This window comes from Anguilla anguilla, chromosome 10 (assembly GCF_013347855.1).
Source record: "Anguilla anguilla isolate fAngAng1 chromosome 10, fAngAng1.pri, whole genome shotgun sequence".
Lineage (NCBI taxonomy): Eukaryota > Metazoa > Chordata > Actinopteri > Anguilliformes > Anguillidae > Anguilla > Anguilla anguilla.
Window position 1 is genome coordinate 4964778 of NC_049210.1, and position 72089 is coordinate 5036866.

A 72089-nucleotide genomic window follows, 5' to 3' on the forward strand; every position below is an offset into this window, starting at 1 on the left:
AATTAATGAAGTCCAGGCACTTATTTCAAAGCTCATTTGGCAATGCAGAAGTGAGACCTGTCCATTTCCCTTGAGAAGGGAAAAGGATGTGCTTTTAATGGCACAAAAAAGGTTCGCTTGGGTGATCGTGATGGACCAGGCCAGCTAATCGATCCCAAGCGATCAACAAAGGTGTGATGCTTACCAAAGTGGAATTTAGTCGTCGATGCATTTTTAATTGGTGATATACACCAGCTGTATGAGAGAGCAGTCATTCACATACAGTCCGAGGAGTGTGGATGTAATATTCATTATGATGGTGCATTAAGTGAAAGTAGGCACATTAAAATAGAGATACACATAGAGCGGGCCCACACTATTATATGCAGGTAAAAAACAAAATAAAAGTCAGATTAATTGAACGGACATTTTGCCCATCAGAGCTTCATCAGTGTAGGCGGAGGAAGTAACAGGCCTTTTAAGCGATTTAGCCACTGCTTGCGTGGGGTGGGGAGGGGCAAGTGAGAAAGGGCTTGTGAATGGAGAAGCCCATAAATCAGCTGCATTAGCTCCCATTAGTGTGTTTATTAAAGACAGCATCGGTCCCATGCCACTCAGGCATCAGAAATTACCTTTCCTCTCTCACTGATCCCCGTTACTGCCAAACATAAACTTGAGTGGGGCGGGGTTAGGGGAGAGATGGATTGGGTGGAATTTTAAAACACAATATGATTCTAATTTCAATTAAAGAAAAAGGCTGCCATACTTCTTTTATGGACAAGGGCTGTGTTGTACTGGTGTAAATAGGTCCCTAATTAGGTTATTGGTGTATAGATGAACATGCCAATCACTTTGTTTATTGATTGTTAATATAGATAAGACCTATCAATACATATTGATTTATTGATAGCTGGCTAGCTACATTGGAGCTGCATTGGTTTCATTAATGAGGCATCACAAAGCTTTTAAAACATGGGATTTATTTGTAGGTATTTGAACAGTATTTTTAAAAGACTGTGGCTTTATTTCAAAAATCAATAGTTCTTATTTTAGCGTCTGTTTTCAGCTGAAGTGTATCAGATGAATGGGGATATTGCTATGTGAACTCGACCTGTTCTGGTCTTTTGTCTGTAGAGCTAGGCTATTTTTTTTATATCAACTCATAACTCGGTGCATAACATTTCAGCTTTATTGACACTAGAGAGGGAGAGATTATAAACTTTATATTATCCACGAGCCTGGCTACAAAACAGTGATAATGGTCATATAACTGAAGTACAGCTAATCCGGTCATTTGCTACGAGATAACCTGTCCTCCTTTACAACCTTCAGTTCTGTATTTACATAAAGGGGTGATAGTTATTCTGCTAAGTCCGTCTGATCTCAGAAAATGTAATTGCAAACCTCTCGGCTCTGAGGTGTAATGATGTATTTTTCCATTTCCCTCCAACCCCAATCTCCGAAGGAAAATCCTTGAATAGCCACCCCAGAGGAAAGATCAGCTTTGTCTCCGGGTTTGCACAGTCAGTACGACCATAATGCTCACATTTCCCATTAGTCGTCTCACTCCGATGTTTTCCCAGAATCCAACGAAAGGTCCTTAAAAGGTTTTTTGCGGCCTCCCGGAATTCCCCGGCGAAGTCCGTTAAGACACCGAGTTCAGCCAGCCCTGTCGCGCGATGTCCTCGTTGATTTGAGAATCGCGGGGGGGTACCAGAGTAAAGCTCTTTGCCTCACACCCATTGGAACCCCAGTAAAAACAGCGGTAAACAGGCCGTTCGTGAAGAAGTGGCACTTGGTCTGGAGGCGGGTTACTGCCACTTAGAGTCGATTGCTTGCCAGAGCGCCGGACACTGAAACTAACAGCCGACACGGGACCACTGCAAGGACACATGCCACGACCATGCATTTTTTATGCGGCAATTATGCAACGTTCATTTTGTGTTTAGAGTCATTAAAGATTAATTGACCGAGAGCTGTTCTCCTGTTCGTGTCGCTTCCTGTGTGCACACGGCAGAGCAAACAGTCACTGCTATCAGTTCCTGCTTTTGTTAGTTAGATCAGGGACGTCCGATCTTATCTATCCAAAAAAAAAAAAAAAAACGGTTGGTGTTTGGGGGCTTTTGTTTTAGATTCAATTAATTACCCAATCATAGGCTTTAATCGAGACCTGCAGAAGTAGAAGCCGGTGTAGTAGTGCTGGACTAATATAAAAACCTGTGTCTATACGTGCCTTTTTTGGAGAAGACTGGACACTCGTGAGTTAGAGAGGTAGATGCCAATACCAGAGGGTTCCTGTCAGTCCACCCTGCCTCTGCAGCCATCTCAGTTTAAAGTGTCAGCTTTATCAAATTCAGGTGCCAACACTAAAGGGGAACGTCATCCTAATTCACCACCTTCTTCCTTCTTCCTTTGTTGTGGTTGCCTTTATATCTTACTTGCCCGCACTTACATCAAAAGTGTGTCGAGTTCATCAACCAAAATGAACTTCAAAAAAAAAATGCACATGTGAAGAATACACAAGTGCAATTAAGTCAAACCTAAGGACAAGCCTTTGCATAGTTAAAAGCTTTTGTACCTTATTTCAGAATACACAAAAAGTGATTTGAGTTAAAAAAAAAAAAAAAAAAAAAAGAAGCCTTTTCTGGAAATAGATCTTTGGGACTCTAATCCATCAGAATGGCCTCAAATGTAAATCGGTGCCTGGAGAGGAGGCGAGGCGAGGTGTGTCTGGGGCATTAGAGAGCGCCTCTTTGCCAATTTGAGTGGGCTACCCGCCTCTCTCCTCGGAAAACGAAATCAATTTGCCCCGGAGTTACCCCTCCCTCTCGTCATCGGCATTGTCTGCGCGTGCGCGCTCGCAAACCAACCAGAACGAAATTCGCGTGGAACCGGCGCGGACTCCTCCGCAGTCTCCACGGCGACTTGCGTTATGTACATCATTCATTGAGGAGTGTGGGGGGGGGGGGGGATGGGGATTAAAGCGGATAATGTAGTCCTGGCGGCGCGGGGGGGGGGGAGAACGTAGGAGCCGGGAGGCCCGCGGTGTTAATCACGTCGGCCCGAGGCCGCTCCTCAGAACAGAGGCTCTTCTTCTTTGTCGTGTGACCTTGAGCGCCATCGCGCCCGCGCTTCGTATCCCACTAAAGCACGCCCGGGTCGCGCGGTCCCTGATCCGCCATGGATCCGCGGAGCGCGCGCGGAAACGTGCTCCTCGGGAGAGAAGAAAAAAATACGCCGCCGCGCACGGCCCCCCCGGGGTGGGAGGAACAAACGGGTTCTGATGTTTCGACCGCTGTCTCTCGGCACGAGGACGAGAACATGAAGAAGAACGACGGACTCTGCGTCTCTGTGCGCTGACTTTAGTCTTTTTTTTTTTTTTTTTTTTTGATCGCTTCATTGGAAGTATTCGGGCACCGACTGATAAATGTGTCGCGGCGCAGACGAAATGAGATTGCGCTCCGCTATTTCGCCTTTGGGTTTGGGAGGGGAGGGGAGGACAGGGCTTGTAGGGTTGGAGAAGATGGAAATTCCAGCTGATTCATGGTCGTGCTGCAAAGTTACTTTTGCCATTACCGCTGAAAGTAAAATTGAGAAAAAAAAAAAAAAACATCTCCATCACAGGTCCAGTTTAATTACTGCCCCATCCACCGATGGGGTCAGGGGGAGCTCATCTTCAGCAGAACGTTTCAGCATAGATCACAAACTCACGTCCTCCTCAGGCCAAGTCCTATTTCCTTGACCTTCACAGCAGCGTTTGTTGTCTGTGTGTATTTGAGTGAGGACATGGTCTGATGACGTGCCTCAAAATTTGTCTTTGTGTTTGTTCTGCATGACTCTCCAATTTGGCTTGGGTATGCTCCAGATTCTGGAAGAACCTATGGAAAGAGAAAAGAAAGCGACACTATTCCTTCCTTTAAAATTTTATTTTTTTACATAAAGTGTGTGTCGAGTTTCGATCGAGGCACAGGCTTTTATAAGCAAGGGTGACTGAAGACATTGGGAATTGGGTCAGATCAGGTGATGTATTGAATTGTAAACAAGTGTGTGCCCAGCCAAGCACATTAGAGGCAGAAACTCCTAAAGCCCTTTGTGACAAATTGAGTGGATCGAATAGGTTACCTCTGAAAAGCCTGACTGTGGCTGCAGATTGAATGATGCTGCATATGTTTACTGAACCTGAGAGAATCCATCATTCAGGCAATGTCATTGCCTGCATGCACCACCAAAGAGCGTGGGACGGTGTGCCCATTCAGGCTAACTGTAAAATAAGACCTTCACCACTATCAGACATATGGGTTATGGATACGTACACACACACACACACACACACACACATACACCCACACAGACACAGGCACACACACACACACACACGCACACACGCACGCACACACACACACACACACACATACACACTCACAGACACACACACTCATACACACACACACACACACAGACACACACACATACACAGACACACACACATACACCCACACAGACACACTCACAAACACACACACTCACACAAACACAGGCAAACACACAGATGCGGACACACACACACACGCACGCACACTTTCACACAGGTGAATTTTTCTTAGTTTCTTTTAAAAAGTGTGTATTTGGAGACACAGACTGAGCTCTGAATATGACCGGTTGTAATAATTCTGCACTGGCATACATATTGCCCTTTTTAAATTGGCGAGAAGTCTCGAGTGTGACTCTGCCTTGTTCCAGTACCCTTCCATGGAACAATACGAAACCGCTTTAGCATTTTTAAAGGGAACATCTATTATGTTGGACTTTCTGGCATGGACCCTACTGGCGCTACCCTGATGTCTTTACAGTTTGGTTTTAAAATCTGTCAATAAAACCAGTTTAAGCCAGGCACAGATTTAGTTGTTTTTGTGTCCCTAAAAACCGTGGAATTGGAGGCTCCTGTGCACAGCTGAATCTTTTTAATCTCGTTAGACTGGCTGTTAAGGGAGATGCTGGAGTTACAACGTAAGGTTTTGACTCCGTTGTTCTAGTGCTTAATGCTGAACGGCAGCACTGAATTAGTCACACTTGTTGTTGTGATGTAGGTTGGGTGACACTCTTCGAAGCTTGTTTGCGTCCTTTAATTAGACGTGTTTACAGACGGGGAGAAATGTTTGCCTTGGGAGTCTTTTTGGGAGAGCCCCGCTCGGCTTCTTCTTGCTTCTCCACTTTGCAGGAAGTAATTTATTCGTCCTCACGCTTTTCCACCAAATCCCTTCATCTTTTCCGCCAAATACGTCCATGAATTCGCTGTTGAAACAAGCTAAATATTTTAAACAAAAACTAAAACTTTATGACACACCATATTTACAAAATAACAACATACCTTGAATTACATAACTAAATATGTTTATTCGTTTTACTTTTATTAATAATTCACATTTCTGGCAACATGTGTGGTTCATCCATTGAAAACCATAGAATTGTACATCCTACAAATAAAGGAGGTCTATTTCCATTCTAAGTTGCCATTTTACTAAAAGAATATGCTGTTGTATGTCCATACATAACTGCAAAATAGATAAAATATATTATTTTAAAAACAGACCAGTGCCAACTATGTTTTCTATATAGCCTTATAAACAACAGAACATTCGTGAAGCATAATTTGATCAATTCAATTTTGTAAGTACCCTATTTGCTCAACTATTACAATAACTACTGACAATTATGAATGCATTTTCTATTGTCATTAGTCATTAAGTATTAATTACAACATACAACATGTAACAAAACATATGACAAATGGCTGACACTAACCCAGTATAAGAACTGTAGCAGTAAATCAAATTTGTGTGTGTGTGTGTGTGTGTGTGTGTGTGTGTGCATGTGCACAGTTACACAACTTTGCCCTGTTCTTTTGTCCAGACCTGATAGACCTGATTTTGCAAGTGTTTTTTGTTTAATGTGGAGAGATTAGGTACAGATCTACTGTACATTTCCAGGACACTGGTAACCATAATTTTGGAACAAATTGTCTATACTGTATTTCAGTTTGCCATGAAATATTTAAAATATTTAAAATTTAAAATTTAAATCCTTGAAAATGCTAGTTCAGTTCCAAGATAGTTCTGTATTAAACAGCATTTTATACATCTATGAATAATAAATGGTGAACCCTGCCGTGCGCTAGACGCAGAGAGGCAATTTTTGCGGTCAAAATCGAAATCAGCAAAAAATCACTTCGCTTAGTTTATTATCAGATTGCCCCATCTTTGGCTCCCTCAGACATCGTCAGATGTCAGACTTCATCAGACATCGGAAGCGCTGCGATGAGACCGCAGAGGGAATTTCTAAGTGCTATCGGAGCCTCGGATCGGTCTCTGTGCTCTATCAAAGGGAGCATCCCGTCTCTGTGCCGCACAGGCGGAGCGAGATATGCAGCGTTTCCACAGGCTGTGCTGTCACCGTTAATGGGACGTCATCCCAAACGGCTTTTCACCCGGGGGAAGGCGGGTCCTCGACTGCAGTCGCCGTGAGTTACCGCTCAATGAGAACTTGTGTTGTGCGTGTCTCCCCCCCCCCCCTCCTCGGGGAAATCCAGCACTCTGCGCCCCCCCCCCCCCCCCACACTAAACTCTTTAGGATTTTCACATTTGTGTCGAGTGGCTGGTAGAATCTTCATAGTTACACTCAGAACTATCGACGCTGTTTTCACTTCGCCATCAATTTTCAAGCGTCTTTATTTCTCCTGACTGCCCCCCCCCCCAAGCCTTGTTCCCCACACAGTTGTCACTCCCTCCCTGCTCTCCTACATCTTCTCCACTTTTATCACCAACCCTCACGGCAGGCCCAAGAGCCACCCTTCCCTTCGGCTGTGTCTTCATTTTTGAAGATAACCGGTACCTTCCTCTTTTTTTTTTTTTTTTACCCCACTGAATCCCGGCCCTGTGGCTAAATGGGCTCCTCAGAGTATGAAGATTTAATTTCAGCCGCTCTCTTCAAGTGCTCAGCTTTATAATGCTCCCTGTTAAAATGTCCTCTCCTAAATATCTGGCTAAATATGTCCACAGAATTAATCAGGGTCCCATCTGGGCTTGGGGCAAGATTCCAGCCGTTCAACCAGACAAATGGGATTTGTTGGATTTATTTTTTTTTTCTTTTATTGCTTCATGGCCCGTCCTTCAATTTTTCATTTGTATTAATTTTCCCTCCCCACACGCCAATTGATATTTATACTTTTGAATGGCAGGGTCAATGTCAATCATGTAATGTGTTTCTCTGGCTAGCTTCATTTTTTTCCCCACATGACTGAACAAGACTCATCCACGTACAAGAGCTGCTGCATTCTCATGTTTTATAAAAATGCTTTACAAAATTACACCCTATATTTTCACAGAGTTTCACTGTAGTTATGTTTATATTATACGATTCTGTTTCTCCAGACACTGACACTGTGCATTAACCCTTTGAAGAGTAGTTTTTTTGGAATGTTTTGGAAAGTCAGTGCTCTAGAACTCTCATTGCTTTCAATTATCAGTATTGACTGTTACATCAGCATTAGAATGTTCAGTTAAGAACATTCTAATCACATATTTGCAAGCTTACACACTGTAAAAAATAAGGATGAAAAATAGAAGTATGAATAACTGAAGAACCAACAAGATTTTAAGGCAGCCAGGTTTCTCAATATTTTAAGTACAGCCAGCTTGAAATTTTTACAGTGCACCATTATTCTTTAGGGTTAAAGGGTTTTTTTTTTTAAATACTGTAATGCAGCAATCGAGGCTGGTGAAGCATGGAGGAGGCTGTGAAACAGGCAGTGCTGTTCTAATGGGATGATAAAGCGATACTAATCGAGGGGAGGGTTTATCCAACGCCGCCTCCTGGCTCTCCGTTTTGCCTTGCCATCCCAGTGGTGAAGAGTCTCAACCTGATGAATGGCCATCGTCAGAGAACCTGTGTTCCAGAACATTCTCCCCCTACCGAGCCCGTTCTCCCAGTCTTCAGTACTTATTAGCATCCCTCGTTCACATTTTAAATCCATTGGGGGGAAAGGGAGGGGGAGGAAAGGGAGGGGGGGGGGGGGGGGGATCTCTTTTGGACAGGCCCAAAGGTAGGAGAACATCCGGAACTGAGCTGTGAGGGGGGTGAGCATTTTGATTTTGTGGATCACAGACGTCCGGCACTGCTTTTTTTTTTGATAGACGGCACAGAGGTGCGCTGTACTTAGACACAGCAAGACAGACCGTCGCGAGAGACGGCCTCTCCCGTGTCCCAGAGCAAGGCTGATGCTGAGAGGCAGCGACAGTTACCCATCAATCACGCATAATTAAATACAGAACGGGACTTAACGAACCCCTTGTGCCGTTTAACCTGTGTGCCCGTCGAGACCCAGGATGGACTGCAAAGGGAGAAATAAACTTGTCATGAATTATAATGGAAGGGCTAGCCAGGACAAAGCCTGTCCTAAGTGAGTCCATTACTGAGCAGCGATACAGCTTCATTGCAAATCAGTTCTTCAGACGTCCAGGGGTGATTTAAAGAGGTAAAGTGTCCAGTAACAGAGCGATTGCCGATCTTGACAGTGGGGGGTATTGTAAATAAATGTGACATATATTGTTGAAAGTGAGATATAAATCACATAATTTCTCTGGACAGAACAGAAATAAAGTTTAAAAAAAGTAGTGCTGGTTGCATGTTACTTTTATTTATGTGAAGTATCATCCCACAGACATTTTTGAACTTACAGAGAGGTACATTTCCAATGTTCAATCAACATTTTTTCACAGGGTGGTTCAAACATGTTTGATATATTATATAACATCATTTTCAAGGTTCAGAAACATAGCAGGAAACAGATGTTGAACCTGGCACATTTGGAAGTAGGTTTGATTAACATTTCAAAATATTATTTTTTATATTCTTTTCTCAACATTATCAATAAAATAATACATTTGTTTGGTCAATGTCGTCACACGGTTACACGGGGTAATATTAGTATTTTTGCTTTTTTTTTTTTTGCACAAATGACATTCCATGGGAAATTACTACGTGTAAACACTTAGGGTGTCGTAAAGTGAACTACATACAGTAAGGCGACATAACCTGTCATGAAGCAACATTCAAATGCCTTCTGTCTCCAACAATCATATTATCTCAGGTACAATCCTTTTGAGGATAACAATACTTTTTTATAACTTTAAAGTAACATTGACTATTTTATATCATTTTTGTTAAATAACATTTGTGAGTTAAAAAAGCAAGTTTGCAAAATATATCATTTCTATCTAAATCATACTCAAATACTATTTTGATATAATTAATAAATAAAAAATGCAAAAGGAGAAATTTTAACGATGATGTGAAAAAGACCCGTGTGAAGAAGACAATCTATGCTGTGCACCACAGAACTCTTTTGTGCGATGATAAAAAAAAACAAAGCTATTGATTATGATTATGATAACATATGATATCCAGTGCTCTCCACCCTTCACATGTTTTTTTTCTTCCAAAAAATGCCAAGGAGGCACCAGATACGTTCTCGTCATACATTCTGAATATTGCAGTCACAGAGCTACCCCGTCTCCATTTTAGGAAATATCATATTTATGCCAAACATTAGCACATATGCTAAAATGCATAATGCTGCGTGTTTGTAACGCTTTGAGGGGTGGGTTTACAGTCGATGGGTGCTTGGGCAAAAGGACTTGTGGGGATGAGGGACTGCCTGCGGGCCTGTCTGATGATGTTATGCGTTCAATCAGAAACCCTTTTAAGTAAACCCATTTCTGTGCTGGTCAGTTTAGATTGCAACCCTTTCCCCCACATTGGACCCGGATGACAGGTTGTGTTTACCCGTGTCCTTCAGCCCAATATTCAATAATGGTGACAATTTTACGGGATCGACGCCCTGCTTGCGTGGGGTGCTCTGACCTTCCATTCTGATATGAAGACTCCCTTACGAAAAAACCATGTGTTAAAAAACCACATGTGAACGCCCAACATGTGATGAGTACACATGTGAACAGTAAGAACAATCCCAGTTATAACATGACAGTGGAAAAAGGTAACGTATACTTATTTCCTATAGGATAATCTATACTAAGTTGCATGTTTTGTTTTCACGTGAAAATTGTAGTTTACATTTTTAAAGTCATGTGAAAATGAGAAGACGGCAATGAGACCTATTTTCTTTTCACATGTGGAAATTTCCATTCACGTGAAAAAAACCAATTGCAAATGTTGAAATGTTCAGTTCACATGTGACATTTTCTTTTTCATATTGAAAAAATATTCACATGTGAAAATATTAGTCACACATGAAATATGTGATTTCACACACGAAAAGGCAAATTTCACATGTGAGTTTATTTGATTTATTTTTTCGTAAGGGCTGGCACAGTGGTTTTAAAACAAAAAGGGGTCTACTGCAGACAAGCAAAGTGGTGCACAAAGTCTATTGCAATAGCTCATTGGCGCATCATTACTGCGTATCTGTGCATAGGCTCCCAGCGATATGGATGTGTGTAGGTTCAATAAATATAACCCTCTTTGGATGGCAGAGTTTTGCTCCTTTTTGCGACGCTAAGCTACCTCATGTTCTCTCCGTTGCAAATCGAGAAATTAATCCAGTGAAACCCCTGTTCCGCGATCCCCCCCCCCCCCCCCCCCCCCCCCCAGCCCATTGTGAAACTTACCAATGTTATAGAAAACGGGAACAAAATGCATGTATCAACAAACATCCATCGACTGAATTCACCTGTAATCAGTATGCTTAATGGGACAGTTCACTTCCTGGGATTTTTGATATTTCATTTAAAGTGCCTGTTCTGTTTTTGATTGGCCCAGGTCATTCTTTGTGTGTGATCAAGGATATTTTACATTTATGATGGCAGGTACAGGGCATGTGGGCCTTTGTGATTTAAAGCTTGATTTATTATTCAAATCTGATGTCTTATATTTCTGTATTTTGGCTGGAACTACTTCCTGTGGCGTATGCATCCTGAGACCACTGTGTTTCAGGAAAGAGGTACCGGCGCAATGTAAAATATGACAGACTGTTAATTGTGAATACAAGTTTTGAAATTAATATGTTCTTATCTACGGCCTCTGGAAGCATAACATCACTGTACAAGCTGGTTTGGAGTTACTTAAAGTGTGTTTTCTTGTTTTAGGGTAAAATTCCCTATACCAGCCATTTATAAATCCAGCAAATCATCATAAACTGCTCTATTTATTCGTCTTCACCAATTAAAAAAAAAATAATGTTTTTATTTTTAAACCCAGTGAGTGAACTGTCCCTTCAACAATTTCATTTCAGTTTTACCCTCTAAATCTTATCCTCTGTATTTTTAATATTGGCTATGCCTTGTTGAATCACGCTTCACTATGTAGGCAAAGCATCAATGTAATTACACTGTGGTTACATAAGTTATAACTGTGTAGCTGGAGTGTATCTGCACATTGTTAGATATATTTCCCTCCAAAATGTTTCACACCCTTGATAAACATGAGCAAAGAAGGCTGTATAAAAGAAACAATAGAATTAATGAGCTGTATTTTATATAATACAGCTCTTTAAATAAGTTTACATTTTTTCCAAAAAGAAATGTGAAAATTATTTAAACCCATAATAATTGATTTTTTAATAAATCTAACAAAACAAATACCCACATTTAACATGCTACTTTGGGTTAATTTTAAGCTTAATGAACTTTATTGTGGCCTCCTTTCCTGTTTCACTAGGCTATAAAAATGAAATATCCAATGTGCCATCCATTCCTCTGGTGAAAGGCATTTGAACAAAATAATTCTCGGGAGAAACAAGCTAAATGGTTATCGGGAAACAATTACAAATGAATAAAAAAGTTTTAAAATAAAGTTTTGAAACACTGGAACCGACCTGGCAGAGGGTTCAGGTATAGCTTGCCTCCATGTACAGTGAGGCAGGTGGTTTGGGGGAAGCAAAGAAAAACCAGAGTTTGAGATCCACAAAAGAAAAAAGTGCTTACATCTTAGGGACATAAAGTCTGTAAATCTATAATGAGATGCCCCCTCACTGCCAAAGGCCTTTTTTTGGAAGGGTTTCCAGAGAAAGAGGCATTGGCTGGTCCTGCGGTTCTTGGGGGCTGTTGTACTCCAGCAGGTGCCAGAGACATTTTGGCCAAAAACTTGGCTTCCTCTGCATGGGAAACTGAAACCTGGCAGCAAACTGATCTTTTCTTCTAATCATTATTTAAGCAGAATTCCTCTCCCCCATGTTTGAGAATTAAAATACAGCTGACTACTTGTATTATATGTTTTATACAGTCTTTTTTTTTCATTTTTATCAAGGGTATGAACCACTTTGGAGCTTACTGTACCTTGTATATATATGATGTAATGGTCAATATTGGTTATGTTTACAGTGTGGGTAATAGAGGTTGGGTAGAGGACAGAAGCTGGATTAGAGCACAGGTTAAGGACCGGGCTACGCTCGGTCAGGTAATCCGTGAAGCACAGACGTGCGCTCCACAATCAATGCCGTCCAAGGATACGTAAACCGGAGTTACTGAACAGTTTCAAAGTAATTACAATGTAATTACAGGGCTAGATTGCCTACTCTGCAGAGTGCCATGGATTTAACCCACAGGCGAACCCCCCACTGACTCACCGGCACGGCTTCATGTCGACAGAGGGGGCACGAGAGGCCCTCCCCCAAATCGCTTGTTAATTTCACTCCGCGCTTCTTCGTAAAGCTCTTTCCGTTGGCAGCAGTTTGGATTAAAGCTGCCAGGTTAATGCTGTACGCGATATATAGAAATGTGATTTATTCACCACCGTCCGCGATGCGTTCGGATTAACTACCAGTGATCTTTCGGGTGCCCTCCGCAGGCACGGCGCGTTCCAGAGACACCGATTTGTTTCTTTGTAAATCATTATTTATATATATATATTTTTTTTTTTTATTGCTGGTGGGGTTTTTTTTTGTGTGTGTATTTTTTTTTTTTTTTTTTTAATAGCAAATGCCTCCAAAGCAGTGGTCTGTGAAATATGGAAATGATTGCAGTGTGCTCAATTACTGTTTTGCAGCTATTTCTAATGCATCATTAATGAGTTATAAATGCCCTCGTTGTCGGGACGACGGATTATTGTTACAGAGTGCGATGAGCGACCCATGTTACCGCGGGTGACAGTTGCTCCTAGGACCACGATTATGTCTTTAACAGCCCTTACAGGATGTCCTTGCAGTTTATATTTTCTGCTCTTTTTCTTTTGTTCATTCTTTGTTGACGCTCCCTTCTCCCCCTCACCACCCTGATCCCCAGCCCTACCTCACATCCCCAGAGAAGCTCCAAATTCTTCCTCCTCTTCCGTTTCCTTTTTCCAAGTCCCACTGCGTACATCACTGATCACAGTTGTTTCATAAGTAAGTTATAATCCTCAGTTATATAGCTGTATATATTTATGTTTATATTCATATATATATATATATATATATATATATACATATATATATATGGATAGTAATTTCTACAAATGGAGGGCGACTGTTGTGTGGAGATGACTGTAAATCCATGCATTTCATGCATCGAGTTGAAAGGCCTCTGCCAGGATTTCATGCATCCCTCCCCCCTCGCCTGATTGGGCGATAGTGTAAGGGGGAGGATGACAGTGCTACTGGGCTGCCCACGAGTCCCTCCTCTCGTCGCCATTGGTTTGGCCAATCCTCTTGGTCACTGATTGGGTAAAGGCAGAGGGGGGGAGGGGGGAGGTGTGGTGGGGTGGGGAAGAGGGGAGTGGCCCCCGCAAGTTTGTCCGGTTGGGTTGAAGGCGGGGCCACCGGATGGGGCCCTCCTACTTCATGCCGCTGCGCAGGACCTGATTGGCCGCGATGAGCATTACGCTGATGATGAACGCGATGGCGAAGGCGCAGATCAGGCTCTTCCTCACGCACGTCTGCTTTACCTGCTGCGTGGGGCTGGCTAAAGACAACGAGAGAGAGAGAGAGAGAGAGGGAGGAAGGAAGAGGGAAGGAGAGAGAGGGGGGAGGTAGGGAGAGAAATAGAGAGACAGAGGTGAGAGTCAAATTCTATAGATCTGTTCCTTTGCCCTATCCAATGGAATCTCACCAAGAAGAGACGGGTCTTTGGTCCTGGAGTGTCAGAAATGTTATCGGATTTTTTTCTCCAGCCAAACTGCATGATTGGATTAATTATTAATCACATTTATTATTAATATACGCAGGTAATAATGCAATACAGGTACCCCAATAATGCAATACAGGTACATTCACTGATCACACTGAATATTCAGGCCCAGACTCTTAATAATATACGGAAACGCTATGTGAGATTGAGCTTAAATGGTGCAAAAACCGAAAACATCTTGGGCAATTCCGTGCTTTCCTCAAGACAGGCGTGTTTTCATTGGCTAATTTTAAAATTACAACAATTATAACAATACATTTCCATGCTCCAGTCTAGTGGCTCCAGTCTTTATATGGAAACGTGGCTTTAGTTGCTATAAAGTGGCTGAAAAGTGTTTTTTTTAAATATATAAAAACATATTTAGAGTGCTATTTTTGAATATTTTACATAAGTATTTATGCAGCCGTTTGTACTTCGGTAAGGCATAATGCCTTGGGGATTGTCATGCTGCCTGCTACTAGCCTTTTAGCTGGGGCTTCCCGGAATACTAAACTGCAGAGAGACACTGACAGTGAATGCTGTAAATTGAAATACCATGATGTATAGATTTTCTGCAGTAATTCTCTCCCATCCTGGAACACTTTATAGCACAGGAATGTCTTTCTCTGTACTATCTCTATTTTCTTCCAAACTGCATTCGGCTGATATATTGCAGATCAAAAACCGTGATGTAGGTGCGGGAAAAAAAAAACTATCAATAAAGTTTTATTGTATTTTCAGTCTGGCAAAGGTATTCATTGTTTGTGACCAATGGTTGTACACAAAAAGTTTTGCTCTGAAAGATAGCGGTAGCTTAAAGCTGCTTCTTGGAGATAAAACTTTATGTGGTGAAGCATTTATTTGGTTTAGGATTTTTCCTCTCAAAAAAAAACATAAACGCTCATAAACACCGGTTCCAATTTTCAGTTCAATTTTGAATAGTGCACAAATCCTTTCCCGGATCTGTGTTTTAGCAATTGTGTAAAAGAAAATAGCACAATAAATAGACGAATAACGAAGAAATCACGAAAACCCGGGTCGAACTGTGGCCCCTTACTGTCGATGTCCACCTGACACTCCTCCGGGTTCTCGATGTGGTTCTCCTCTGTCATGATTATGTTCTCGATGTCCTTCATGGACAGGTGATCGCAGAACGTGTCGTACAGAAGCCTCTTCAGCTCCTCCACGGTCAGTTTCTGCATGTCACACTGTAGGAACACAAGGAAGGGAGGCGGGACACGAAAATGGTCACTCTCGCAAGCTGCGAGTTACGCCATGGAGAGCGTGCAGAGAGGCTTACATGCAACAATTCACATATATGGAGACTCAATTCATACATTGGTTTTGTTGATTTGCCATTTTTTGGTGACAATGGAAAGCTGTTCCAGTAACGTCTTCCATGTTTAACTTAACGTGCCTGTGATATTGAAACATAACACTGACCTATATCTGACAAAACAACAGCTTCTTGAAACGGACAACATTGTAATTTGTATTGATAAATACATTGAATAATAGAAATATAGTGGAAAATATACCAACTATTGCACTCAGTTGAATACGTCTGAAGATAACCAAGAGAATATATTGGCAAAAATGTAAAAATGCATTGCCATACATTTGTATGTGGAGTGCCTCTGCACTTGGTGTATTGTTCAGTGTATTGGCAGACGTCGTTTAGAATTAATTGGTTTGCGTGAGGGACTCTGAGGTATTTCTCGCAGTGTGTTAATTGCTTCACACTTAAAGGAGTTGTAAAGCCTGATTGTGAAAGATGTGCCTCTGACACACACTGCACTGTGGTCCTCCCTTGGGTTGTTTTTTTTTTTTTTTTTCTTGTTTTGTTTTTCTTTACGGGAGTCTCTCTGGAAGCTCGCGATTTTAGCACAGGACTCAGCCTACCCTTGAGGGGAGCTCGCCTGGCTGTTAATGGTGCATTTTGGGCTGAGGCAGGTGGCGATCTGAATACCGATGTGCTAAATTAGCAACCCGGTGCTTTGTTTAGTCTATCATGAATACGATCATGTATTTTTTTATTATATTTATTTATGACTATATCTGTTGCCTCTTTTTTTGCAGACCCTCCTGGATATTGAAAAATAACATATAGTCGCATAAACAAAACTGATAATAAAACTAGATGATATAAACCTAATAACACTGCAGCTTCCTTGTTCATTGAAGCATAAAATGAAATGCTGAAATGTTCCTCTGAATAATGTTTTTTTAAAAGGAAAGGAAGTTCAGTTTGTTATAGAAAAAAAAGATAATAATAATAATCACACTCTCACAGTAGATTAGAAAAGGTCTAAAGCCATGTTTGCACATCTGTGAATTGCACCTTGTTCAAATTAGAAGTTCTGGGTTCCATATAAACAATGATTTGGAGTTTGAAGCCAGAGTTTAAGGACTGGGCCACACAGGACTGGTTCTAGGCATAGGCATTATGCAGTAGGCGGTTGTCAAGGGATGCTGTCCATATCACGGGGTGGGGGGGGGGGGGGGATTACCCATATGACACTTTATCACTGACAACTCTTTTAAATGAAATTATAATTATGCAGATTCTCATTAATATTTTATTTTATTACAAACGTCTTTATAATGTTACTGATATTGCTCAATATTGAAGCGATTTACTATTCACTGACATGATAACATTTGTGATTCGAAGTTGACTGCTATATGATTTTTCATAGCTCAAATGTGTGTGCTGTTTGATATGCAACATAAAATGTTAAGTTTCCTGAACTGAAATGAACTCTGACCTTGTATGCTCGTTAAAATCCTGTGCATTGACCTCTGCTTTTTCCCGGAAAAAAGCTCATTGATGCAACTAAACATTTGATACATGTGTCCTCAGGGACTTCCTCAGGAGCTAATTAAGAAATATTTATGTTTTTTTATTACAAGGATTTCCTCAGACTTTGATGGTTATTTATGTTTGAATTTATTTTATGGTAATTTTTTAATCAGGATGTCGGGTTTATAATCACAAAATACCACAATAATGCCCCAGGAAGTGGAATTCTCTCTTAACAGAAACAATATCTTCAGAGAGCTCTAATTAACACAGATAAAAACGAAAGAGAGATGTTAATAAGTAATTATTGCCAAATAAAGGCACATAAACCAATTAAAGGGCCGATAATAACATCATTAACTCAATAACTATCATTTCACTGATATAAATGAATCCAATGTTTTTGTTTATTGTTTTTTGACTGTGACAAGCAAAGAGTTGGTTGGTTGGTTCTAGACAGTCAGTGATTGACTGCAGTGAATTAGGACGTCCACCTTAATTATCGCCAAAATAGTGACCAAGAGTGTTAGCAGGACAGCGATGAAAATTACCTTCCAGAACACGGAGTCAAAGTCCGTTCCGTTGAATTTGTCAGGCATTCCAGCCGCTGTCAGTTTCGGTCCGAGGAGAGTGACAAATTCCTCAAAATCAACTTGACCGTCACCTACACAAAAAAACGGGTATGTGGAGTTATCCGGTTTATATCACTGGGAGAAATACATTTTCGAAAAACATACCACAGGCAGCAAGGATAAAGGTCAGCTATTAAAGTTTTACTGACCTATTGAATGAGTCCAATGTACTTCCCGATTTTAAAGTATGCATGGCTTGAGAGTGTGAAATGTATAACATTTTTCAGCAAAGTGCAAACTGAATAATAATGTTTTATTGCTCACGCTGAGCTCCATGGTTTCTTCTATTTATATGGTCATAATAAAGTTTGATGATGAGGAGAGGCCATTCAGCCCATCCAGGCTTGTCAGCTGGAGGGTCAGAGAGGGTATCTAGCACTGTATAAACTCTGTTCTTCAACATCCAAAGGATCTCTGCTTCCACTGCCTTAGTAAACTATTCCACACGTATGAAGGAATACTTCCTGTATCAGCGTGAATTCCCCTTAAACTAATTTATCTATTCTTTCTTCTGCTGACAGAATAAAATGCATATTTAATATTTGCCACTATAACAGTATAATAATAATGTAACCGTCCTATATATAGAGCAGCACAGTAATACAATTGATCAAAGAAACCCAATCAGCAGACAAACCGATTATTGTATATTTGTTGTATCTTGTTTGTACGTGTAAATGATATTAAGTTTATTGTCAGCTGTATATATAGGCATGTACAGCATGTGTATATGTTACAGAGGTATTTCCAAAAATGCATGTAGTTTGCAGTCTGTACTGCCTTCTTGGTCATAAGCTGTTCGGACGACTACAATTTAGGGCTGGTCCCTGAAAGTGTATCAGTAGTTTCTCTCATAATTATCAATTCATTAGAACACATGAAAAACTGGATTTTAATTTAAAAAGTCAATGTGTAATTTGCAGTGAACCACAGGGAAAAGTGCAGCGTGTTTAAACTAATTCTGCACCTCTCTCAGGGCTGATCTGGAAATCCATGGAGTGTCCAACCAAGAAATAACTAAACTTTTCATCGCTTCTGATCTCTACTGTTGTTCACAGCTCATGGTGGGTGCAAGTTAAATAATAATAATAAAAAACACTCCCTTGGTGGGCAAATAAGGAAGGATCTTTGGGAGCTACCAGACTCCTCTTCCAATGAGCAGCCATGGGCATGATTGCATAGTGACCAACACAGCCAATCAGCCGGTTAGATCAGACCAGTCTATATCAGCCTGTAAGAGAAGGTGATGGGCACGGAACCTGTGCATGGTGATGTGCATGGAGGGTTTCTCACCATCCATGTCCAGTCTCTGAATGATGACCTCCAGCTCCACCTCGTTGGGCATGTAACCCAGGGAGCGCATGGCCATGCCAAGCTCCTGCTTGGAGATGAAGCCGTTGCCATCGCGGTCAAACACCTTGAAGGCTTCGCGTATCTCTGCAGAAGAGAGCTATATTTAAAGACACGGGGTGGTGAAACATGCGCAAAAAACAGAACAGAAGAAGAAGAAAAAAATGCAACTGTGGTTTCTCCGTCTTTAAAAAAGCCGCCTTGGCATTCGAAAGGAAACTAAACCCTTGCAGAAGTTGCACTGTCGCACTGAGCATTTACACAGTAAAACGCTGCGTTAATTCAACTCTAACAGAGTTTACTTGTGTCAAATATCAAATATACTCTCTGTTGGAGGATTAATATTGTCAGGGCAAATAGAGGCTACAGTAGAGTCAGAATTGATTTACACTGAACATTTTACTATGCAGGAATCAGTTTATGAGGGCAACTGGGTTTACTTTTCTACACCTTATTGACTCCTTCCAGCTTAACATTAACGTTAATTGCAATTTCAATGGGACATATATATTCATAAACTCATAAGGTGAACTACGGACAACAGTTTTTTTTTTTTTAGCAACAGCCTTGGGATCTCGTAGAATAATTGTGGCGTAATTAGATAATGCATTTTGTTTCCTCACACCAACTCCAGTGGCTAGCGTTGTGTATCAAGCCAGACTGGGGGTATTTCACTTTAAAAGCCTTTGCGATTCCCCTTCTCCTGGCTGACTGAGCCGTTTCATTAGTATGCATTGTAGATAATGATCCAGTCTCCCGCAATTTTCCACTTGTCAAGTGATAATGTCAAATGCCTAATCATAAAGTATGTAGGGTGCCCGCCATCGGCTTCCAGTGACAAAGTGCTGACCATATGCCTCTCTCTTTAAGGGACACATAGATTTAAGTAGACCCGCAAAAAAAGTCTCCATTCAGTCTGTTTACGCACAAATTGAACCCATTATAAATGGAGCTTGGGTGAAGCCACAGTTTGTTCTCATTCAAGGTTACCTGTCAGCTTCTCATTCATTTATCGAAGTGTGGATCTTAACTGCAGTATCCTCTAAGACTCAGGAGTCTGCCATAAATTTTAAACCAACAGCCCCCCCTTCCTACACACACACACACACACACACATACACATTGACAAAATTCCCTATAAGGACTTTTTTTTATAAACAAACAACCAAATGCTTGTTTTATAATATGCCAGTACTGGTTCATTTGTAGCCAATATCATTGCGTGATAGTGGGATATTATCACAGGTAAATGTTTTGAACCCAGGCTTGTAATGAAAGGGTTTCAGTTTCATTTTGAAGGTAGGGACGCTTCTATTGTACCCTTGAACAAGACACTTCACATAAAACTTCATCATTATCCTACAGTGTTAGTGGCTGATGTTTAATGACATCAACCTCCAAATAAGTAAAATGCAAAGCTAAGTGTCACTACAAATGTAACTCACGTGTTACCGCTCTTGAAAAGACCCTTTAGAAAATCACGTGTTTTTGGAATAGCAAATGGTCCCGAGTTGGTGCCGCCCACGGGATTGTGTTCAGTCCTCCTATTAAACGGTGCACTAAAAAGGCGAAAGGTCACTGCGGAGCCAAGTTAAGCGCAATGCCGTCATTCTCCACAAGTGCAATTACACAGAATGGGGGGTACCATGATATCAAACATGAACTGATTGTTTTTCAAGTGCTGGAAGAGCAGTAATGCGCTGTAAAGCCACTTGGAACTTTGTAGCACATTAACACGCCAGCGTTTGCTTTTATGTAAGCACTCTGATTCACGTTTACTCCACGCTTTTCATCATAATAGCATTTTTGACAGCGGAACCACTTTAAATTCCTGCTTAGCTAATTGAAACGTTAGCAGCGCAATTGAAGGGAGACCAGTTTTCTATCTGTACTTTGCCCATGTGTGGTAGGCTACTAATGGATTTCGTCTTTTTTTTTTTTTTTGTTCCTCGATAATTTCGAAGTTTGATGCAAAATGTGCGTTTGAATATAAATGCGAAAAGAAACAGGTTTGTTTATAAACATTTTTTATCATAACGCTATTAATAGCATTGCATTGTTACGCTAATCACCAGTGGATTGCACATAAATCCCAGTATATTCAGTCTGATGGGCTCTAAACTGCACCGTATGAATTAGGATAGAACATTTGTCCTTATAAACCACACACGCGCACACCCACACACACACACACACGTACATATACACACACACACACACCGAGTAAAATGTTTTCTTTTCAATATTAATGCTCTCAGCATGTGTATTGTCCCTCGGTTTCTTTTTTTCTCAGAGAGTCATCCTGGGTGCGTTTAAACCATCCTCATTTTCAATGTAAATATTAAACGGTTTTTTATTATTTGGACACGGCGCGTGTGGGAAACCCAACAGCTAGGAGCGCATTATGAGGGGAAATCCGTCTCAGCGCCCCCTCAATGATTGCCTCCAGGCCAGAGGCTGGATTTGGAGACCCAGCCGAGTGCTTTAAATGTTTTCAACCTCTCGGAACGTGTTTATATCTTCTCCTGGCTACAGCCCTTGAAATGCCATGCAGCAGATTAACACTGCTGAAGCATTCTTCCCCCAGAACCGAGTACTAGAGGTAAATTGCGTTTTATTGTTACAGTTTTTTTTTTTTTTTTTTTAATGTTAATTTAAAAAATAAATAAATAAATCGCTTTGCTCCAAAAAAAAAAAAAAAAAAACCTACAGCGAAAAGAAATGGAGGAGAGAAAAAGACGGGGAATGAGATACAATCACTCAGCTGCTAAATATTCTGCATAATACTGGGAGATTAGCATACCAATCCCAGTGGATTTTACATAATTGCCTTCATTATTTTATCCATTGCTCAGTTCATTATTACAATTGCTCAGTCATTTTTAATACTTCATTTATTTTCAAATTCTATTGACGATGATACGCACGGAAAAATAGCGCATGCAAAAATTCCATTGTGATGGGATGGTTGGGCAATGCAGGCTTGAAGTATTTAACTGATGCTATGCTATTATATATAGGCCTGTATCATAACATGAGGATGGTTTTATGTATTCAGTCAACTCTCGCCTTTAACTAAGGCCTCAATTAAATCAAAGAATTTGTCCTAAACTTTGACCTTAAGTACAAATAATTTTCTTCATTTCACGAGGACAGCTTAGCAAGTTAGGTTTTATGATTGCTGATCTCACCAAAGGTTATTTGCTGGCCATGGAGGCACTCGAGTCAAAGCTCACTTGAAGATGATTGAATCTGGGCCCTTGGACTTGCGCATACATTCAAGCATTCACTCACTCCCCACAGACACAGTTAGGCAAGGTCAAGATTAAACGCTGAACTCTGAAAAATACACCTCGCCATGCTAAACAAAGGATAAAATGGTTGGCTGATTCCAGGGTGCTGTGTTAAATACCAGTTAAAACTAATTACATCTTATAATTATGGTCTGTGCCAGTGGTCAGGGTCTGTAGGTCTCCCCGTAGGCAATGGTGTTTTTCAGACAGAGAACACCGGAACAGAATGAATGAGGAGAAGAAATGGAGTCGGAGCAGCAGCTGTGGGTCTGAATTGAGGAGGGGGTGGTGGGGGTGGTGGGGGGGGGGGGGGGGCGGCTGTAACCTATAACGGCGGGTTAGAATGTGGCACCCCATTTATACGGTCAGACAGGCTAACCATTCGGAAAGCCGAGCTTTTCTCCGGTCGATGATGCATCCTGACACCCAGGACTTGATGTCTCACTGGCACTAAAGCCTGAGTTATTGAAAGAAAGCCTCCAGATACATTTATGCTGTCGCCAGCTGGGATCCTCTCCATATAACAATATTGCTCCGGCGTCCACCTGCTGTCCAAAAACCGCTCAAATTTAGACGCTGCGTCCTGCCGCAGAGCAACACTGTTTCATATCGAGCGCATTTCAAACACATGCGTCGAGCATATATTTTCTAGTCAGCCAATATCTATTGATTTCAGTATGAAGTATTTACATTAACACTGAAGATCTTTAATCGACTGTACTGAAATGGGCAATTATATCAATTTGTGTAATCAAGCATTTTTTTTTTTTAATCAGCTGCTGTATCAGACAATTTATGGTGACAAACTTACCAGTAATTACAATTTACACGATTCTAGCTCAATATGCAATTACATCCATTCAAATAATTTCTTATCTGCTCATCTGGAATAATTATTTTCAGAGAAATGTCAACTAGGAAACCCTCAAACAACGACAGAGGAGTCAATCTGATAGTGATAGTTAGTCCACATGTTGAGAGATGACAGCAACAGACTCCAAAAGCGAATTCCCACAAGTTGAATCAACTCTACTGTATACTTTTTTATTAGCTTTCTTGTGCAAGAACTAATGATGCAGACACACAGCTGGCCAAAAAACGTCTGAGCAGCCAATTGTCCAATTACTTGTGTGTTTTAATTCCTGTACGGATTACCTGATATGGATGTAAATACTCTCAAATCCAATCCAGATTTTTTGCAGATGTTTTTTTTTTTTTTTTTTTTGTTCTGGTTTGTCAAGTTAAATCACTAAATCCCTTATCTCTAAAAATGGAACTGCGAAACTGTGTGGAAAACTTGGGTTTATTAATAAACAAAGGACACTTTTGGACAGCCTCCTCTGGTGCTCACACCCATGTGAAAGCATGCACACATTTAACTATGACCCAGACACATTCTGGAGACTGTGGGAATCAGCGGCGACTCTAATGGCAAAGTAGAGAAATGCAGATAAAAGTCCAACAGACACGTTTAACTCAATTCCTTTCACTTCATATCAAAGTACACAGCCTTCTAATCTTTTAACAATCATATCCCTTGTCAAAGGAACATCTAGGCTTAAGTAGTTTCTGTCTTTTTCTGGAGTTGAAAATCAGGACATAAAAAATTTGGGACTGAAAATCTATATTTAAGTGTCCACACTGTTCAGAAAATAATAATATTGCCCGTGACACCTCCCATATGTTACATTAAGAGTTTCCGTTTATGCCATCAGGAAGGCAGTGTCCAGCTCCACGGGACAGACGCATAAGATTCAACAGCACTTTTATCCCAGAATCCATTCGAATGCTGCGTGCGAGGTGCGGTGATGTGATTTCAATTTGATGATGAAGGGTTTTAACAGGGAGATATTCACATGGATGTAGGCCTAATATCTGTATGGTTGGTGTGGATGCATATTTTTAATGTTTATAACTGCAGTATGTGAAACTGTCCCACTTTAACACACAAGATAAATTTCTGTCTCATCGGACAGTAAAGTATTATCGCACCATATCGTGTCATATTTTGAATAATGTCTCATCAGGGGCTGATAAGTGCTGTGACTCAATATCAACAATTATTATGAATAATTCCTGGCTACGGTAGTGTAACCTTATGAAATTGAGAGAGGGGAGAGAAGTGCCTATTTTAGGGGCACTTTTGCCCCCTCTCTCAGTTCTTTAAAATTTCCGAAATGGTTCAGCGGTTGTGACAGGCTTGCCACTCCACAGATTTTCGTTTATTGGCTGCGTCCCAACTATTTCCACCCAACAATGCAGCCCCAATCTGGCCTCTCTACCTGCAGGACGAGCATCTCGATTTCACACTCCGTGAAGTTCCTCTTCTTTGTTTCGCTGTCTGACATCTCCATTCTCCTTGACAACTCATCGGAATGACAAGCTGATTTATATGCATATCAACGGCCCTCCGGTTAGCCATTTATGGTTAACTGTGGGAGTTGACAGGGTAGGATGCTATGCTCATGCATGCACAAGACATTTCGAGTTGATTGTGATTTATGACGATGGTTTTATGGATCAGGATATTTTTTTTTTCGTACACACTTTTCTTCATTTTTGCATATGTAACCTTTTATTGTACAAAGTTCTACAAATGACCTCAGAATTTTAAACAGGGAGCAATTCCCCTTTTTCATTAGCTGTTTTCACTGCTGTTTCCAATGCTCCATTCTGACCCTGGATGTTCAGTTATTTTTCACAGATTGTTATGGTCTACATGGTTCATAAATAGTTATGTATATATGTTCAAATCTATTTTATATATATGCATATTTGCCTCTGCATTCAAAGACTGTTGTTCTGTATCATATTGCTGGAACACAAGTTGTTCCTGTGCATTGTAACATTTGCATGGTGTTGTTACATATTTCATGAGATATCCTTGGTTGTTGGTTCCCTGAATAAGCTTTAGACAAACAGTAGAAAAACATGTCACATCATCAAAATGCAGAGTCAAGGTGTAAATATAATCCAAGGTATGTTTTGTATTACCATACATTATGCAGTAGACAAAACATTACATTTCCAAATGAAGAAACGAAAGTAATAATAATGAAAAGGAAACAGCTCTTGAAAGAGTAAAAAAACACAGGCTTACACAAACTACAGTCCAGGATTCCTTGTACCGCCGAACCATTGTGTCTTTATTGGGTCATTCAGTGCTACTATAATCATGCACCCTTTTTTGAAGTGCAGGATAGGGGATTATGGCACTATCTGACAGAGTTTGCTTTAATTTAGCTGGAAATTGAAATTCAGATTTCACACACACATGCTGATTTGTTGTCTGTACCGAGGATATTGAGTTCTGCACAAATAGAGTCAACCACTTGGATTATTTTCTCAACCTTCGAGAGATCTGTGATATCAGCAGAATTTGGGTCAAGCAGTGTGACATAAACGAATCCCCTCGTTGTCACAGACTGCACTCATTCATCTGCAGTCATAATTGCAAAATCCAAATCACAGGCACACAAAGAAAGCAGCACTAGAATAGATAGTCCAGATTTGAGATTTATCAGGGGTTGTACACAAAGCAGAGGAATATGGATTTGTTGTAGCACGGCTATGTTTTGCTTTTGAGAGAGATGCTCGTTCTCTCAGCTTCTGACAACGCCTGTGACGTTTCCGCCTGCTCTGGTCTTTTTTTAAGGGGGGGGAGGGGGGGGGGGGGCAGGAAGGGGACTATGGGGGGGACTATGGCTGTGAGCTCCCCTGTTGCCGTGACTCTCTGGGCCATTCGCCCCAAGGTGTTCTGGCTCTGCCGCGGAACAATTATCGTCAGCAGGGTGTCCCCTCACATTTGATTGTATCGGGATACCACATCCATCAAATCTGGGGGCTTTAGGACGAGCATTTACAAAACGTGAGCGCGTCGAAGCCCTCAGAAGATAAAAGAGACGGGACTTGAACTCTGATTCAGGAGAGCTGAATTAATTCTGTCTGTGGGATTGTATGTCTCCAGCTGCCTGACCACAAGACTCAATTTCAAGTGCAACAAAGCAACAGCTAATTTAAGTTCTGTTTTATAACAATGTAGTGAAAGGCAGGTTCTACGTGTACCTGCCTTGTAACCTTCATTCTAAATGTCAACAGCAGAATATGAACTGACTCCTCTCGAAAAAAGTCTTGTCTAAAGGGCATTTTTTTTCCAAACATGTTTGCATTCAATTCCGCAACCCTTACTTCCAAGGTTAAGGTAGCTCCTTATGCATGCTCTATCTCTGGCTTCTGCTGTTGTTTTGTTACCAATCTGTAGGCTTAAAGTTGGTGTTTTTTTTTTCTTTCTCTTCTTTTTTTCGCAATCTTCTGGGAGCTGCTTGAACCTTTCTCTTCCTGCTGAAGTTTACACTGCCATGAAGCATCCCCCACACCCCCCCCCCCCTCTCCCCCCATCCCTCACCCCCCTCACTGCTGCACTCCCTTTGAAGTGGAAAAAGGTGCGGTTGGACTTCAAAGATGCGGTGCTTCTCTGTCCCCTCGGGCTTTGATAGCGGATGAGACACTCAAGTTTAGATCTGGAGATTTTAAAGCCATTTTTAGCTTAACCCCACAACTCGACGGTTTTTGAAAGCAATGCTAAATCGATAAAATACAAACAGTGCCCTTTGGATGGATGCAAGTAGGCACAGAGCTTACCCATGGGCACATAGAGAAGGAATATGTGAACATAGCATAGAATTTAATCACTCTGTGCAACTGTGAGCTGCCAATGTGTAGAATGATCATTTTGTCTTAAAATAGTGCTCCATAGTAGCCAATCGTTCTTCAAAAATGTTTTTTTTTTTTAAATGTCAAGGGCTCATTGAAATTCTTTCTGCAAAAATGAGACTGCTTCAATTTATACTGTGTGTGTGTATGTGCTTGTGTGTGTGGTATGGAGAGGGGTGTACCTGAGGGGTGTAGTGGGGCGACATAGCTCAGGAGGTAAGACCGATTGTCTGGCAGTCGGAGGGTTGTCGGTTCAAACCCCACCCTGGGCATGTCGAAGTGTCCTTGTACAAGACACCTAACCCCTAACCCCTAACTGCTCTGGCGAATGAGAGGCATCAATTGTAAAGCGCTTTGGATAAAAGCGCTATATAAATGCAGTCCATTTACCATGAACCATCAGCTTTCTGTTGATTTTTTTTCTTCTTTTTTTCTCTCTTTTTTGGTAAATGAGCTGCCAGGTGTTTCACGGACACCATTTGGACTTTTTATGTCGAAGGAGCCGCGGCGTGAGCTGGCCCTGGCTCTTCCCTGCGTCGTCCGCGGGAATAAACCATACCCTCTCCGAATTCCGATCCAAGAGCTCAATAATCACACTCCCCTCTGCGCCAGGTCGACAAATTTGGCAGGGAATTTTTACAGTGGCAGATCGGCGCTCTTTTTGTAGTAGGCCCAAAAGTCGATGCCTCTTAAACACCGCTCCAGTGTGTAATGCTGCCGACTATTTTTAAACCTCCCTGGCAGCCATAATCCATCTTCTTCGGCATAACGGACCGCTTTTCCGGCACCCTGAAGATTTTCATATCGCGGTGACCAAGTTTTAACAAGGCTCTGGAGTATTCAAATGGGCATTAGCTGAGAGGAGTTTGTGTTTTTTTTGTGGAAATTGCTACTACTGTTTTCTTGTGGTTGTCTGCAGACACAAACTCACGTGCTGCACGAAGTCCCTGCAATCGATGTGACTGGTCTTGCCAGGCACGTCTAGTCACTTATTGATAGCACATATTTCCGTGTTTCTGAGTCCTTCAGTCAGCCATCTCAACTGTCTTCATTTGCTCAAATATTGATTGAATATACATTTATTATGCATATATGAGTTTTAGAACGCACAGGGCCAACCGATTGGATAGGCATTGACCACAAATAACTCCAAGTTATTATAATAAAACTCCAAGACACTGTCCCCTGACTTTGAGTAACAGATTTACAACTGACTAGTCTCTATATTGATTTGTATTCCACATATGCGGTACATGTACTCTCATGACATTTCTGTAAGACATTCCGTAAAGACTAAAATGAGTAAAACTTACTTAAACCTGGATAAAGGTATAAATCAATATCGCAAAATGTGCAGACAACTGGAATTAAGGTCAAAGCCAGAGATAGTGGCTTAAATCACATGCAGGGTATGTTGAGGACAATATATTTATCTGTAATAGTCACAGATTATTTCTTTTGTGCAGACTTCACACTTGGATTTGGAGGTGCTGCGTATCTAGAGAATTAAATCAATGCTCAGAGAGTGTCAGTCTCTTCTAAAGAATAAGCCAACAGCTGCATTTGTCAGTCAATACCCTTTTGTGGGTCCAGAAGATATTACTTGAAAAATAAATGTGACAAACAGAGAAAAAGCAGTGGTGTGCCAGAAAGAATGGATTCACAGTTCATCGAAATAAGGGCCTTTCGCAAAAAAAAATACTGACAAAAAAAAAATGGTCTGGAATTGGAATCATGCACTAGCATTTCTGGAATCCCAGAAAACTCGCCCCAGCTGTTCCAGACCCAGGACAAATGCATGGCATTACAGGGTACAGGGCCGCCAATTCAAATTCAATTCATTTCACCACCCAAAAAAACACTGTCTACTTGGAAGGCAACTGATCGTTCTCGAATCGCCTCTACAGTTTCTCAATTTCGTCGGCACATACATCTCGAAGGGGATTCTCGGCAGACTGATAAACAACTGCTCCGGAGTGCCTGGTCCTGCTTTTCTCCCTCTCCCCTCAGCCTTCTTCAAATATGAAGGCCTGTAAATGTTTGCCCAGGCTCTCATAAGACGGATGTCGCTGTTCAACAGTGCAAAAAAAAAAAAAACTGTCATAGGAAATTCTGGATTTAAATACAGGCAAAGAGGAAAAATGTGATCGTGCTGGGACAATTCACGATTCATGTTCAGAGGGGGAAAAGCAGCCAATGGTAATGTTTGGAGCGGACTTTCCACTTGACTTACATGCAGTTATAGATTTTTTTAAATTCGAAAAATGCTGACATGTCATTCGGACAAGGACAATTGTGACTTTCAGATCATTTTTGAAGTCATCAGGCAAATGTTGAGCAACCGCTGTACAGCTTTAATGCTCTATGCATCGTGGCTCATTCAATTTACGCCAAAGTTAAATTAAGTCTTGATTTGTGTCAGTAGCCTAAATTAAATATGGTGCAGTGACCACATCAAAGCATTTATTGGTAGAAGTTATAATAGAAACCAGTTAATAACATGAGCTCCCGCAATATTTGGTATAACTCACTGAAACCTATTTCTGACATATTTAAACAGAGAACACTGTGTTTAAATATGTCAGAAATATGCCCCGTATTTATGTCGAAATAGAGAAAAAACGGCAAATGGAATCTGCGTCTCTGACTGAGATGAAGCATTTTCAAAATAGAGTAGCTGCCACACACGCACACACACACACACACACACACACTGCCTCATCTCACATCTCTTGTCTCCTCAAAGCTAACATGACAGAAGGAAGGAGAGGTTTCCTCTGCTTACACCGCACAGCACCCACTCAAAAAAGTTCTCAATGAACTTTTACACAAGCGGTAACCCAGACGCAGTTAATGCCCCACTGCATCAGTAGTAAATTGTGCGCTCTCTCCTCATCTCTCTCTACGTTTCCGCTCAGGACTTGGCTCCACCACAGCCTGGGCCAGGTTGGGTTTTACACAGCGTCTGATTGATGACACCATTAACCTGACAAATGTGTATCCTGTCGACTATTGTGGCTGTCAAGCAAGTCGTGAATGAGTGAGCAGTGCTTGTCATGCGATAAATGACCCTTACTATCACTCAGCGGAAGCATCGTCACCCTGAAGTGTAATATTTAATATCCTTTTCCCTCTTTGCTTTTTTTTCCAGGGGACCGCAGACGATTTTTTAAAAGCCATTCCTCTAAATTAAACTCACAACCGCGAGGACCTCGTAAAAGGGAGTTATGAAAAACGATTATAGGCTATGGCCGTGCCCTGTCAAAATGGCGCTACACTGAATTCATGCGCCTGTTTCGTCAATACAGTGCCGTGGCGCGTGGAACTCAGGAGGCACCCTGTGCCCTTGTCCTCGGTGGGTCTTTAGGCCATTCCCGCTCCAGCTGCTTGTGGAAGCCAACTGAGGCCGGCAGTACAGACGCAGTAAGGACGTGAAGCATTAACGCGTGGTGCGCTTTCGAAATGTGAGCACAAAATGCATACGCGACATTCATTTTCATCGTATGAAGTGTGAACAGTTCTGAAGGCCTTTTATCAAAGTGAATGAGCAAAACAGAGTAGTTTTATCAGAAAAACATAATAAATGGGCAGTGACTTGTATTTTTTTTTCCTGTCTCTCATTTAAATAAGAGCGCGCTCACAATCAAAGTCCCCATGGAAACATTTTCTCGGTCAGAATGGTCCAGTGTGGCTGCCAGACAGATTGAATGAATATGTTTCCCAAGACACCATCTTAAGTGCAACACACTATAATTTATATTACACCATATCAAGTGATCATTAATAAAAATATGGCATGAAATGCTTAATATATGTTATCTTCTCTAGCCAGATCAATCAGCACAAAGCATACTGGCCTACAGAATTTATAAGCGGAATATATTGCTGTGTAATTAAACACGAAAGTCCTTCAGAATCTAAAATCTTCTAATTATTATTTATAAGAGTTTAGGTTTTATTTATTAATGTATCAATTTAAAATTTTATTTTATTTATTTATTTATTTTGTATAGAGGCAGTGCTTTGACAGTTTAATCAAACTGAAATTTTAATCTGTGGTCCTACTAAGATAAGGCTTTTGTGTCTTGAAGACCTCTTTTATATTCTGCATTCTCTATGTCTGGTTTTTCTGACAACTTAAGTACAATGCTGATACTGCTGGAAAAATGAATTATTTGTTGTAAAACCTCTACAATGTTAGTGTAATCAGTACTTACACCAGTATTGAGCCAGCTTTTTTTTTCTTTGATTTACTTCAGGCCTAATCAAGTTATTTGGTCATCGTATTATAAATCTGTTCGCAGTGTTCTCACATTATTTATGCAGACATGCACTTAAATAATTGAATACCTGTCAGCACCTTCTTTTGTCACCTTTGTACTCTCCCCCCACAGACAATCTGTAAAATTAAAACTGCAGCTTGAGTGTGTCTGTGTGTGTATGCGTGCATGTGCATGTGTGTATGAGATGAGATAGTGATTACTTTGCACACCACACGCTACACGGTACTACAGGAGAGAGGAAGCGCTGGCTAGCGGAGCGCTGGTAACCTGTGCTTGGGAGAAGCCGTTTGTTCTGCCTAAAACGTGCAGCCTGAGGAGCCTCAGTCAGCCCCGCCCCACCCACGTCCTGGCAGGACACGGCACGCTGTGTCCCGCCAGTCTGCCGTTTCGTAGAAATTTGTTTGAGCGAGGCGTGAGCCTGCTGCGGTGTGCTTCTCTCTTCGCCCCTCTCTCACCCCGTGTTCTAATCTGTGTAGGAGTGCGAATTATCAGCGTTACAAGAGGTGACTCCTCCCCCCTGCCCATTCCTCATCCCCTCTGCTTATTGATCTGGGCTCTGCCACAGAATTGAAATTTGCCTTATCGCATAATGCAGTTGGGGGAGGGGGGGTGGGGGGAGGGTTGATTTTTTTCCCATTCCTCCCTGTTTGTTGTCCTGTCCTCACTAACAGTGCCCTTACCTCATTGTAAACCCACGCTCAGTAATAAATGCGTGCAGAGGAGGGGGGGGGAGGGGGGAGGGTGATTTTTTTTCCAATCCCTCCCTGTTTGTTGTCCTGTCCTCACTAACAGTGCCCTTACCTCATTGTAAACCCACGCTCAGTAATAAATGCGTGCAGAGGTAGAGGCCCATTCGCAGAGCTCTGCAGAGATCAAGGTCCCGATCCTGTCCTGTCCCGATCTCGGCTAGAACCTCCAGGTGGGCCGCCAGCCCCCCTCCCCCGTTTAACCACGACGGGCTCGACCGCCAACGTAAATACGTGCCGCGGTGAGGTGTCTTGGGGGCGGTGGGGAGACACGAGAGAATACACTGTGTGGGGAAACTCCGCAGGGTGGGGAAAAGTCCAGGTTCACTCAGGGGACTCCGTATTCAAACATTTATATGCTTCAGTCCTGTATGCAAGAATCCTGCATGCAAGTATTAAGGACATCAGAAAACTGAAGAGTAGGCCTTTAAATATATTGCAGTGCATTGAACTAATATTGTAATGTACGATACAGTTTGCAAAAATGTGCCAATTAATTGTAATTTTTGCTTAATAATAAATTGAATTGGATGAATCCAGATAGATTCCACTGAGACCAAAGTGGCAGCAAGTGATATATCTTAATTTCTGATATATTTCTACATATTATTCATTAATTCCTCAGTACAAACAGCAATAAATTTTCATTTCAAGTAACAGTTTCTCATTTTATAAATAAGTAATTGTTTTGTCTTGTCGTTGGTATCAGTGATATGTGCAATTAAATGCTGAAAATATTATCACAGCAGCCTTCCATTGTCACAAAAATGACTAATCAAGAACGCCGATATACTGGATCAATGAATATAGAAAAACACTTTTTTGTAAGGGGAGGTCAGAAGTTTCCATTTAAGCTGTTATGGAGCCTATTAAATTCAGTGGGAGCCAATGAAAAAAAAAAAGTGCCCAGTCACTTTAAGTCAGATTCTCAGAGACTTTTCCCATTGCTTACCTATTAACCACACATCCACAAGGATTATATGCTGTGTAAAATACATTGGTGTACACAAAAGATATGAAATATATGTAAAATTTAACGTGGAATTAAAAATATACTTAAAAATACATGGTGAATGTTCAAATATGGCTCGTATGGTAAATCAATCCTTTGCTGTTTCCCTTTCCCTTGATTTGTGGGGACATTATGTCACCTGACTTAACGCAAGCACTTACTTTATAGCGCATACGGTTAAAGCGCTAGACGAAAAACGGCAGCAATTTACTTTCGCGATTATATCTCGTGACATAAACCTGCCTACTTTATCGCGTTTTGAGCATATATTACATTTCCGTTAATGTAGTACTCGGGGGGCTCGATCCTGCTACTCGTCTGGATGAATTTATGTTAACTTGGTGTTTTCTGTTTTGCGGGACTTAAGTAGCGAACGTTCGAGCGAGCTGTCTGTTCTCGAGCCGAGGGAACGGTGCCAGGGTTTCTCGTCGTGGCGCGACTGTCAATTTATTTCGGCGTAATTACACGATGTTCGCCGCGCTGACTGCAGGCAGACGACGGCTTGCGTCTGCCGTCTCTTCGTGGCAGCGCGCAAAAAAGAAGCCGCGAGAAGCTTGACATTCGCCAAAGACTTTCGAAGTGTTAAGCAGTCTTGACGGACGAGGAGGGACGGGAAGCTGAGTACACAGCAATGCCCAGGGCTGCCATTTTGGCTCTTTTCAGCAAATACCAAGTCAGTTTCAGTGTTTGCTTCTTCATCGCCCCAGCGACCGGAGGCTCTATTATTTGTCGCCTGTAACATCGTTGGTTTTGTGTGTTTTTTTTTTTTTTTGGGACACCTGATTTGCATTGTGTTGCATTGCTCTGATTCCTACTAAATATTCCCCCTCATTGATTCACAAGGCCTGACCTCGTCTGACTGTTTGGAACATGTTGCATGTGTATGTATCTTTTTTTAAATTTTGTAATCCCCAAGGGTGTTTTAAGAGCGATTGAAACGAATACTCCACCTCAAAACTCCACAATCAAGAATCTCAACGTTCTCTGTGCATCTCACACCACAAACAGGGAAATGGCATCAGTGCGTATCTCCTGCACATTTATCCTGCCGGTCCATCAGTCCGTCGATCCGGGAGATCAGACGATGGCATCAGGCACACGGCCGCGTGTCTCTGCGAACAACCTGAAATGAGCGATCAAATCCAGCGGCGAAAAAAACGCTCTCTCTCTCTCTCTCTCTCTCTCTCTCTCTCTCTCTCTCTCCCTCTCCCTGCGTCTGCTTGAATTCCAGCTGCTTCTATAACTAGCTGGAATTAGAAGGGAAAAGGAAATCCGTCTGGAACCTGTCCATCAAAGATAAAAGGCTTGCCCTCTATTCCTTTCTGCCTCTTTGCATCTGCGTCACCCGGTTACTCGCCTTCAAATTTTCCGACAGCAGCGAGCTCCAAAAAAATTTGAGCTGTTTTCTTACCGGTAACAAGTCCACCACCTGCCCAATTACACAGATCTACACACACACACACACACACACACACACCCACATACCACACACAAACAGAGACACACACACACAATCAATTATGCACCCAGCGTGACAGTTGCTGGAAAGAAAACTTATGGAATGTATAAGAACCGGCCCCCTTTCGCGGCCCGGAGCAGTGACACGGAAAAATAACTTCTTCCAATTATTCTCAGCCCCTTCTCCCTCCGTTTTCCCCAAGCCTTCCCTTCCGGAGAGAGCTGGCAGGTGCTTTCTCCTGACCAAATCCTCTCCCGTCCACAGGCCAGGGATTCCTGTCATTTTCTGTCCGATAAGGGGAGAGAGTTTATTGCTTTGAGCTGTACTCATTTGGGCGTTTTCTCTGGGTTGTCCTTGATCAGTTGCCATGATTATTGTCCCCAATGGGACTCATAAGTATGGACCCTGAATGAATAAAACACAGCACGTGTTTCCCCTGTGTTGAAAATGAGAGTTTTCTCGTTAGCATCCCCGGCCCTGTGTCTCAAAGTGGAAGGGGAAATGGCGGCTCACTCAGAGCCTATCCAGGGTTGGCACGGTGGTGCAGTGGGTAGCGCTGTCACCTCACAGCAGGAGGGTCCTGGGTCCTGGCCGGGGCCTTACTGTGTGGAGTCTGCATCCCACAGTCATGCAGGTTAGGTTACTTGGGGTGACAATAACAGGGTGTAAATGAACACGTGTGCTCAGTCATTCTATCCCATACGAACACAGGTCAAATTATTTATCTGAGAGTGCTGGGATATTTTTGATATCACCCTGCATGTGTTGTAAATACCCAAATGCCCGGCTCTTTATCCGAGTTCATTATTATCATTGCTTTTTTGGTTATTATCCCACCACCCAACCCCCCTCCCCCGCGCCCTTTGGGTCCAGCGCCGGGCCGAGGGGGGGACGGGCAGACGTTTGGCTCGTCCTCCGGCTCTAAACGAGGCGCGGCAGGCCGACGGGGCGGCGGCGCGCCCCCCGCTGAGGCGCTGATGTAATTGAAAATCACAGCCGCCGGGCCGCCTGTTCCACCAGCGCCTCCCTCCCCGCGTCGCGTCGCGGTGCGATCTGACCCGCGGTATCGAGCTCCGCCGCTCCCCCCTTCCAGCCCCCCCCCCCCCCCCCTCCCTCTCGTGCAGCCGATTTGGAGAATAACACCACCCCCCACCCCCCTCCATGCAGCTGATTTGCAGAATAACACCCCCCCCTCCCTCTCGTGCAGCCGATTGGGAGAATAACACCACCCCCCCCCCCCCCATCCCACCTCCCTGCCTCCTCGCCCTCTTGTGCAGCCGATTTGGAGAATAACACCTCCCCCCCCCCCACCCCACACAACCCCTTCCCCGTTGTGCAGCCGATTTGCGATTCAGGGAACAACACCACCCCTCCACCCCACACCCCCTCCTCACAATTAAAAGCAGCACTTCTCCAGTAGACCTTGGCTCGTTGACAGGCGGTACACATCTAAATCAGTAAGGAACTGCTTTTTGTGGACAAAGCCGAACGGTGGCATTTCTCTGCAGCGTTTGCAGAATGGGGTTTTAAGTAGGTGTACTTGGATCTACAGTGCAGCTGGGAAATGCACTATACAATCTTTGCCACGGCAGTGAGGCAATTTAGACTTACAAATGCACTATACAATCTTTTGCCGCAGCAATAAGGCAATTTGGACTTACAACTGGAAAGTTATTGCTGTTACTGCACCTTAGCAAAGTGCTTCATCTAATTTGCCTGGGTAAATGCCGCCTGTGTCCAACTGTAGAAATAGGTACAATCGGGACGGTAGTGTAAATCTGCGCAAGCCACACTGGAAAAGCCTGCCTCCTACTGTAAGGAAGCGCATTGTAATGTTAAATGCAATCTGAAATTCTGAGAAACGGTTCTAAACATCTGTCATGAATAGCCCCTCTCCCCTCTCTTGGGGATGACTAATGTCACAATTATTCCTCATGATTCTCTGCCCACACCCCCCCCCCCAAACCCGCCCCCCCCCCCCGCAGCGTATTCGGGAGAGACAGCAGGGTAATTTTCCCATCCCTCGAAGGGGGACCGAAGATGACGCCGTGCATATTTTTCGACAGCGAAAGTGTAAACGGGCGACGCAGCCTTGTGTGTAAAAGTCATTTTTGTGGCGTTGCGCTGCAAACTGGCAAACTGTTTCACGGTCCTCAGAACTCCTGATGGTCTTTTTTTTTGCCAGGCACACGCCGCCCCAGGCGTTGTTTCCTCTCTCCGTTTGCTGTGCCTCATTCTCTCTACTCTAGTGCTTCAGGGAGGTTGCGGGTTTAAATTCCTTGGCGGGGCAGAGAGATTGTACCTTTGATCAAGGCACTCAACCTGAATTGCTAGATTATAGGTGCAAAGTAAGCTACGTAGCTCACCTCTGACAAAACAAGTAGATGATAGTAGTAGAACTTGTATGGTCACTGTGTTAATGTAAAAGTTACAGAATTTCTCAGTAAAATGGTATTATATTCACCTTGTATAGCTTACATTTGACATCTTACTGATATCAGCATCTGAATATTTGCTTAATTCAGGTTAAGTAATTCTCTCTGGGGCAAAGAAGCAGTGCCATACACCTTAATTTGGCCATCTTTTGTTTCTCAAGTACCAAATCACATTGCTTCTCTGCAGTTCTGCCGGGATAGAGGAGATAAATTATCTGCATTCAAAGATGAAGTGCAATGAGGATAATACTGTTAAGTGCAACCCCATAAATACTAATATTATGCACAAATTCTGCAAGCCATGCTCTGAGCAAAAGAAGGGAGGGGAAAAAAATTGGGATTTGCAATTTGGAAGAGCTTATGTCATATTGCAGTAGGTGCTGGGTAGGTAGGAAAAAAATGGATCACAGAAGAGCTCTGCCTTTAAAGAAATGTGTAATCATGATAAACCCTCTCAGTTTTATACGTTGCATAATGTCCCTGGGTAATAACAGCATTTCCGCAGCAAATGAAGTTGAAAATAATAATAATAATAATAAAAAACATTTTTATCTTTCTGCTGAGGCAGAAGCTAGGAAAGTATCCACTGCTTCATAGCAAGATGAAGAAGAGGATGTGGGGAAAGAGGAAGATGAATAATAATGACAGTAGCAACAAAGATTGTGACATCGCCATCACCATCATCATCATCATCACAATGACAATAGTATAAAACTGTCAAAATCATTGTGGTATGGTAATTTTTAGTGCATATGGAAACATTGACCAGGAACAACATCTTTTCAAAACTCTCCAGGCATCACAGACCGGCCTGCTTTACTTGATCTTGAACAGGAAATGGCTTCCCTCACCTGCACCTTCCCTCACCTGCAATGCATTCACACTTGCATGTGCCTCTTTTGTTTGGAATAAAAAAGGAAAGAAGAAATGCAGTTTGACATTAAACCTGGAATATGTGGTGGGTCACCTTGCCACAGATAGTGACAGAGCCATGTGAACATATGCCTGCTGTATTTTTTGCACATAATAAATTCAGCTTTTCCAGTGACTCATCCACCAAAGTTTTATTATTTTTTTCTTTCTTTCTTTTTCTCCACAGTCAGTCACAGCCACCTTAATCCCTTTGCCTGAGCAATATTTCAAGGTTGTAGCTTATTTTTCATAGAAAGAGCGAATTTAGATGCCTTAAAAGTCTGTTCCAATCATTAATATAGTCTTCTGTCAAAAAAAGTTGCGATTACTGTTTTTTTTTTCTACCCCCTGAATCCTCTGTTGTGTAAATCTCATGCCTGGCTGAGTTCGTTTAAAAAATGAAAATAAATTAATTGATTTCATGTAAAAACATGCGGAACCAAATTGGGAAAGAGTCTCCAATGGCACGTTTTCATTGTAAAAAGGATATCCCTGGCACATACATTTATTTTGGTGCTTCCTTGTGCAACAACTGCTTCCTCCTTCTCTTCTGCTGCTGGTTTTTATTTGAAATGTCAGCCATGTTGACTAGATTAATGATTCCTCTCTTTTGATTCCACTCAGATTTGTTTCAGTGAAGAGGCACACAAATATATAAATATCTTAATACTTCTGCGCGTTCATTTTTGGGGGAAAGCATCAAAGGAAAAACAGTGCCGTCTTCTCCCCTCTGCTCAACACGCAGTTCCTAAAACCGTTCATAACACATCGGTGGTTTTTTGGAAATCAAATCGAATCTCTCCTAATTCCAACCGAATCAGTTAAATGGACCCTTGCCCAGCAAAGCAATTAAATTTAGAGCAACCAAAGCGTCTGAATGATTCCCCAATGCCAAACTGATTGCAGTGTGCAGTGTGGGAATCTGGGAGGCTAAGTCGATGTATTGGATCTGTGCCACCATTCCACAATCCACAAACAATTTTAATGGAAAACAGGAGCTTACCACCAACATTAGATCGGCACGCCGCCATTTTGGATCTTACGTCATTTCCCCCATTTTTATTCGGCCTCCGTTCGACCTAACTATTGAGCATTTTGTTATGGAACAAAAATAGGTACGCTTTTCATACACGCTGGGGTTTAAATTAAAGAAAAAGGATGAAGTTGAACGGAACAGAGTGTAATCGTCGTGAATAGACTCCCACCTTGGCAGCATAGTGTCTGTCCGTTTTGAAAAATGCTTCAAGCTGGGGAAACAGTAACTTCCTACCTCAACAGCATATGGCATGTGGCTACCGCTACAGCAGATCGCCATTGTCTATTAACCATGCCAAACTATTTCCACAGTACATGGATAATGTGTGGCCTTAAGAACACCTTTAATGTAACATAATTTTAAGGGCATTAAGAGCACAACAGGAGCCTCCTATTGGTTAACTAGAGCAACTTCTTCCTCCACAGCTTCTCAACCAATGACTGGCCACAGAACCACCACAGCAAGACCTCATTTCTGCAGCCTGCTTAAAATGTGCATATTTTAAATATGTGTCAGGTGAATAATAAGCTGTCCCTGGCTACACTGCAATGCTTTATTGGCCAGATAAAGAAAGGCATTGATCTTGATTGCCCTTAGGAGATTCAGACTGGAGATATCAGACTCAAGAATCAAACCTGATGTAGGCCATGGTTTAGCATGGTTTAGTGTAGTTAAAGTGGTGTATTTCTAACTGTGGCACTGTTAAGACTCTAAGTCTAACCAGAGCAATATAGGAACTATGTCTATATATATCTAAAATACATCTCTTGGCATCTTTAGGGTGTGTGTGTGTGCATCTGTCTGTGTAAACAAACATTCTATCTTGCCTGAAAGTCAATGAAGACATGGCATACACACATCGCAGGGCATGAATTAGAAAGATGTGCAGCCTCTCAAAGTACCGCATAGACGGCTGGACCACAGCCACGGCATTCTGCCTGCCGTTGCCACACACCACCGTTCAGCCATATTGAGATGCATTGTGGTTATGTAACTCGCCAGCCCCTGCTCAATAATTGATGGCGCCCCGTAATGTGAATATAACACGGGGCGAGAGCGCCCCAAATTCTTAGCTTCAAGCGAGGCACGGCGCGCACGGTGTGCAGCGGCGCTCATGGGCCACGGTGGATTTTTCCACGGTGTGCCTTTCTAGCCCGGAACCGCAGCGAAACGCGCTCACGCTGAGACGGGCGAAGCGTGGAAAACGCCCCCCCCCCCCCTTCCCTTCCTTTGCAACGCTCTCTCCAAAGTAAGTGCGGACAAGTAGTGTGCCCACATCTTCGCTTCGCAGATCCATTGCAGTGCACTCTGGGAACTCCCGTTCTAATCGAGGCTGAGCGGGAGCTGGCACCGGCGACGCCTTCCCCCACTGGGGGGTCGTGTTCCTGTCGTTCAGGCAGAACGCCCCATTCCATTTCAATCTCTGCTTTCACGCCGTGAATGTCTAGGGAGGGGTTAGGGCTGAGATTTGGGGGGATTTTTAGAACAGCGCTAAATCTAAAGTGATCGATACTTCTGCACGCCCCTCTTCTACCCGTCCCTCCTATTCCGACAATAGGAAACGGGGACAAAAAAAAAAAAAACAGTACAAAAAAAGGGCCAATGTCCAGGACAGTCAAGCTCAGCTTCTTGCCGTCACCTTAACCATAACAGATTGGATTCATTGAGAACTGCTGATAGAAATTCAATGAAGTTTCACCCTCGAAAGATGGCTTCTTTTTATAACTCCCCATTGACAGCAGTGTCTCTCCATGATGACATGTACTGCCCCCCCCCCCCAATACTTTGATGGTTTCCTTTCCTATAGCCTTAATTTGCAGTACATTCGAATACAGTCATATCGTTTTAATGGAACACGTTCACATAAGTGCCATCAGAAACAGCCTCAGTGAATCAAGGATGAGGCGTTTTGGAAAGATTTGAACCACACATGCCATTCATGTCTGATAAAGGACAGCCCAGTTAGCATCAAGTCACAGTAACAATGTGCTAGAAAATGAACCAGGTGTGGGGATTATACTGAGATTGTACAATTTTCAACTTGACTCTGAGCTTTAACTAGACACAGATGGCTCACACATGGTATCTGAATGACATTTATGGCCAAATTCAACTTTTTGACTCTTGAGGAAAGGCATTTCAGTATATATCTGAATTAAGCAAATGGTTTATCTCTGGAGTTCAAGAGATCAACTGACATTGTTTCCACAGAAATTTACCTTTCCTGTGGGCATCTGCACGAACTGCCAATCTTATCATCATTCCTGCTACACAATTCGTACACATAGAAAATAAGGGCCCACAGGTTTAGGAAGCTCACCACATCAGGAAATGACCCACAGGGTTGTGGGTAAATGTTTTGCAGTTTTAACACTAATGCTAATAGAAATTATATATCTAAATTCTCAATTATGGATTCTTTAACGCATCCCTGCAGCAAATATGTTAATATCGGTGTGTTATATTCAACTGAGCATTATTTGCTAAATGTAAGAACAGAACCAATTAGGCTTAAACACTGTGCACATGTGAAACAATAAGATTCTGCCTGCAGTATTTCCAGTAAAGCATGTTTGAATGATTCCCGTCATCTTTTCAGAACATAATTCCATTTGAAGGTGAAAATAGGTTGCACACTGACTCATGTACTGAAATTTCCCGATAACAGAATATTGAAATCTGTGGAAGAGCTTGATTATGCCCCAATGTTTGGATTTTTAATTTCTAATTGCATTTTATACAATACTGGGGAAAAAAAACCAGCAGTGGGAGGAACTTAATCACATAACTAAAGCATAAAGAGCAGTCACCACAATGCACATTCTTCCTGAAAAATGTCAGCAGAAAAATTGCATACAATGGAAAACAAATGGTGATGCAGATAAAGAAGATTGTTGTATTGTTTTTCATCATTACAATTCATGCACAATGCAGCAAATCCCACAGGTTGCCGGTCTAGGGGAAGACTGTTTGATATAAGAATTCAGAGACTGTATGACGCAAAAGGATTTGTGTTTGTAATTTTACCGGTGCATTCACAAACATGAAATCCATAAGTCAAATTGGCCAGGATTATTTTTGCAGAAGACATATTTAATTATGATATTTCCAAGAAAAACAGCCCCTTAACATGAAATTCCCCGTGATAATTTATTGAACGTATTGAGTAATATACATCATTAATCTAATAATTAGAACATTAATCCTTGAAAGCTGTATGAACACCCGCCCAACCACCCACACACACACACACACGTGCACACACACACACACACACATACACAGACACACACAGATACATACACACACACATAGACTGCCACTTAGAAAAAATATCTGCATGCGTTGTATTGGCTCCATTGTTTCCCTCCCCACTGTCCACGAATCCCGTTTGACTGCTTTCAGTTTAAGGGGAAACTGTTATTTTGGGCTTCTGATTAACCCTGCCACAATTCTAATTTTAGTTCCATTTTTCACTATACCTAATCGTTTCCATAGCGATCTCCTGTTTGGACCATATCACTCTATATCTACAGTTCCCTGAACCCAAATTACGAATGCTAATACGCAGTGAACACTGCAATTCGTCAAGCATAAGCAATACACGTCAAAAATCGATTTCTTTCAAAGTGAAGCTGAAACGACACAAGTCCGCTATATATACAAGATATTTTTACATACACTCAATTGAACATACCGGCTGTGCTTTGAAGTGTTGGGAAAACACATTTAGCGTATGAATTCTCGCAACGTGACCAGATACGCTGGTGTTGTCCATGGTGCTGAAAGCAGTGCCTTTTCAAACACATAGTGTGCGTTTCCAACAACAACAATAAAAATAGTATTAATAATAATAACATCGCATTAATTCAACAATGCAAATAGCAGGTGGCTGCACGCCAGCGAAAGCAACCCTCAGTAGGTTACCATTAACAGGTGTTGCTCATCTTGCCGCGCTTTACAGTGGGCAAGAACTTTAGCGCAAATGTTATACGGTTTCACTTGATGCTGAGTGGAGATGTGGCTTACGTTCCCAAGCAACGTGAAGCTGACATACATTCATTTCAGTGTTGAATTCGATATCAGGTGCACCGATTTTAGCGGTTACAGTCGTGTATGGGATTGCGCTTTTATTCTGACTTCAATATTAAAGGTATTCGGTCATACACTATGCAGCGATAATGCATGGACCAAATAAATACTGCCATACTTACCCTCCACTTCGTCCTCGGGGAGGTTTACGGGTGGCCGGTACGAAAGGATATCTGGAATAGTGCAAATTCCCCTGTACATTAAAGTTGAGGTCACCGGATGCATAGGCATTTCTGCGAGCAAAAGCCGACACTTCTGTCGCGATCTTCATATAGTATGCTTTAGTAATCAGACCTCAACTTTCCTCCACTTGTTGTAATGGTTATGGAAGCTCAAGTCCATGAGGCGAAATCCAGTCTGGATCCAGCCTTTTTTTCGTGTAGAGGGAAAGGGAACAATTGCTTCATCCAGAGATACTGAACCTTGAATACCGTAGCAGGTGTACTGTCTGCCTGTTCTTCGTCAATGCAGAACCTCAGCGCGATCACATTTTCAAACTTGATATTAAAATGAACACATGTGGTTTACCGAGACTGCATCAAGTGTTCTTCTTAATATTCAAATCATACTTATTCGCGTTATTTCTTGAACTTTTGTTTGGTTCACATTCCCAGTCAATTGCACGATGGCACTGCATTCATTTTCAACTCAAAGAATCCAAATAGTCTGATTCAGTCGCTGTGAAGGAAAATCCATACATGTGGTGACTATAAACTGCGAATTGCGGCTGTGTGTCTTACCGTGTGTTCTATAATCTCACGAAAATGTTTCCGTTTTTTGACTTAGCCTATGTTTACCCGTCAATTCCAGCCGTCGTGAAATTCAATTAAAAAAACAAATAAGCTAGTTGAACTTATGTTTTGGGCTATGAAACAAAACCAGATGCAAAATATATTCACCCTTGGATTGAACCTCTAAAACCACTTCCCAGTTGATCACAATATATTGCCAGACTTCTGGTTATTTGTCCATTGAGGGACTCCTTTGTCGTGATCGCTCTCGGTTTCTTTCAGGTGAAGGAACGCCCTGCCCGTCTGTTGCTCCTTGTGTATCTTCTCTCGCCACGCTCTCATTCCTATTCTGCTCAACCCTCGCGCTAGGCTCGCGTCTTACTCACCTCCTGCAGCAACACACGTGGTCCCTCGGTACCATATAAACAATACGAAATGTGATTAATGATTTCACAGTTGATGTACGGGTGAAGTCCTCCTGGCGATTTTTAATTTCAATGAACATCTTTTATATCAACTTCTTAACGTGGCAAACCAATGGATAACAGTCGTCACCGTGACAGCAGCCAATGCATCTAACAGCTGCACGTGAACGCAGCTGAGATCAAATGTAAACGCATGAAGCTGGCGATTCCGTGCTTTCAGAACAGCCATTTCAAGTCATTATGAGATAGATTTACAAATGTGATTTTGTCGTCAAAATGTCTTTCAACCGTATTCAGAAGGTTGAAATAATATTGTCTGCGCGCGCTGTCCACGGTCCTGAAATGTTAGATTCGCTTGCCGCAACTGTAACCCTCACGCGCATATATATCGGCATCGTCTAAACCTGATACATTTACTGTAACTAACTCTTTATCTTATAATTATTCCCATGAACTCGAATTAATTCCTCGGTTTACGTGGCAACATTGCTTTAAGAACATTACAGGGGTGGTTTTTGCGACAGTACTGAGCTTCTCCCAAATTCTGAAATGCTGAATGACTCGTATTGGCTTTAAGAACAACGAAAAACCCAGTGGATGGCTTCACAAATGGAAGTTAGAATGACCATCGTTTTGATAGGCTGCAGACATATGCCTACACACACAGGCACCTTAATGTCAGTGTTTAGTATACAATTGTGTTTAGCCACATACCATCGAAGCAATTATCATCCATTTGTTAGTGCAGATGACTGGAGTGTTGTAATATGTTTGATTTGCAAATATATTGATGTAATAACAGTTTCTAGATAAATATTTTACACCGTGATTTCACCATAGCATGGGCAATTTCAGTGAAAAGCAACATTTCAGTTTTGTCATTTATCATTTAATTCAGGGAGCTATCAAACAAAACGTAGCCATCAAAAGCTATCAAAAGTAGCGCTATACAAAGTTCCTGAGAATGCATAATCCATCTAATGACTTTTGGTTGGCTATTAATAAACAATAGCATACATTTTACTTCACATAGATAGATTTTCCAAAAAAATGACGTATCAAAAAATGAAGTGCCAAGAAAATCTTTATTAGTGACAGATGAGAGATGGGTGGCTTTATGTTTGCCAGTTGTCTCATGTCTGGATGGTGGTATTTGAAGCTTCCTCCTCATCACCTGGCAGAGGTAGGTGTTACACCCTATTCTGTCCCCCCCACACCAGAAAGGTGTGAAAAGACTCAAGAACGACTTTAGATTTAACAACATCCATGCGCCAACACCACTTCTCCACACGGGAAGTATAGCTTCCATCTCAAATTATTTTCGCCCTTGTCGCAAATTGTTTTTTCAAATGCTATTTATGGAAACGAGCCTAATGGCTCGTCATTTTCATAGCCTATACCAGACAACACAAAAAAAAGCATTCATCCGCACCAGAGGAAAACGACATCAGCAGGTATCCTACCATTCGCTAGTTAAGCCCCCTAATTGAAAAGGAGTCGTTACCTATTAAATAATGAGGGTCCTCTAGCTCACACCATGTGGGCCCACAGGGCCTTAATTCCTTTCTTGAGGAGGGCAAGAGGTTCGTCATTTGCATGAATAGGCGGTCTGTTTTTTTTGTTTTTTTTAACGATGTGGCTCGCCGCTACCCTCGTCTGTGGGTCGCTTACATGGAGTATGTTTTTTTTAAAGGTATTACAGAGGCGGTTTCTTTCAAGGGAAAAATACCTGAGGCTGACGTGCTTGTGGGTTCAATGAGTTTGTTCAGTGAGACCCCTCCCCCCCCTCCCCTCAGCATTTTTAAAAGGTTCCCAGTGGCTGCTCTTCGAGACGATCTCAAGGGTTTGCCTTGAACTTATAATTTATTACCCAGCTCGTACCTAATTTGAGTTTGAGATTAATATACTGTATTTTTTTTGAACTCGTTAATATTTGAAGAAGAACTGAAGGGAACGTGCTTAGCGTTAGAGCAGCAAAGCGCATGTGGAACTGACAGCATCTTCTGTGGCTGGCCAAACACACACAGCCAAACTCTTTCCCTGGAGTCTTCTTTTTTTTTTCCTCCGCCAGAGTCAGTCTAGGTGTTTTTCTTGAATCTGTGGCCTGTTGGTCTCTACACTGGCGAGCGGCAGCTGCCTTGTCCGCACTGGTTCCCTCATTGAAGTGCCAGAGGCTCACACACGCCAATACATACCTTTGGTGGTCCCCTTTTTTTGTTGTTGAAGAAAAGGTCTGCGCTTGTTTGGAGTTTGTCCTTTCATTTCAAAAAACCAGCATTGATTTTCGCGCCAGCAGTGGGCCCCCAGTGGTAAGGGCATAAAACAAAGGTCCCTGTGAGCGGGTCCCCCTCTGGGCCAGAGCCGAGACCCAAAGCCCACCCCCGTCTCTCGTCTGTTCAGAAGCGCCGCTCCAGGTCCGCGGGAGGGCCAACGGAAGGTCAGGCCGGCTTTGTGCGGCCCGCGTCCCCGCGTCGTCCGGACCGCGTTCCAGCCGGAGCTCTCTCTCTCCTTTTGTCCCGTGAAACCTCGACCCAACGATCGAGGGCCACGCTGGGAGAGCTCCGGGGCAGGGGGGCGGTGGCGACCCTGTACCCAAACGGCCCCGCGTCCGTCGCACCAGCGACGGCGCTCTGCGTCATAGCGCCCGCCGCTAGGTGGCGCTGTTCGCGCCTGCAGTACGTGGTTCTACAGTCTCAGTCATTGGGGATAGTGATGGGCATCAGTGCTGAGAAGAGAGGGGTGAGAGCACTCTGAGGAATAAAGGTACATTGGAGGTACATTTTGTTCTTTAGGGAACGAATCTGCCAAACGTACCCTGAAAGTCCAATAATATTATATTTGGGTATTACATGCAAAAAAGGTACAAATGAATAATGAATTTCTGGCCAGGGGTTAAATTTTACATACCCATAGGGTACCACCCCAAGTGTTTGTACCTTTATAGGAACTTTCTCACACCATTTTTTTCTGAGAGTGAGGAGTGCCGTGAAGGTTTTGTAGGGGGGGGTGGGGGGGGGGGGGGGTCCTGGGTGAGATCTTCTCCTCTCTGCTGCCCATCAGTGATCTGATGACAGCCAGATTGGACAGGTTTGACGCTCCGTCCTCCGGGCAGTCATATCTCCGTAGCTCCTGGGAGACGGAAGGGCTCGCTGGTGTCTGGTCATAGCCTTCAGCAAAGAAGCTTTCAGCTGACAGTTCACAGGAGAGCGGATAGACAGGAAGCTGGGAAAGGGGGGGGGGGGGGGGGGCTTGGGGGGGCGAATCGCAGAGAAACACACGCCCACACCACAGCAGACATGTCCCTCTTCATATCGGAAGGGCTCGTCGGGTCATCGGAATCCGACTTCCCTGTAATTTCAAAGTGGGACTCTGGGGTAACAATGAATCAAGATGTTCCGTGCACATAATGCTGAAGACTGTACTGACATCCCACTAGACTCTCACTTCCACAGAGTTGTCTAATACCATAATAACGTCAATTTCTAAGTGAAGTGGCACTCAGTAGAGCAAGTTATATCAGCCAGCCACAAAATGTAATATCCAAATGGAGGAGTTAAACACCTATTACAAATGAAAGGATCCCTTTTTGAGCATTAAATGTGATTGCCTCTGAACTACCTTATAACCCCAATAACAGCCCTGAACTATTCCAGTTATCTTGTTCACTTATAGGTACTTAAAATGAATCACATCATGTAATCTTCTATCAAACTACTAAGTTTTGGGACCATTTTTGACAAGAAACTAAGCCAATGACTGAAAAAAACATAAAACTCTAAATATGTGTTTTTTTTGTTTGTTTTTTTTTTTTTTTACAGTTGGACAGTTACAACCTGGTGATTATTGAATGTGATTAAGCCTGATTTATAGTTCCATGTTCAGAGATATTGTAAGAACTGGAGTTAAACATAAACACAACAAACAGTACTATTTGAGAGAGTGGACTAATGCACTGGGCCCATTCTAGGCGTTTGAACACATTGAGCTTTCCCCTTTGGTTCGACATGAACTGAAGGTTTGACGGTTTTCTTTTCTGTGTGACTGCTTCAAGGTCCACTTGTTTTGGTGTTGCTCTTTTCAGCCTGAGGGCATCTGAATGTTATGAGTTTGTCCCTTCGATGCTGTATTTAGGCCTAATGGCTTCTCCCTACGAGCTACAGACAACACCTTATCCTTAGGGCCTACCCACTTGTAGAGTACAATGGAAATTTTGGTCTTGGTGTGGACTGTGAATGCTCAGTATACTATAAGTACTATGCCATTAGTAATATGAGAGTTGGTTTTAGAAACATCAGTGATATAATGAGGTGACTTTAATTAATAAAATCTTTTAAAATGGAAGTAATTCAAAATGGGTGTCTGTAACTTGTTGGGCAAAAAACCATGCATACTAAATATAACCAACTGAGTAAAAAAAAAAAGGCCTGATAAGTTATGGAATGACACAATGAAACATTTAATTGGTTCAAGTGGATGTCCTTAGTAGCAGATGGTTGCATACTGTATAGATACTTCAAATATGTTTAATCAAAGGTACGTTTGGATCAAAGGTCAAAACAAGAGAAGCCTTTAGAAAATGAATTTCTACATATCTCTGGTGAGTAGGCTTAGCCTGACTCTTCCATCATATTATCATATAAATGTAAAACAGCCCTTAAAGCGCGGAGAAGAAAGAACTGACGAGCAGCTCATTTTGTCCAAAATGATTCAGCGTCCCTCTGGTCCCGATTGGTCCACGTTGTTTCGGGCTTATTACCTTGCTAGCGTGTCCCTCGGTGTATTTTCTGCTGTAAGCCTAATCAAGCTCTGAAGGTTAGTGGCTCAGTTAAAAAAAAAAAAAAAGTTATAACAAAAAAAAAAAAAAAAACAGCTCTCCGGGACCTGTCCCAGCGGCTCTTTCCATACTGATTTGGACTTCGCCTCAGCGCGGCGAGGGCGGCGCTCCACGGGTGACCGCCGCTGATAAACTCGCTCCTCCAAATTTGTCATCTCCACCGAAGCTTTTCAGACGATTTCCTCGACTGTGTACCGGCTGGGGGGGGGGGGGGGGGGGGGGGGACTCGGTTTGAATAAATAACGGTAAACACCGTAACTTGTTCAGCGGGCTGCGAATCGCACTGCGGAGCCACAGAGACAGCCTCGAGCTGAAAGAAGACGGATTTTAAAAAACGACGTCTTTTACAGACAGGCAGACGGCTGACTCGCTGATGCGCAGCTCCGTTGTGTATAGCCTATGAGCACGATGCGCCATGGCTATTCTTGGTTTGGAAGGGGGGAGGCTAAATCGTGGATTAGCTGTATTAGTTTGTTGTGTCATTAAATCATTTCGATTTTCTTCTTGCCTGTGCTGCATCGAAGTGGTGTCTGTAATTACACTATCGTGTGGTTCTGCGTGGGCGATTTTTTATATCCTTGTTTCGGTTTTAGATTTTCGATTTTATTTCTTCGATTTTGTCGCATCTGAGCATATATGCTTTCACAAACTCACACGGACTTACTGTTTTCCCCAATGACAACTGACATCAGTATCAACAGAACCACAGGAGCTTATAACGCTTGTCTTCTACTGGCATCACAGGCATTCGCGACGCAGCCGGCCCCGAAAAATTCAAAGGCGGTGTTGCCTCCTTCAAGCATTTCTGAAATGTTTCTGAGCCCAGCATTCCTGGCCCACATCTCTCTTCCAGTGCTCCTGATCGCGTTTAACGTGAAGCGTGCTTCCGGTCCCCAGGCGAGGCTCAGAGCGGACCGTATTGAGGTTGTCAGAGGACAGGCGAAGTCTTTTTTAACTGTGGAGTCAGTTAGTCAGGTACTCTATTCAGTTCCGCAGGGAAGGTTGGACAGGCCCTCGATGTGGAAGCGGCACACGTCTTCTAAAAAGAAAAAAAAAAAATTCTAAAAAGGTTTCTGGTGCATCGCCAACAAACAAACACAACCCAGCTCCCAAGCGGCAGAGATCTGATCTCACGCAGCAAAATAATGCAAAACAGAGTTCAAGCGAGTCTTTGAAGATATTCGTGGTAACATTCCGACATACTTCCGTGCGTCAGCAGCGTTCTGTTTCTGTTTTCTGAAAGATGTATGGAACACGTATGGAACACGTGTTTTCTGAAAGCTGTGTGGAACAAAAAAAAAAATCTAAAATGGTGTATCCACTAATTATGCGCAGCATACAATATGAACTCTCACATTCTATCATAGTAATCTTTTACGTCAACTTTTAAAATACTTCTGGGTGTTTATGTTTCAACATAGCATATTACAAATTGTTAAGACTATGCAGAAAACTATATTTCTGTATATTTCTTTTGCCTTGTCATGGTGACAGGTGACATTCATTCTGACAGTTGACTAGACAACAGACCAATATAAAAACCCCAGGAGCCAGACTCCATAATGTAATGCCAGAAAGTAATACCGGTCTGTGTCCAGCTAGACCGGTGGTAACCAACCCTGTTCCTGGAGATCTACCATCCTGTAGGTTTTCACTTCAACCCTAATTCGGCACACCTGAATCTGCTCATTAGCAGCTCATCAAGATGAGACCGTTGAATGTGACTTGTTTTGTTAGGGTTGGAATGAAAACCCACAGGATGCTGGATCTCCAGGAACAGGGGTGGTTACCACAGAGCTGGACAATTCTATGAGGAAATAAACCTTGCTACCTTAATTGTGATTTGAGCTTGAAGAGTAGAGATGTACCCTTCCTCTGCTGCTAGGACACTACAGATTATAAAGGCATTTTGGTTGTATGTTTGAGCAAGACCTTTTGCAAACAATCAAAAGGCACAGTTGTGCACCGCTCTCCAAAGCGTCCATGTTGACGTGTTCATGGCTGCGATGAAGGCTCTGAGATAAACAGACAGCACAGCTAAATTTTGGTGAAGGTGCCAATCTGACATGAGCCAGAACATTCCTTAAAAAAAAAAAAAAGAAACATGGAATATTTCCAAAACTGTATGTCACAGTTTTCTCAAGTATAATTCATAAACCAGTGGCCGTCATACGATGTAGATCCGACCTTCCAAGGGAATAAAATCACTCAGTGACCTTCAGCCCAACGCATGCTACACAACTTTAGCTTCAGTTCAGTCCCGTTATCTGCTTTTCATTGTGTCGCCCGCGACTCGTTTGTAAAGCTCAGCGCGTGCGGTCTTGCAATCGCCCCGTTGCTCAGAACCGTAACTCGTGTAATGTGTCATGTCCTAAAAGCGCTGATAACAATTCCAGCGGGCGCTTCCCGAACAGATCCTGGATGCTAAACCCTGTCTGAGCTCCCCATTGAGTCTTCACAGAACGGGACCTTTCGGGCGCTGGGATAAAATACCGACTGCCAATGAAAAATGAGTCGCCAGGTACGTACGGAAATTAACTCTGGAATGCGCGAGTGCTTATTCACAGCTGAAAGGTAGCTCCATGCAAACAGTTGGCTGCTTGAAGTGTCACTATTAAAGTTTTAGCAGGGCCTGGCTGGATTCCATGTTTCCTTGAGAGGAACCTTAATGAAGATAAATTTTTTATCCCTGTTCCTAAATCTACAGTTTACTAGCAGAACGTTGTGCAACCAGGTGTTGTTGACTCCTAATAACTTAAGAGGTTAAAAAAAAGAAGAAGATTGAAATAATTTTCTAGCATGCTTAAAAATATGAGTTTCACCAGACCTGCTTCACTTTTCAGTCTTCATTCAACACTTGGAAGTAAACCACACCTGAAGGCATATCATCATGAAACTCATGTGAAGATAAGAGTTGTAAAACTGAACTTTTAAAAAAATCAATGTTGCTATATGCAAATGAAAAGTTTTTTTGTTTTTCATTTTTTATTTACTTATTTACTTTCACTTATGTAAGCCTAGTTTTGTGCGAACATGGTGCAATTGAAATAATTATGTATGTTTTGTGATATACTTCTTGAGCTCAGCCAAATGTCTGTTTTTCCAGTTCCAATTTACACCGGCTCTACAGTACGTGTAAAATGGCCACATCTTTCCAGTATATTATCATAATGATAAAAAGCATGTAATTTGACAATAATCATGCACTTCAGAGTCAGACCTGGTATTGTGGCTTTTTTCAGTGGTAGACATGAAAGTAGTTTCCGTGTAACTGAATGGGGAATGACTGGATAGTGATGAGTTTTTCTACACCACTAAAAAAGCACTTTGAACATTTCTGTAAAGAAAGGATCTTTGTACAGTTGGTATAATTGGAAAAAAAGCCTAAATCTAGCTGACATCTTTGAGGAGTGAATCACTTTTTTAAATGGTGTGTTGAAAATAAGGCCACTATTTGACTGCAGTTTTTTTAACAGCAGCACACTGTTTGGGTGGTCAAAAAGATGTTTCAGCTGTACAATTCAGCGGAACATTTTAAACTGGTTGAAGATCAATTGGGAACCTGAAAGGATTAGATTTCTAAAGCAATCTCACTGTGCAAATTAAGAGGAATAATTTCAAATCACGAGGAACATGGTTTCCATAGAGGAAAGTAAAGAGTATTGTACCAGCCAAGTAGATCATCCATTCATTCATTTTCTAAACCACTTATTCCTTTTTGGAAGGGGGGGTGGACAGGGTGTTGCCAAGCCATCATAGGACCCACGTACTTATGGGCAATTAAGAGTGTCCATTTTGCCCTACCTGCATGTCTTTTGACTGGCAGAAACACAGGGAGAAAATGGAACCTCCACACAGGAAGGCCGTCAGTTGGGATTTGAACTCTGTTCGCTGTTATTGTGAAGTGACAGTGGTATTCACTGCGCCATCGTGCCCACGCACGCACGCACACACACCCACATACACACGCACGCACGCACACAAAAATCATTAAGGATCGAAGTGCGACAGGTACAATTCAAAGGTCACCACATTGGGGTGTTTCTTTTTCTGCTTCCTGGATCTGATGTGCAGCGACAGGCACCCTTGCGTCCAGCTACAACAGCAGCTGACCAGCAGGGCTTTGTGTCTGAAATGAAATGGCTCTAACAAGGCTCGTGACCTTTCCTTTCAGTGAACTCCACACGGAGGTCAAAACTTCCCGCTGGAATTATTTATTTTTTTTGCTTCTCTTTCACTGTATGAGAAACAGCACCTGATCACCAGTGCGATTTAAATGCAAAGAAATGTTCTATCTATAGACTATATTGCAGTGTTTATTTTAATAACTGGTGCTGTTTATATTGCTTTTAGACTTGCATTATCCTGCTTCTTTACTTTATTTTTTTTAGTGATTCTTGTACTTACTGTTGCCCATTTTAAACTTTCATTGGAGATTTAAACAAACAAACTTGGCTTTTGCAGAAATTGAATTCGGAATGCGCACCCGTACAGCAGACGAGGGAAATACGTGAAAATAAGTCACAATGTAAACAGTGCAAGAATGGGGGAAAAAAAAAAACGAAACAATTCACAACTTTTCCTTTTCTCACTCACTTCGGGAGAGTCTAATCACGTTAGGCTCATGGATTACACGCCAGTGGATCTCACTGATTGCAGATGCAAATGAGTCTGCGCCGCAGATCTGACTTTCTCAATGAATTTTTTGGAGGGAAGAAGTGCTGGAGCCTAAAAGATTGGCTTTGTTTTTGTTCCCGGGGATTTCGTTTTGTTGTGATTTGCTTCGGCAACTGTTATCGCACATGCAAATGGCGCTCGGGCTCCTGAGAGCAGCAGCGCTGATGCGCTAGAGCGAGGCGCGGGAAGGCACGCCGCTCAAGGGCACAGCAGCACTGCCCCGACCCGGGAATCAAACCTGCAACCACCGCGTTACCACACGCCCACCTCACCGCAAGCTGTCCCGCTGCAAGGCGCTATGAACGGCGCTATGAGTTCGGTGCTTATACAACATCCATTAGTATTTATGTTCCCAACAAGATTGACCTCGGGTTTAATGAGGTGTAACTGCTTGTGATTTGTGAGCTTTTAAAAACCTGTTAGTTCTGCGGAAGATTTCCCTGGGCGACTGAAATATTAAACTGACCGTTACATAAGGGTCCAACAGCTGGGGCCACAGCTGGTCAGGCCGTTTTCTGTGATGGGCGTTTTTATTAAGGATGGGGAAATGTATAAATCTTGCATCTTTGGTACTCTGGGTCTAAACTCCTTATGAAGAGCTCTATTATGAGCAGACTATTTAAATGAAAAGAAATTTCAACTGAAAATTGCCTGTGCCGTGAGATAGCGTGTCTAAAGTGTTTAAACAAGACGCACCGTTATTAACCTGGTTTATATTTTCCAGCACAGACTCCCTCATGCAGTCTAGGGCACACGTATTTTCTATTTTTGCACATTTATCCTTTTATGTGCATACGGATATTTACAGAATCAATTTGGGTTAAGTACCCAACTCACAGGCACAGTGGCAGTTGGGCCTGCTGGGAATAGAACAAGTCTCCTTCTGGTGAGGAGCCAAGCCCCACCGCCGCTACGGCACACTCTGAAAGAACCAGAGCGGCTATTTGTCTCGCTGCAGCATCAGATTATGGAGTTAGCTCCGCGTCCTGAATTTTAATCGAGGTGAATGTTGGGGGGGGTGGGGTGGGGGGGGGAGGGGGGGGGGGGGTGTGTGGAGTGTGGGGTTTAGGAGGGGGGTTGGGGGGGGGGGGATCCTCCGCCACATGAAAGCCGATGAAATGAGGACAAGCATGGCTGTGTCGTTTTTTTTCCCCCCCTCCCTCCGCGCGCTGCACTCTGTTTACAGACACATTCGGTCGAGCCGATTTGGCGCATCGAACGGCTCGGTCCTCCGGCGACGATTCCGTCGGTTACCCCGGCTCCGGTGCGGCAGCTAGCCGCGCAGAAACGAGCGAGCATGCCCCCCCCCCCCCCCCATCCGCCCCGTCCATCCCCCCCCAGCTCCCCCTCAGGTTGCAGCATGCGCCGTTTGTGTCGTTTGAACTCACTGCCTGCTGATTCTGTACCACTGATCTCGTCCATCTGCTCTACCTAAACACCTTCGCTGCGTGCTTCCTACCGCAGTTAAAATCAAGTGGGGAAAAAAAAATCCGTTAGATACTTTCGCAGTGATTTAGAGTATTTAACAGCCTACTGTATAAAGGGACGTCCCTTTACTTCTGTGGGTGTTGCTGTACTTAAGACAAACGGAAGCTTAAGCTTGTATTTTTTCAAATAAAAAAAAAGCCTGTTTTTTGTAATTCGTTTCATTAATTGATCCCTTGGGACTGTAGTACGGTGGAAGGGGCGTTGCTGTTACCCGGCCGACGGCCCCGTTGAGCTCATTAGTCCGAGCGGCGTTTGGACACTGTCGATCCGGCGATTAAGTCTACCGAACGCCAGGAAGGAAAACCGCAGGAAGGAAACTGATGCGCCCTGCTTATCAGGCGAAATGCATGTCAGTGTGAGTGCAATGCGCCGGACGGGAACTAAAGGCTGGTTCATACGTCATAGGCTACTCAAGGACTGCTGGCTTAAAGACTAGAGAAAATAGACTGGAAATAGACTTCAAAGAGGCGAACTGCAACTACATTTCCTGTGGTCTGCATTTATGATGCACTCATAAAATGCACATGCTGAAGCTGTTTGTGTTTTTTTTTAATCATTATTTCTTTTCTTGTACTCACAATCATACATCCACAAAAAAAACTAGGCTGCAAACACAGCAAAGCGTTCAGTGTTAAATCGACTCCTGCAGAGTACGTGCGGTCTCTCCTGGACTCCGTACGCACTCCGTCAGAGTTGAATTAACACCGGACGTTTCGCCGCAAAGTTTTCCACCCCGCTCTGGGGGCCGCTGCGCATCGCTTTATGCTTATTCATCAGATGGCTTCACGCAGAGCGATTTGCAGAAGGAGGAGAGCGGCTTTGAGCACCGCTCAGAGACTCCGGCGGCCGTCGAGTATGAAGTATTCATGGACGAGCGCCTTTTAGCGGGCCGTAGCGTTCGGGGGCCGGGGCCGTTCGTAGCGAGCGGCGGCTAACCTCGTGTGAACCCGCGGGCCGCGCGGAAGCAGGCCGCGGTCTCGTCTGCCATCGGTCAGGTTACTCCCCCCCCGAGCGGGTCGTAACTCCCCGTCTTCCCGACCGTAAATTCTACCTGCCTCCACCGCACCGCAAACGCCCGGTCGCAAAACCTTCGATGAACACAGTCCTGTGTGGTCAAGCTGAGCAAAAAAAAAAAGTTTTTATAAAAGCTATGTAAGTAAAATACTATAAGTAAAATACGTATTTAAATGAGATTTTACCGTGACTAAAGCTGACCATTAAATTTTAAATTTTTCAAGTATGGGCAGGGAAATGTCTCTGTTGTTCCATAATTCACATTAATTTTAACGAGCATATACTATACTAAATGCTACCGGGCCATATGTTCAGGATTTGCATTTGAGTGATTTTAAGGCACATCAAATAATACATTAAATAGTCCACTGCCTGGAATAGCTGTTTCACGTATGAATTCCCTAGCACATCATTTTTATTTGTGTCCTAAAAAGCCAGAATACTGCACTGAACAAATACAGATTAATAAAAAAAAGAAATATCAAAATATAGTTGTGCCAACTCCTTTAAACAAAATATGTATCCTTGAGCAAAATAACCCTTCAAATATGAGTATGTTGAATAAAGTTTTAAAACGAAAGAGGCGATAACAAGAAAAAAAACACAAGCGCTGAAGACAACCTTCAAATGAGAACATCTGAAAGCCGTAGCAAAGATTTCTCTTCATGTTTTTTCAGAGAGTGACCTTCCTTCCAGTGGAGCGGTTTCACAAAGCAATTTAATGCCACTCGAGCTCCATGTCCTGATCTCAATGCGCTTTGCTCAGTTTTTCCTGAAGGCACAATGGCAGAAAAGTATCGATCGGTGTCATTTCAGCATTTAAACGACAAAGCCTTGGCAGAACTTGGATGCGAGCCAATGTTTGCATTTTATGAATGACTTTCAAGTAAAATCACACAAACTAATTCGCCAAAAACTGGGACACTGCAAGGTCCTTCTACCATCTGCAGGGTGTAGAATATGGATACCGTGTTAGCAAAGTGACTCTGGGCTGATTCTGGTCCAAAGTCAGCACAGCCAGCTCAGGTCCGATCCGGAGTCGCTTTCTATCTGAACAGGGCCTGATTTGCTAAGACCTTTAGCACAGGTAAAACCAATAACATGACCAATGATTGGTCGTGGAATTTTTTTTTTGCACCAATCATTGGTTGTGTTACTAATTTTGTGTGTGCTAAAAGGTTTTGCACATGTTAAAAGTCTTAGTGAATCAAGCACACAGAGTATAAGAATCACACATACAAAACCCAATAAAGGCACTGGGTAGACAGATGATCCATGAGACTGACAACCCCTATGGAGTATAAGGTGTGCATACCGGGTACTTAAATAAAGTATGCCGCACTCACTCCAGTGTATTACAACAGATGGTGGAAGTTAACACATGGACAGCCAACAATCCTTCACTTGTGGTCCCTCCACAATTCAATCTTTTCTACGCATGAATAATTAAACAGGGATTAGGAATGAGACCTGGAGCGGTTTCAGGTCTAAGGAGTGCACTGTGTATACCTGTGATCGACCGTACGCTGGTATTAAGTAAACAGTGCGTTAGATTTACTTTGGATGACATTTAATGTTGTCCCTGCAACCAAAGTGTTTGCACACAAGGAAGCAAGGCTGTAAAAAGATATGTTAGCATATTTGTTATTATGCCTGGTACTTGTTGTGTTTAATTAGGCTTTTTATTATCAGAGCACGTGAAGATGGCATATCTTGCTTGCTAACATGCCTTCTACAACAATGGGGATTTTTAGTTAAGTTTGAACACATTCGCATTCAATTACAGCTTATGTCACACCGCCCACACTGTAGGTGTGTGTAACTGTTTTCCCTTCATAAACGTTGTGTGATTTCTATCATATTGCTATGTACACTCTACCATGTTAGAAGTTCATTATTGGCCTCTTAAACCAGGGATCTTCAGCCTTCTCTGACCCAAGGACCCCCACCCTGGCTCAAAGGCACCCAGGGGACCCCCATCATAAAAAAGTTATATTTAAGAAAAAGGTTTTATAGAGGTTGCAAATGGGAGGGGGGCGGAAGTCGACAACACTGGAACATTCTGGACCCCCTCCAGTACTCATAGACTAACCCATGGAACTGCCATAAAATCCAAATTGGCATTGGAAGCATAATTCAACAACTGTGACTGTCTTGAATGAGTTTTTGTGAAAAACATTGCTTTAGCCTCGCTCAGAGTGGCAAGAAATAAAGCCAATTTCTAAATATATGCGTAATCCTCTGTCTTATTCTGACATTATTAGACTAATTATGTAGTTCAGCAAACCCATCAGTCATTCTTCGTATTTCGACTGCAAAGTGTCTTCTGGATAAAGTATACACAGAGGCTTCAATTATGTAGCATGGGGCATTTCCAGACTGCTAATATTAGCTTCTTGTCATCCTTGGAGGTCAGCTTTCTGCCCCTTCCTTTCTCTTGAGTACTCCCCCCCCCCCCCCCACTGCCCAATTGGTTGTGCTCCCTGACAGATGCATTGTGGGAAATGGGAAAAAATTTTTGTTGTAAAGTACACGTGGTTACATACCAGAAAAGTCGGATCAATTTGTGCTTCACCGCTGTTAAAATCAGTGCCTCTGGGTCACACACAGCGGGTGCATGCGGGCGCCGCTCTGCCTCGGGACCAGAGAGCGGCGAGAGAGCGGCTCGTCCCGTGCCAGCGCGCGGAAAGGGGCCCCCGCGGCCCGGTGTCCGTCCCAGACAGCTCTGGCGCCGGGTACGACCGGCAGCCCAGCGGGGCAGCGCCAGGTTGGCGCTCGAGTCTCCCGCGGGCGCGGGGAAGCGTTTCAGTCAACCGGAGCGATGGCGTCTCGTCGCGTGCCAACGAACTCCCCACCCCCGCCGGTCGTCCTGGCGACCGTGAGCCTTCCTGTTAGAGCTGCCTGTGTAGGGTCTCCCTCCAGCCCACGTCTGTGTGAGCTTGACGACTTGCAGACTGCGGTGTGATAAGAAGCGGCGAGTGACATCACATCCTTCAGAGGAGAGCGCACGCCGGTCTGCACTCTCCAAAATGGTGGTTTGTGGCAAACGCTGCAGGGCAAGCTTGAACATTCCCAACTGGGGAGCAAAATGTAGAAATATATTTTTTTAAATATAAAAATCAAAATGAAGTTACTTCTTAAAATGCATTAAGACAGAGTGCTTAAGAGTTGCATTGCACCACGGCTTAAAAAAAAAAAAAGGAAAAGCAAAAATAATGACTTTGTTTTGTAGGTTTGTGGCACACAGGTACAGAATTGGCTTCCGGAAATTAACATAGGAGACGGGGTGAATCCATTTTATGGCCAGTCTAAACCATCAATAAAGATGACAGTGAACTTAAAAATGAATAGCAGTCCTCCCATTATAAAAAAAAAACACAGGAACCGCTGTTCCACAGAAACAGAAAAATTAAAGTAGGTCACTTAATATTACGGGCCCAGCGAAGCAGAGCCTTGGAAGACTGCAGGGAACCTAATCCGCCCTGATCAGCATTTAATACATCAAAGTTGTCAGCGAGGGAGACATTAACAAAGTTTAGATTATAATTGTTTGCACATTATCAGGTTTAGCAGAAACATGGGAACTCACAGCGCAGCCATGCTGGAGTGAGCTGTGAACCCTTGCCGTACGAATACGTATTTGTGCTGGTTGATCGTCGCAGCGTCCGCAGGTTCCTAATTGCGATTCCCGTTATGTATTTCCCGCCAGCTGACTGTGAAAGAGATGTGACTCATTGTTTCCGTAAACACTGAGCGAACTGACCAAAACACACAGCTTACGGTTCGACGTGATTAATTTTGATAAATACTAATATTTTAAAGCTTGGCTAAGACACATCTTAGCTAATCACGACAGCTGTGATTATAGCCTTAATTATGTCTATGAGCTGCGCTTGCGTTTGAAGACTTGCTTGGGATTTGACAAAGCTATAAAAATAGCTGAGGCTAAAATGGTAGTAGATTTTCACTATGCAGCTTAGAAAAAAAAGCTGTTATCCAACCAGAAATGGTCTCAGACATTATTATCCTGAAAAGGATCATACCATAGGCTCTTTAGTGGGAGTCGGGGTAGCTTTGTCAATTCAGCAAAGGGCTTACTGCACTATATAATTGTACAATTCTTCATTCTGACAATTAGTAATTGTATAATTGTATAATTCTTCATATTGAGAATTTCAGTCGACTGATGCACTAGCAACTGAGTGAAGATCCCAGTTCTGGTCCAGACCGACGGTTTTGGCCAACCGTACCACCGTGGAATGACATCACTGAACCCGTCCGAATATGGCTGGCAGAACAAGGTCACAACTCAGCGTTAATGAGACCGTGTCACGCAAACCTCACATGTGGTCGGTTGCATCTGGGCCACATTTGACCCAGAATCCAAATGGCGCGATAAATCTTAAATGTGGCTGGTTACTGTAGGGCCACCTGTAGGAGGGTTTTTCTCACCACTGGGAAGTTGTTCTTTTTTTATTTTTTTATCTTTCTTTTCGTTTTACCTCATTTACTTGCTATTTGGTGGTTCAGGCTTGTTTTTGCTCTTTTTCAGCAACTCTGTAAGCATTTCTGTGACTGTTTTGTGTAAAAAAAAAAAATATATATTTTAAATGCACTATACAATACACTCAACTACATTTGGCCCTGAATCGTCGAAACAGCGAGGGTGATTGGTTGCCTCGTGTTCCGTTTCACACATCACAGCTTGACAGCAATCCACCTGCAGGTTTATCCAGAGTGTAGAAGAGATTCTAACGACAGACAGAAGGGGCACGGCATTGGCACAGTACCTCTAAGCTGTGCCCACCGGTGGCTCAGATCCCACCAGTGCCAGTCAAAACTACGGGCATGTACCCGAAAGAGCAAAGGCACTACACTGCTATATCTAAATATTTAGTTTGCTCTGCCGTTTCTGTCACTGCTCATAGTTATGGTGTTTTTCAATCTCACAAAATGGAAACGAGCTTTTTATTCCAGGAGTAAAAGTTATTTATTTTAGCTCTAAGGTTAAGCATATGCATTGCAGAGGCATAATATTTAAGGGGAGATAATGGTGATATCACAGACACAGATTTTGTTTATTTATTTATTTATTTGTTTGTTTATTGTGTTAAGAACAAAGCTCTAAATATTTGGAATATTAGCATTTTGTAGTTACGTTGATGTGAATTCAGATTTTCAGGAACATTTATAACTGTTAGGATATTGCAGACCTTTTGTTGCTCAACATTTATTTATTTATTTATTTATTTATTTAGCTAGCCAAGCATTTATTATTTAGCTAAACAAAATAATTTGACAACCTTGACCGCAGATCATATTTAAAGACTAAAATTGACTTTTAAAATGAAATACCTGTAATTTTCTTTCCTCTTCATAGTGAGATTTTCTAAAATGCAATCTAAAAACGTGCATGTTGTCTGATGGATTTCATCTTTTACTGAAAAGGTAAAAAATGAATGGCTTCAGCCTCCATCCCCCATATGCATTTGATAAATATATTTCTTGACACTTATATATTTTTTTCTGCTTATTTGAATGCCTTGTCACCGTTGTAAGCCCATCACCATGACAACCCCCTTCAACACAGGGGAGTGCAGGCTAGGACTCTAGTCCTACAGAGAGAAAGCTGCCACTCCTATTCACTCCCAGCTGATCTTTGTGGTTACTGAGAACAGTGCAGGAACACCTAATGACCACTGGGGGGGTCGCTGGTGTGCGATGCAGCAAGGGATATCCTGCCCACCGAATCCCTTCCTCCCAAGGCAACACCATAGCCACCGGCCTACGAGGCTCCGCTGGCCAATTCTGCTGGCGGTCTGGATTTGATTAAGGATCAATGGGGTTCTTCCCTCCATCAAAGTATTGCACTTCTGCTAGCAAACCCCTGTGCCACAGACCAGCCCAGTTCCACACACAGGCCCTCAAGGGGAGCTTAGCTACCACGGCCCGATCGTCACCTTTGTGAATTATCGCTAAAATCTCTTGTCATTAGGCCATTGTGCGAAAAGAATACTCAGTTGTAACTGGGTGCCCCGCGTGTGTAATTTCATTTCCCCGGATGGAATTAATCACATTAATTCCAAGCAATACATTCCAGTCAATTAATGGCCTTTCCCTGCAAAGGTCTTTGGGTACAGGCTCTACCTCTTTAATTTCTTCCAAATTAAAAATCCTCGTGGACTCACTGGGGAGCAGACCCGTGTCCTTTTCATTTCTTCCAAATTACAAATCCGTGCGACTCACAAGGGGGTTCACAATACATATTGAAAGCCTAGCCCTAGCCCCAACCTGTTTAATTTTACCAAGAAGATGTGTCTTAAAGATCATCCCTAAACAATCAAATGAAATGCAATATTCATGAAACGGTAGTTTTATTCCTCCCCGATGTTGTCTGGGTCAACATTATGTCAAATAGAAGGCTCGACCAAACCATTAACCGCTTAACTAAAACCCCGTCCTCTGGGCAATCTCATGAATTTTTTCACCTCATAATATTTTTGGTTAGACTTTGAGGAATAATGATTTTCATTTTTTAATAAGTATGCTTACAGTTCTCAATTACAATGCTAATAAATCTCTTTCTCTTCAAAACCCTCTCCTCCACGTTCTCATTCACTGTCGGAAATGCACTTTAATTGCCTGTTTCACAAATGATATGTGGTGTCAGCAGTCATCCGCGCTGAAGCTTGCACACGTTTCTGCATTTCTCAAATGGCCATCCTAATTGTGCTTTAGAATTCATGTGTTCCGGGAAGTATCGGTGGGGGCGGGATCAAGTGTCACCTCCTCTTTCACCATCAGCAGGGAGTGACAGCGCGCTCGGCCAATTAAAACCAAATCCAATTAGACAGCCGAGGCTGTGTCGAGGCCACATCTTTTGTTCAAACTTTAAGCTCCACAGAGATGATTTATATTCAGGTGAGCAAAGCTTTATTAAAAAGCTAATTTGGTTTACCGCAGGTAATTGAATCTGGAGTGGAGTGTTGGTAGGTTTATTTATTTATGTACACTGGGCGACTAAATAAACTGAGGTGATCCATAGGAATCCTAATCAAGTCACAGAAAACAGCACATGAGCCTCTGTGGTGGGTTGATTAATTTGTCCTCTGGTCAACTGAGGGGATTTGCCAACTTGCAACACAGTGTACTGGCACCTTTTCAGCTTTTTAGAAAGTGTCCTTGTGGTTTTTAGGTTTGTTTTTTTTGTTTGTTTTTTTTTTGTCCGGTATGGGATGATGCTAACAAATAAGCTTGGCCATTCTAAACTGAGAGAAACGAGAAAAAAAATAAATAAATAGTTTAAAAAGGGGTATCTTGGGTTTACACAGCATTTCTGAGTTCAGTCACTGCGCTGAGCTGTGCGTAGAAACGAAAACGCACAACTCAGCTTTTTTTCCTTCCCGCTTTTGCTGGTAATAGCAGTGGGAGTGAATGCTAAGTGTTCCAATTTCTCTTGCGCGACCTCCTGGTACTGCACGAAAGGGGGGCGGGGGGGGGGGTGTGCGGAGGGTTTCTGAGGCTTGGTACGGAAAGCCCTCTGTGCAGTCGTTACACTTTGCCCCTGTGCGTCCGTTGCTTTGTCACGTCTTCGTTGGAAGGCCGAACGTCCTGTTCCCGGGCTCCGATAGGGCTCCCCCCCCCGCGTCTGATTCTGAAGTCACGTCAGATCTTTTGACCCGCGCCGATTCGCTCTTAGAACGCAGGCCGGATTACAATGGCTGGAGCGGTGTCTCTGTGAGAGAAGAGGGACTTTATACGCATATTAAATCTGTGGTAAAAAGGAAGAACATAAGGAATCCCAGGACAGTGGATTGCATTTTCTGTCAAATGTTCTGTTTAAACAGAAAATGGGGTCATCTAGGTTTGTGTTCTCATGGAATATATTACCAGTGCGTTTGTTCAGATTAACCTGTACTATTTCAGCTTTTTTTTTTGTTTGTTTTGTTTTGTCTTGTCTTGTCCTCCGGAGGGCCTTTCTTACATCGAACCATACACTGTGATTTGGGGAGATGGATGTGAAAATGATCACTGTAGCAAGTGAGGTGGTTAGGTATAAAAACAGCAAAAAAAAAGAGGAGAAGAAGAGCAGAGCGTTCGTGCTGTTGGCGAAACTGAAGCCCACGACCTCCGTGGTGTTTATTTCTGAGGAAGATTACAGACCTGAGAATGTAATCATGCTCCATTACTTGCCGTGGCAGACGGGGTTGGGTAGCAGGCACTGTCAGCCCACAGGCTTGCAGTCCCATCCCACCCAAAGGTTAAAGCGTCTTCTGCTGAGAGGGCAGGTGGCATAATGTTCTCAGCTGCAGACCGGTCTTAACGTAGACCTTTCCACTGATTATGTGTGTGTGCCTCGAATTACAGAAACTCACACTCCAAAACCAATTACTTTCAGTCAGCTCCAGGGAATCCACTTGGCATCTTCCCTGCATTTATTTATTTATTTATTTATTTATTTATTTATTTATTTGTTTATTTATTTATTTATTTATTTGCTCATGTATTTATTTTTTTATTTATTTAATGAAATTAATTTTATTTATTTATTTTTTTTTAGGAAGTGACCCCTTTTATTGATGGCAACGTCCCGGCTGAACCCTTCACTGAAAGCCCAATCATGTTGGCTAGAACATTTTTAAGCCAACCGCTCACAGCTCTTACCCCCCGTTCACTGCCATGGCTGTCCATTACAATCAGACGGAAGTTTGGAAAATCTGTAGTCTCTCATGCAGGAAATGTATTGTCTGTTTTGGTCATTTATAGCAATAGCGATGCAGCAACCAGCCTGCTGGTGATCAGTCCTGGTCATTTGTAGCAGGGGTGCCCACGACAGCTGGTGGACACACAAAGGCGCTTGCCTGCGCGTGTGCCCATCTGGACGTACAAAAATTACCCCCTCTGTTCTTCGTCCTCTTCCGTCCTCTCCTTGGCAAAGGCACCCGACATTTTCTGGCGGCTCTGCGGACATTTGCCAGCGCGTAATATATCTTGCGCGAGATGAGAGGCCCTTGTGAGCTCGGTCCAAGCTCTTGTGGAAAAACGCTCCACCATCAGCCGTATCGCCAGAAAACAGGGCGTGCGAACACTCGCGCGCCTCGTCGTGCTTTTGAAGTGGCACTGGGCTTTCGGGGGGAAGTTCGTCTGAGGCCTGCTCACGTTGTTTTACTGTCGTTTGATTCACAATGAATCCTCTAGTGCCAGTGCAGGGGAAGCTCTCTCTCTCTTTCTCTCTCTCTCTCTCTCTCTCTCTCTCTCCCCACGGGTCGCGGAACATTCCGGAAATTCAATAAAACGGCTCTCCCCGGTCCCCGAGGCGGCTGGCGGGACGCGATAAGGAGGCGACGCCGCACCTCGCCGTCCGTCGGGAGAGAGAGAGAGAGACAGATCAGCCGTAAGCTCCTCCGTCGCTCTCGAACCCGGGTCCCGGAAGCCCCGAGGCGATTATCTTCGGAATTAAACACCCTGGATAATTGTAGCCGGCGGTGCCTCGAGCGCAGGGCGGCGGCGGCGGCGATGGCATCAAAGGCTCTGACCGGGGGACCCGCTCCCTTTCGTGTAAGGGCACGTCGAGGAAGAGTCTTAGCGCAATTTAAATCGGCTCTGTCGCCCATTACCGCTCTGGTCAGACACTAATGAACGTGCGGTCGGGGGAAGGGGGGGGGGAGGCGGGGGGGGGCGGGGTATTCTGTCACCTGGTTCCATTACACACGCCGAGACCTGAATGCTATTCGTGGGCAGTGGGGTGTACATGTGTGTGCGCAAGGGTGTAGAGGTTATTGGGTATTGGGTGCAGGGGTAGGAAACCTTGATGTTTCTCCTCATCCTGCTTTATCTCGGCATACTATGTAATGCAGCAAGTAATGTAATGTGAAGGCATATTACGGATGACATTAGCTAAACCAAGCACACGAGTGCTTCTGAAACCTAACACAAATTTGGCCTTGAAGTGGTCCAAAAAGCCTGGTCGTTCACTCAGCACTTTGCGGTTGTACTCTAACCCTAACCCTTAACCCTTAACCCTTGACCCCTGACCCCTGACCCCTGACCCCTAGCCCCTAGCCCCTAGCCCCTAGCCCCTAGCCCCTAGCCCCTAGCCCCTAGCCCCTAACCCCTAGCCCCTAACCCCTAGCCCCTAACCCCTAACCCCTAACCCCTAACCCCTAACCCCTAACCCCTAACCCCTAACCCCTAACCCCTAACCCCTAACCCCTAACCCCTAACCCCTAGCCCCTAGCCCCTAGCCCCTAGCCCCTAGCCCCTAGCCCCTAGCCCCTAGCCCCTAGCCCCTAGCCCCTAGCCCCTAGCCCCTAGCCCCTAGCCCCTAGCCCCTAGCCCCAATCCTAACCTCAATCCTAACCCTAACCTTCTTCCCCTAACCCTAACCTTCATCCCCTAACCCTAACCCTAACCCCTAACCCCTAACCCCTAGCCCCTAGCCCCTAGCCCCTAGCCCCTAGCCCCAATCCTAACCTCAATCCTAACCCTAACCTTCTTCCCCTAACCCTAACCTTCTTCCCCTAACCCTAACCCTAACCCTAACCCTAACCCTAACCCTAACCCTAACCCTAACCCTAACCTTCAAACCCTAACCTTCAAACCCTAACCTTCTAACCCTAACCCTAACCCTAACCCTAACCCTAACCCTAACCCTAACCCTAACCCTAACCCTAACCCTAACCCTAACCCTAACCCTAACCCTAACCCTAACCCTAACCCTAACCCTAACCCTAACCCTAACCCTAACCCTAACCCTAACCCTAACCCTAACCCTAACCCTAACCCTAACCCTAACCCTAACCCTAACCCTAACCCTAACCCTAACCCTAACCCTAACCCTAACCCTAACCCTAACCCTAACCCTAACCCTAACCCTAACCCTAACCCTAACCCTAACCCTAACCCTAACCCTAACCCTAACCCTAACCCTAACCCTAACCCTAACCCTAACCCTAACCCTAACCCTAACCCTAACCCTAACCCTAACCCTAACCCTAACCCTAACCCTAACCCTAACCCTAACCCTAACCCTAACCCTAACCCTAACCCTAACCCTAACCCTAACCCTAACCCTAACCCTAACCCTAACCCTAACCCTAACCCTAACCCTAACCCTAACCCTAACCCTAACCCTAACCCTAACCCTAACCCTAACCCTAACCCTAACCCTAACCCTAACCCTAACCCTAACCCTAACCCTAACCCTAACCCTAACCCTAACCCTAACCCTAACCCTAACCCTAACCCTAACCCTAACCCTAACCCTAACCCTAACCCTAACCCTAACCCTAACCCTAACCCTAACCCTAACCCTAACCCTAACCCTAACCCTAACCCTAACCCTAACCCTAACCCTAACCCTAACCCTAACCCTAACCCTAACCCTAACCCTAACCCTAACCCTAACCCTAACCCTAACCCTAACCCTAACCCTAACCCTAACCCTAACCCTAACCCTAACCCTAACCCTAACCCTAACCCTAACCCTAACCCTAACCCTAACCCTAACCCTAACCCTAACCCTAACCCTAACCCTAACCCTAACCCTAACCCTAACCCTAACCCTAACCCTAACCCTAACCCTAACCCTAACCCTAACCCTAACCCTAACCCTAACCCTAACCCTAACCCTAACCCTAACCCTAACCCTAACCCTAACCCTAACCCTAACCCTAACCCTAACCCTAACCCTAACCCTAACCCTAACCCTAACCCTAACCCTAACCCTAACCCTAACCCTAACCCTAACCCTAACCCTAACCCTAACCCTAACCCTAACCCTAACCCTAACCCTAACCCTAACCCTAACCCTAACCCTAACCCTAACCCTAACCCTAACCAATGGGGACCCCTGGGGGTTCAGTGTGATTCATGCCGTTTCAATGTCACCAGAAAACCCAGCGGCTCACTTGAATGCTTCGCCGGATCAGGCGGGAGCTGATTGGCTGGCATGAAATGCTCCTCGATGGTCTCTCTCTCTCTCTTTCTCGCTCTCTCTGAAGCTAGTGTTCGATGACATGCCCTGGGAAAACACAACATGTGTTTACAGGTAAGACGTTCAGGTGCTAACCCCACCAATCGATGAAATGTAACAGAGCCACGTGTTATAATTACAGCTGCTGCTATTTCTAGAATAGAATAGAATAGAACAGAATATTTTGTTTTCCCAGGGGGAACTGTAAGTGAAGTAGTGGCATACAAGAAGTTAAATTAAACATTTACATGAATTGCGTTAAGAAATAAAATTACAGAAATTGTATTTAGAGATACCTAAATTGCATTACTATTATTGCAAAATAGAAATCATGAAATCCATTAAGGAAATTAGTAAGTAAAACACAAGAAAATATTTTTTGGACAATGATAATCTGAGAATTAATCTAAACATAAAAATGTATGATACTTAATTATCTTTATGTATTTCTTGCTGTATAATGAATGCTATCCATCCCTTTCCACAGTAGGGGGTGTCCTGTACAGGGGTGATTGATTGGCGCTGCGTCATTGCAGGGTTCACATTTCCATTTTGCAGAAGCGCGCCTAGGTGACAGGCTCCGATTGGCTGTCAATGTTCCTAAAGACGGCATGTCAGGAAGGGATGCGGCCGCCTGTTGGAAAACTGGTTTGAGCCAGAACGCTGAGAGAAACGGAGCACTGTTCCTCGCTCCTTTTGTAGCCGTGTAGCCACGCGGCTGTGTGCCAGGGCGTTAATGCTCGGGAAACCAGCGCTGGGGTAGCGGCACGTACTCCTCGTCCCGCTCCCGCCCTTGACTCCGACAGTAAACGCTCTTCCGTCTCTTTATTATGCAGTGCATTTGGGAAATTAGGGTGCAGACACAGGTACACGCGCTGTGTCAGGAGCTTCTCAAGGTCGTCAGAGCCGTCGGCGCAATCAAATAACCGGCCAATCACAGCCTGTCACCTTCAACTTTTAGAAGGCACACACAGCGGTTCTGAAAGACAGTCATGTCCAGGGAAAGAGTTTTAGTTGGACATACAGCGCCAAGCCTTGCTAACCAGGTTAGACTGATATGTGAAACCCAAAACATGACTTTGTGTGGGCTTGTGAATGACCAAATGGCCCCTACTCAACTCATTCCCAGAAACACTAATTTAAAGACACTTTTATATGCCTGTATGTGTAATATTAGCATTGTTTTTCTGCAAACCAACACATTGTTTGCATCCCATAATGGTTTCAGTGGCTCTGACCCAGTGGTAACCGACCCTGTTCCTGGAGATCTACCATCCTGTAGGTTTTCATTTCAACCCTGATTTGGCACACCTGACTCTACTAATTAGCAGCTCAATGCAGATCTCTAGCTGTTGAATGAGGTGTGCTTTGTTAGGGTTGGAGAGAAAACCTACAGGATGGTATATCTCCATGAGCAGGGTTGGTCACCTTTTCTGGAAAACTACACTTCCCATCCTGCCGGCAGCTAATGTCTTTACAGAGCATGCCCTCACCATCATCACCTTGATACAGTGACAGTGCAGGACATGCTATTTACCACTGCTGCAGAGTGATGGGCCATAAATCGTTATTCATTCATGTCCATTTAGCACAGATTACATCTGGCATAAATGTTTTCAGTCATCAGCAGTAATGTTTTGCCGTCTTGTTACGGATTTGATGCAGCAGCATTCACGACAGGGAAGACGTGGATTTCCTCTCGGTTAATTGTCTGTTCAGAACGCTTCGTTGTGTCTTAAACATTGCATCCGCTCTACCTCTGAGTCACCCATTTAATTAATGATAATGATTTGAATAAATGTGACCCACTTGTATATAAAACTGTCTGGGGATAGTTACAGCTAGTACAGCTATTTAAAGTCACACGCATTAACTGTGTGTAGGCAGAGGGGACACGTGGGGGTGGAGGCTGTGGTTGGTTACATGCTCCACTTACAGGTTAAGATATATGCATGATTTTTACTTCATATAGAACTAGCCAAACACTATAAACCATATTACTTTTTTAAAAAATCTTTGATATACCATTAAGCCAACAATTTTATAAATTACCTTTTTTTAATATAAAAATTTTTCTTTTTTTTACGGGACGGGGTAGTTGTTTCAAACAGTTCTTTACTATTTTATTTCAACCTGAAGCTATAATTCATTTTTGTCACAGATCATCGGGCGAATTTGACAGGTTTACTCGAGATAAGGCATTGCGTTTAAAGATGTGGAATAACTCCCTTGTGCACATCGATTAGCGTTTGAATGCTATATGCCCCAAACAAAGAAACCCAGTTTGAGTGATTATAGTTATTGTAGTAATTATACACAATTACAGTAATTGCAGCACAGTGTTTTACAATGTTGTTAATGGCTCAGAGGGTGGACAGGTGAATGAATTAGCTCAAAACATTCATCAAGTTGATTTTCATCTCATACGTTTAATGCCTGGGATAATTTTTCAGTTTTCCCAAACATTCGCTGAAATTTTCTCTCCTGCATGCTTTGTGTTCAGTCCGGAAAATGCCAGTTAATTGTTACTCGTAACAATTTTAATTATCGTGATTGATTGCTCTTGATATATTTATATTTCGTTATCCTATTTACATTGATTTATGATGCTTGTGGTGTCAATGTATGAATTTATTTAATTTATATTTATCTTGATAATCCCACTGAGATGAACAGTTTCTTTTACGAGGGAGACCTGGCCATGTGACCTTTATGTTACAAGACCAGATTCTTACCCATTATACTACACTGCCGCCCACAATCATAAAAACAGAACTGTGGCGATTAGAGTGGCCTGTTCAGCATATGCCTTCCCACCGACCCACCCACCCCCCCACCCCCCCACCCCCACCCCCCTCCCCCCCCCCCCCCCTCCCCCCCCCCCCCCCAGTAGACTTGGGTTATTTCAGCCCCTTCCCAATGGCTCTGCCTAAGCAGAAAGTCATGGCTCAGCTAAAAGTTTAATGAGAATGGAAAACATGAGGTTTCCGTAAACATTGTAGAAATGTGGGGGGTTTTTTTTCCCAGGCTGTTATGATCAGTCATTACCATTACAGCCAGGATGTACTCGCATAGTTAATATATTTACTATCGGGATGAAATGGCTATTTGCATCCAGAGTCTAGAGTCATATGCACTGTCCCTGTGTGTATGGTTAATTGGGAAACGAAATCAGTCAAATTAAAAAAAGAAATGTAGCAATGAGGTAGAATTGGACAGGTTGTCTGTACTTAATAACTGCTAACGATGTGCACAAGATTTAAATGTTTGACATTCATTCACAATGCTAACGTGCTATCACATAATTATGCTATATTTTGCCTGTTGTTTCAACAAGGCTATGAGAATATATTTATGAATTGCAAATATGGAAATATTCTCATCAGTTATTCATTAATAAAACATTTTAAAATTCATAAGAATTTAACTGGAATCAGCTACAAAGATGAAGCAAAAATAAGATAATGTCAAGGTTAAGAAATAAAGGTAGAGTTGAAAGAAGTAATTTACCAAATTATACAAAATGAGTTAGAAGTTTAAAAAAAACAAACTTATCACTTTTTCCACATGCATAACTTGATAAATATTCAGTTTGTTTGGTCACTGATTAAGGTTAATTACTGAATCTATAATTCATGGCGTTCTTCCTCTGAGGCGCTGAGAACTGGCCGCGTGAAAACAATCACTGAAATCGAACGTAATGATGTCTAGACCTTGGCTCCATGTCATGATTTGTGGTCTCCAGATTGTGGCCAATCGCTGATGGGCTGTCTTTGGCCGCGACGTGTTGCCAGTTTATAAATTGCTTGCAAGTGTGCATCCCGGCCAGTGAGTTACAGACCCCGAACGTGGTCTAGACTGCACCATACCGAAGGCACAAAGCCATTGGTTTCTTTATAATTGGGCCATATTGATTTCTTTCTGTGTCCTCTGTCCTTTTATTTTCTTGGTTTGTTTTCACCAGGCTTGACACCCGTCATCACCTCCTCGCCAGTACCCTCTCGGCTACTGATGATGTAATAATACGTTTCTTAGGCAACAGCGAGTC

General features: G+C 43.1%; 1 protein-coding gene across 2 annotated transcripts; it reads right to left on the reverse strand.

The window, feature by feature from the left end:
* Positions 1-11611: 11611 nt before the first annotated feature.
* Positions 11612-44464, reverse strand: LOC118237136 (calcium-binding protein 7). 2 transcript variants are annotated; one of them, XM_035435597.1, is made up of 5 exons: positions 43021-44464; positions 18861-19004; positions 17487-17599; positions 15190-15340; positions 11612-13924 (listed from the first exon to the last, which is right to left on the reverse strand). In XM_035435597.1, the coding sequence occupies exons 1-5, from the start codon at positions 43127-43129 to the stop codon at positions 13908-13910; spliced, it is 534 nt and encodes a 177-aa protein (XP_035291488.1). In that variant the 5' UTR covers positions 43130-44464; the 3' UTR covers positions 11612-13907. The 2 variants fall into 2 exon arrangements, with proteins under 2 accessions (XP_035291488.1, XP_035291487.1); XM_035435596.1 differs by having other exon boundaries at positions 11612-13928; positions 43021-44445.
* Between the last annotated feature and the right edge of the window lie 27625 nt (positions 44465-72089).

What these genes read in the sequence shown, in the direction of transcription:
- LOC118237136 (XM_035435596.1), bottom strand. Translation starts at nt 43,129, where the DNA reads ATGCCTATGCATCCGGTGACCTCAACTTTAATGTACAGGGGAATTTGC. An exon ending in TCAGAGACTGGACATGGATG is followed by an intron (nt 17,600 to 18,860) that starts GTGAGAAACCCT and finishes TTTTTTGTGTAG; the next exon opens with GTGACGGTCAAGTTGATTTT. An exon ending in GTGTCAGGTGGACATCGACA is followed by an intron (nt 13,929 to 15,189) that starts GTAAGGGGCCAC and finishes CGTTGTCTTTAG; the next exon opens with CCAGCCCCACGCAGCAGGTA.